We start from the raw sequence: 72,089 nt of genomic DNA on the forward strand, positions 1-72,089 counted from the left end.
GATGGGTATAGGGTTAGGTTGTTCGAGTGTGAGGCGGGCTCATCAGATTTCGATGTCTTGCGATGCTTAGACGTGGGGTGTGGAGATGAAGATTGATCTAACGGATAAAAGTGAAGATGCTGACAGCGACCGTTGGATGCAGATATACAACAAAACTAACGGCGCCAGATGGAGTTAGGTGTTGTAGTGTTAAGCGGAAGTATCTGGGTTTGATGCGCAGGCCTAGAAGCGATCGTTGGATTCAACTACAACCTAATCTGAAGGCTTGGAATTTATGCGCTGTGGTGTTTGGCAGAGACTTCAGATTTTGATGCTCTATGAATGAGCGACCGTAGGATGATGAGTTGGATCCAATCTGACGGCTGATAATGGAGGCGGTTTTGGTTATAGAAAATGGGTTTGGGTAAGGGTTTTGGGCCTTGGGTATGCCAAGCCCATATCTTCTTTAAGAGCAATTCTTCCTTCTTGAGCCCATTTCTAGTCTTTTGGGCTTATGCGCACCATTCTTCGCGGCTTCCTTATGTAATTTCTTCCGGATTTTCACCACTCTTCAGCTCTTTTCCGCTCCGCAAGTCATCCAGACTTTATTTATTACCTAAAAATGCAAAATTAATTAATAAAAATATTTATTCTTGAAAACAATGAAAATGCAGAATATGGGATAAAATGTAGAATTAATGCACAAAAGATGAGTTAAATGCCAACAAAAAGGGATAAATATATACAATATTTGGCACTCATCAAATACCCCCAAACCTGAATTTTACTTGTCCTCAAGTAAAAAAAACGAAGGAAATCTTACCTATACCACTGTCGCTGGTCTCTCGAATGCATTTAGCGTATGCACTTAAGCCTTTTAAACCACTAAGTGTCCCTAGTGGACGAGTTGAAGTCTCGTGAAGGTTTGCTTAGAACGTACCTACAAAGTTCTAGGTCAAAATATAAGCTCAGATTCCATCAAATGTGACATGTGCAAGTCAGTTAAGCTCACAGCAAAATGGAGATGTCAATCTAGCTATCGAAGGCACGATCCTAGCACTGATAACAAAAAAAGACATGTGATAAGAGTGTAAAGTGTATCTACACATGTGTAAAGAAAGATCGGATGTTATGACTACTAATCACCAAGAGATAGTTTCTCAGGCTAAGAACCAAGGTCGAAATCTAGCTAGCTGTCCGGACTTTACGAGAATTGTGAATGAGTTGGAGGTATTTCACAATTACTCGCGTTGTACATCAATGGCATACACCCTCCTTGCTTATTACAATGAAACAACAAAATGACATTTACATGACTCTTATTTACATTGACTATCTCTTTTATTTTTGGAACAAGAGAGATGGAATTGATAAATACTTGATTTTTTTTTATTTTCTGATATTTTTTTTTCTGAATATTACATCGTTTTTTTTTTTTTTTTTTTTTTTTTTTTTTTTTTTTTTTTTAACAAGGAAACACTTTTGATACAAATAAAAAGGAAACAAAAGATTACATGACACTTTGCAAGAGGTAGCCCTTTTTGATGCACCCAGTTAAATTCGATGGTTGTCTTTCTTAATGTAACCTCCACCTTCTATCCCAACCAACCAAAGAACAAGCTAGTCAAGTTTCGTTCAGTATTCTAAAGTGATTGGCAATCGTAACTTCCTATCAAACACCTTGAAGATCGAGGCCAAACATGTATTGGTAGATCGTGCGCGTGCAAATTTCTTATCACTATGTGAATTGTGCTAGAATCAGGGTGCCTAAATATCTAGACTAAGACTCCTAATAATTACATATTTGCACAAGAGTCAACATTTCAAGGTAAATGAACTCCATTTTTATGATTTTTTTTAATTTTTTATTTTGATTTTTCAATTTTTTTTTGGAATTTTTCAATTTTTTCAAAAAGAAGAAGGAGTTCGTTTTCAATTATGGCAAATTATCATGGTATCTACTCTATACCCCCAAACCTAAACTAAACATTGTCCTCAATGTTTCAAAATATGGAAAGAATTAAAATGCAACATATGGAAAGGGACATGCTGAGTAGAGTAAAAGGAGAGAGAATACCCGATTTCGGCGAAAGCAGAATTAAAACTCCGTTATTCAAGGCAAAAATCCAACATATTTCAGCCGAGATCATATTGGATTAGCAAAATATATACAAAAGGAACAAAAGGGTTTTTAAGAAATTTTATCTACTGGATTATATACAAAAAATTCACCATACACCAAAAGTCTAAAGAGTTGAGGATCAACCCAAAAGAAAAAGTGTAGAGACATAGAAAGTTTCAAAACACTAAAATTGGACTTAAATGGGAGTGAGAGTGAAAAACCGAATGAATCACCCCTAAACCAAAAATTTTCAACAGGTTCACTTTTAAGCACAAAATCTAACAATTTTAGGGGTGCAGGATTCACAAGGTCTAACTGAAAATGGACTTTGTTCGGGATGGGCAAAGAAATGCATTCCAACTGTGGATCTTTAAAAGTGTTATATTTTGAAGCAAAATAGTCCAAGAGGACTTGGGAGGCACACAGTTCCAATCCTAGATTGGGAATCTTCAGAAAAGTTGGTTTGACAATATGGGTACAAACCAAATCTAGGTTGGGTGGAAGGCCATCAGATTGTGACTTAGGTAGAAGAATAGGCATATCATTATCAATCAAATCAAAATCTCCTAACTCATCTACACATGTCACATCATGCTCACAATCATCAATCAAATTGGCAAGATCACAATCAGAATCATCAACATCATCAACAGATTTATTCTCGTGTATTGGCACATCAGGGGAAACATCACATGGAATACTAGAAGAAATATCATGCATTAAGGTCGGGGCAGAGAAGCCTAATGTATTTGAACCCAAAGGTTCCATAACATTTTTAGTATAGACATGTTCTTCTAACATACCATCATAATCATCATCATCATCATCATGATAGGGATTTTGCAATCTAGGATAATTTTCAATCCTAAGGTCAGAGCTATTACAAGAATAAAACTCTAATTCATGGGGGTGACTCATATCATGTGGTGTTGTTCCTGTTTCCCTAACGGATTCCCATTGATGGGTTTTCTCTGCAATCTCGGCTAAAAAATTCCATGCATCATCCACAGATTTATCAATAAACTCACCATTACACATAGACTCAACCATGGTTCGAGATTTAAAGTCTAGTCCCTCATAGAGGATGACGACAAGTCTCCACTTCTCAAATCCATGGTGCGGACATTCGCTCAACAAATCATTAAAACGTTCAAAATAGTGAAAAACAGTTTCCTCATCCAATTGGACAAAACAATTGATACTTTGATGAATAGCGATGGTCCTATGATGTGGAAAGAATTTTTTGAAAAATAGATCTGTGAGTTGGTCCCAAGTGTTGATTGATTGTGGTCTCAAACCGTAAAACCATGTTTTGGCCCTTTCCTTTAAAGAAAATGTAAACAAACGCAATTTCAGAGAGTCTTCGGACATGTGATCAGGTTGCATAGTCCGACAAATTTGTTCAAACTCTCTTACATGAGTATAGGGGTTCTCAGAATCGAACCCTCGAAATATAGGAAGTATTTGTATCATGCTTGCATTTATTTTAAAATGGTTATTGGTTTGAGGTAATACAATACATGATAATGGAATTTTTATTGACGGATACATGTATTCATGGAGAGCACGAGGTTGGCCCATATTGAAAAGACACAAAGCCCACTATTTGGTTTTAATGGGTTTTCAAAAATTTGGTTTTTAATGGGTAAATTTTGGTTTTGATGGGATATATTTGAAAAAGAAAATTTGGTTTAAAAATGGGAGCAAAGTAGAAATTTGGTTTTAAAATTGGGAGCAAAAGATTTTTTTTTTTTTTTTTTTTTTTAAAATAAAATAAAATTTGGTTTTTGAATGGGAGCAAGCCCACTGTTGGTTTTGTGTTTGCTTTGGCTCAGCTGGTTTGAAAACGTTTGGTGAAACTGAGTCCAAAATCTCGGCCTAGAATTTGGGTACTCGGCCCACTAACGAGTTAACCTAGCGTGATCGGTTACAAGCTCAGCTGGGTTTAAAAACCCAGAATACAAAATACAAGTCCAAATTAAACAAGCTCACAAAAATTAAATACAAGCCCACAAATTAAACAAACAAGCCCACAAATAAATTATTACAAACCCAACAGAAAATAAGATAAGCCCAAAAATTGGCTTTAATATTACAAGCCCACAATTAAAAATTGGAAGCCCACAATTCGGGTTCTCTTAAATGGGTTACCTTTTAAGCACAGCCCAGCTGCTCTGATATTGTTGCAAAAACCCAGTTGGGCTTTGGTTCTTTTCCTTGGTGGCGTCCCAGCAAAGGAAAAACAGGTTCAGAACAGCAGGTCCAACAGCAAATGAAGTGAAGCAGATGCAGATGCAAATGCTATGCAGTGAAATGTAAAAATAGCTAATAAAACTACAAGAAAAACACAGCACCAATCCCCGGCAGCGGCGCCAAAAACTTGGTGGACCCGGAGATGTGTGAAAATTAAGCGTAATAAAAACGCGGGCCTACAGTAATACCGCAAGTGCACGGTCGTCGGTTGTAGCTCGTGCAAGTACGGGTCGATCCACAGAGATTGGGAGTGTTTTGTAGTGTTTAGCTATTTGGGCTCTAAATTGCTATTGGGCTTCTAATTGTGCTTTGGCCTTAGTGGGTTTGTTTGATAATGAAGTGCTTTGGGCCTTGGGCCTTTGAATGATTTTGGAATAAACTGTGAACTAGGCTTTGGCCTTAAACTTAGGCTTGGGCTCAGTGGACTACAGATGGACTGAACTGAGCCTTGGGTTCCCTAACAGTGATCTGGGCTTTTGCTTCACCCTAGCAATGAGCCGGGCTTTTGGATTAAGCTGGGCCTTTGGATTAAGCTGGGCCTTTGGGCTTAGCTGTGGACTGAATTGGATTGAGCTGTGAGCCAAGCTCAGTTGCAGCAGCAGCAGTGGCTGTAGCATAGGGCAAGAGAAGTGGAGTGGCAGCAACAGCTGCAGAAACTCAGATGCATGAGGCAGCAGCAAGGGAGAAGAATTGGAGTGGCAGTGAACAAAACAGTGTGAACAAGATAATGAGTAACAAAGCAGTGAACAAAAACAAAACAAAATGGAACAAAATGAAAGTGACACAAAGGAAATTAGCCTAAGGCAAAGAGTGAAGAAAGAACAGGGCACAAAAATGACATGGCAAGATCCTAGGCATACAATTAGAGTGGGAAGAAAACCAGTTTGCTCACAGTCACTAGTGAGCACTAGTTTCTCCCCACTGCTCAATCAACACAATGCTCTAAAGGCTTTAGCCTAACATTCACACAAAACAGTAAACATGAGTGATAAAAAAAAAAACACTAGGATGTTGAATCCACCATTAACCTAGGGGATATTCTACTCACAGCTAAAATAGTTACCAAAGTACTAATTGTCTGATTAAAGTACAACTAGTCTAAGGGCTTAACAACATTGGATAAGAGCTGCACACGATGAAGACTATCTTATTGATTCATGGTTTCATCTAGTCCTAGCATTTGAGGTTTAGAACATACATAAGAACATTACAGAACATGATACAAACTTACAGAAACATAACATAACAGGAATATAGGAGTGACAGCAAAGAACAAACATAACACAATGGAGTTCATAACAGGAACAACACATAACAACATCACAGTGACATAAAATGGAGAAAATCAAAACATTAAAATGGATAAATAGTGAACAGCAAAATGAACATTTAACAGAACTAAGTTCTGGACACTGGCTAGTCCAGCATAACTTTTACAACAACACCCACAACCCATATTTATAGTTACAAGCACAATTAGGGTTCTGCCCAAAAAATCCCCAAATTGACAGTAGACTAGGGTTTGTGAAAAAAAATACAATTAAACCCAAAATTGGTTCACCTAACCTTCTGATAACAACCCAATCAACCAACCCATGCTTCAATTAGACGTACAATCATGTTCCCCCAATTATCCCCAAATTATGAAATTAGGGTTTATAAGAAATAGAAATTAGGTTTACCTAATCACTGCAAACTCTTGATAGCTCTCACCCATGCTTCCTTACGGTCTTCTGATGCTTCCCACGCCTCCAATTGCTCTCCTAACTCACCTAATTTACCAATTTTTCACACGTTAGGGTTTTGAGAAAAACGTGTATAAAAATGGGAAATTAGGTGGCTAGATAGGTTGTAATGATGGTAGTGGAGATGGGTTATGGTGTTTGGTTGATTTGAGAGGAGATGGTGGTGGTTGAGGTGGTGGTTGAGCGGGGCAGGGTAAGGTGGCGGACATGGCAGGAGCAGAGCTCGACTGCTCGAAGGAGGAAGATGAGAATTTGGGTAAGGTCTGTTTGGTTTGATGGGTATAGGGTTAGGTTGTTCGAGTGTGAGGCGGGCTCATCAGATTTCGATGTCTTGCGATTCTTAGCCGTGGGGTGTGGAGATGAAGATTGATCTAACGGATAAAAGTGAAGATGCTGGCAGCGACCGTTGGATGCAGATATACAACGAAACTAACGGCGCCAGATGGAGTTAGGTGTTGTAGTGTTAAGCGGAAGTATCTGGGTTTGATGCGCAGGCCTAGAAGCGATCGTTGGATTCAACTACAACCTAATCTGAAGGCTTGGAATTTATGCGCTGTGGTGTTTGGCAGAGACTTCAGATTTTGATGCTCTATGAATGAGCGACCGTAGGATGATGAGTTGGATCCAATCTGACGGCTGATAATGGAGGCGGTTTTGGTTATAGAAAATGGGTTTGGGTAAGGGTTTTGGGCCTTGGGTATGCCAAGCCCATATCTTCTTTAAGAGCAATTCTTCCTTCTTGAGCCCATTTCTAGTCTTTTGGGCTTATGCGCACCATTCTTCGCAGCTTCCTTGTGTAATTTCTTCCGGCTTTTCACCACTCTTCAGCTCTTTTCCGCTCCGCAAGTCATCCAGACTTTATTTATTACCTAAAATGCAAAATTAATTAATAAAAATATTTATTCTTGAAAACAATGAAAATGCAGAATATGGGATAAAATGTAGAATTAATGCACAAAAGATGAGTTAAATGCCAACAAAAAGGGATAAATATATACAATATTTGGCACTCATCACTTCAGAAATCCCTAAGTGAAGTCTTCAAAGTCATAACCTAATTATGTTTCTCAAAGGAAACCTAGGTTGCAGAGGACGACCCTAGCTTAGCAACTAGGACACAAGAGTGCTAGGGATTAAGAAATCCAGTTCAAAGGGTCTCTCAATTATATTTTCAAGACTCTAGGTAGCTTTGAATTCAAACTAAGATAGCTTGAGATCCACGTAAGCACTTTCTCAGTTTATATGAAATCCTTATTAGGAATTCATGTAAGCATGTGAGAAATATGCCTTGAAATTACACAGAAGAATATGCATTATGGTCCAGGGTTCTGGAACCGTGCAAAATGATGGTTCATAGCACCTAAGTATCCTTTGAACTTACAAGCACTAGAGGTGTTCAATAACACTCAAGAGTAATCAATGATCCATAACCACAAAGTGATTTTGTGAATTAAGTTGTCTTAAAAGTGTCCATGAGAGTTGTAGCAAAAACGAACATAATCATATAGAAGAGTTTGTGTGCTTCTTCTAATACTAGAACTGGGCAGGTTTGCAAACCTCTGACAGTTCGCGAAGTCAGGGCACAAGTGTTTGCAAATCTTGGAAGTTCGGGAAAGTCAGGACAAAAGGGTTTGCAAAACCTTGGCAGTTCACCGAAGTTAGATGGTATATATTTGCAGACCATGTTTTCAAATCTATACAGTTCAGGAATTCAGACTGTCTTTGGTAAAATATACAAGTATGTTTACCTATTTCCAAGCAGTTCTTTTTTCTGCATATAATTAATTTGAAACATTTCCAATAGCCTTAGAAAGTATACATTGTTGCTTGGGAAATTTCTAAATGATTAAATTGATACAAAATAGTTTGTAACCGATAATTGTTCTAACTAAGATTGCTAAGGATCTACGAACATCCATTAGTTGAATCATAATTCAAGAGTATAACCAAGAAAAGCTTGAACTCGAAATTTCTTCTTTATAATATTAAATCTACTAAAATCATTGGACATTGTCTCATAAGATAGAATGATACGTTTCGGAAGTAAATAGAATTTGTGAGTCTTCACATACCTTTTTGTTGATGAAGTTGTCGCAAATGTCTTCGTTTGTTCTCCAATTTTCAATCTTCGAGGGTAATTCAGTGATGTCTGATACTCAGCTACCGTGCTGTAATCCTAGTCCGTGACTTGACCTTAGTAGACTAGAAATCAAAATACAGATTTGCTAATCTAACATTGACAACAAGCTTGAGATAACAAAACTTGTGACTTCGACGAAGCGATGCTCTAACAACAACACTTGATACTCGAACCACAACAACTATCTTCCTATTTAGGAACATTATCAGCCTTTTTTGGACGGAAAAAGTGAAAATGATGGTACTTTGGGAAGGTTTTAAAAAGTGATGGTATTTTAGTATGGTGGTATATTGATAAATCCCCATCAAGAACATAACAGTTTTTACCAAATTAGACCATTCCTTTATGTACTTATTTCTTGTTTCTCCATCAAAAAAGTTCCATCGATCAAAGAAAAAAAAAAAAAAAACTAGTGCCAATGGTGTTATATATTAAGAATGGTATGCAACAATTTACCGAGAATTATAATGAATAGATTACTGAAGAAAAAATCTTAATCAAGTGTACAATACATTTTGAATATTGAGGTTACAGGTGATTTACTATGTTTTTTTTATCGAAACAATATTATAAGTTTGTAATATTATCGATTTGTATAACAAGCAGGCTACACCAGCCTTGATTTTCTTGCTGGCAATATATTGTAGTTTGTTTGGGTTGCTTCTAGTAATACAAACACTAACAAGTATGCACTGATAATGAATCAGAAAGATAAACTGTCCGAATTATCTGGTCTAACTTTACTCTTCTGCTGGTGGATCTACCCAACGGTCATGCTCTTTTATCAGCTGGATCAAGGCGTCGGTTGCATGTTCCATCTGGATTCCTCGCTTCACCACCGTCTGCAAACAACAACATTGATTCACTTAAAGACGAAAATTATTAGGTTGTGTGGGTGAGAATCTGAAATGTCATTTTACCTTTCCAACATATAGATCAATCTTTCCAGGAGAACCTCCAACATAACCAAAATCTGCATCAGCCATCTCTCCAGGTCCATTCACGATGCAACCCATGATTGCTATCTGCAACAAAGAAGAGGTCACATTTTAGATTTCACCAGACATGATGAACGGCTGCTTGAAGTTTTTGATGATCACCAAAGAAAAAAGTCATTGAGGATTACCGAAACTCCCGGCAAATGTGATGTCTTTTCTCTAATTTCAGCACTTATCTCTTGAAGGTCAAATAATGTTCTGCCACATGATGGGCATGAAACATACTCCTACAAATATTTAAGCACCAGTAACAAAGTTACGCGAAAGAAGTTTCAGCTTGGCCATTGGTTAGATTAAAAAAAAAGTCATATATAAAGGATATTTCACCGTCTTTGTGTTCCGCATTCTGCAACCTTGCAATAAGTTGAAGGATGTATTCCTGAGGAAGTCGAAATCCTGCCCTGGTGCTTCTAGTAAAAGTCCATCTCCAAGACCATCGACTAAGAGGGCTCCTACGTTGCTACCAGCACCGATTACTAAGTCATCTCTGCATACAAACGAAGGGTGGGTAATTTATAGGTGAGCAACTCTTCATACACTTCGTGCTAATTAGCTAGTTATGCTTATACGGCACTCACTTGTGAATCCCGTTCGCGAACTGCATGTGGTGGATTACAGGGACATCTAGTGCATTTTCGCCTAGATACTCAAATAATCTGCAGCCAGATAATTGTATTTGTCAGATCTGAAAATGAGAGAGAAGGAAGAAATTCACAATCTTCTAGACATAATCATTGTCGCTGTAAACATCACCTCCTTGCTGCATGTACTCTACTAATTTTATCTTCGGTGTATGGTAGATCATGTAAGAGCATTGTAGCATCGACATCTTTGAGAACGTGGAGATCCTCAAAGGATTCATCACCACGAACAGATACAGCCAAGCGTGTGCCTGCTAGATCACAAGGAAACCTGTATTAACAGTATGTTTTAGAAAATTAATATCTTAGGGAAAACAAATTAAAGGTGGTACCTTCTGGCAAAAGCTTGTGAGCTCCAGATGACAATTCCTTGAGGTCTACAAGCACAATGGCATTGGGCAAAGGTTTGGTTAACTGTTCTGACAAAGGAGTTAAAACCCCCATACTTATGTCGATTAATCTTTTCAGAGCCAGCCGCTGTCATCACATAAATGAGAATTTTCAGCCATCTTTTATGTTTTCTATTATTTATATACTATTGAAGTAAGAAACTATACAACACAACACATGCAAATGTGTCCGCTATAAATTGGCCTTACAGCATCTCTATCTTCTACTGGCGGAAGCTCTCTGAGAAGGATAGAATCCACTGTTGCCAGATCCTGTTGCACACATCAAAATTTAATGTACTTAAGTGTCAACGTTCATAACTAAATGCAAACATTACTTTAAATAATGAAGAATATGAGTACCTTAAACGGCATGCCAACTGCAAGCTTTGCAGCAAGCGATCTGTAAAGGAGTTCAGGTGCCTGACAAAGAAGCATATTATATAAGCATGATACGTCAAACTAAATGGAAGTAATTATGTGAATAAAGTTCAGATTTCAGTGTGAGATGTTTCAGAAAATAGCCGTTGAGGATAACACAACTACTATATTTCATGAATTAGTATAATCATTAAAACCCGTATACATGGGATAATAGGAATTATATATTTATGAGATATTCCATGTCTACGTGTATACAACATGTCATTTGGCTAATGCCTTCATCTCAGCCAGAGGCAAGTCAACTGCTTTCTTGGTAAGTTGGAAAACCCTTAAACAACATTTTAGGTTACGTGTTTTGCTCTGTTGAGGTACAAGCCAACTCCTGGCTTGGTATAGGCATGCCTTTCTTAGGTGGCTATTTATAATGTCCAAACTAAAAAATCAATTACTAACTGTAGTGGACTGAAATAACTTCAAATTGTTGGTACATAAACAAGAGAATAATAACAAATTCCACAAGTCTGAAAAGATCGAAAAGAGGTAAACAGGCGTATGACAGGTAAAGTGGTTAAGGTGTACCTTCAACTGATCCAGGGACACGGACATAAGAACGGAACCATCACGATGAAGGGCTCCTCTATAATCAACCTCTTCTCCCTGTATGTAAGAGGAAGTGTTAGTTTTAAGTTCAGAAATATGTCAAAAGAGGAAGGAAGCCCATCCATCGAAATTGCAGAAAACTAACCTCTTTCTGCACCGGCAATTGGCCAGTTCTACGTTGGAAGTCGAAATAATGTCTGTGTTTCTCTTCAAATGGTGCCTGAAAGGTCAACAGCGGAAGTTAACAAGCTGCAGCAAAAGAATAGAATCAAGATATGAAGTGTGTTAAAGACAACAAGAACCTTACCACCCCTTTCTGAAGATCTGATGCTTTCATACCAAGGTTCGCCAGTCTCTTGCAAGGGTCTATCTCTTCCTCTGGTGCTTCTGTGAGGGAAACCCTGATTGTATCTCCCAAACCATCCTGTAAATAAAACAGAGTCCATTAATCATCGGTTCTGCCTAGAATACTATCAGTTTACTTTATATCCTTGGAAAGCTTTTCGTGCTTAACATAATAAAAATGATCTCGAAAAAGGTTATTATAAGAGTAATGTTCTGCAAGAGAAACAGTAATATCTTATGAAAGCATATGAGTACCTGAAGAAGGGTTCCAATACCAATTGCAGATTTCATCCGTCCATCTTCACCTTCACCAGCTTCGGTAACTCCCAAGTGCAAAGGATAATCCCATCCAGCAACATACATTTCTGCTACAAGTAGACGGTATGCTTGAACCATGATAACAGGGTTACTTGCTTTCATAGAGAAGACAAAGTTGTGGTAGTCCAACTTCCGGCAGATTCTGGCGAATTCAAATGCAGATTCAACCTGTTTCATAGTCAACACTAATTGATATATCATAACCAAAAAGTGCAATGAATTTGTCCAGCATGAGAGAGTATAGCTCTTCACCTACCATTCCTCTTGGTGAATCACCATAGTAGCTCATGATACGATCAGAAAGACTTCCATGGTTAGTTCCGATTCGCATTGCCCTTCCATATTTCTTGCACTTTTCAACTAGAGGAGTGAACACCTGATGTTGTGACAAGAAAAATCTCAATGTCATAAAACTGGTACGGTTTAGAAGAAAATAGCAGCAAAAGCTAATATTTCTCTCAGCTGCATTCATGGATATAAGATTCATCTTTAAGCCACTTAATCTTCGGTAGATGGTAACCTATATGACCTTTCAAGTTGGCGCCTTTACAGACTATGAGAGACTGGGAATAAATGACACAGAAAGGGCTTTTATCCTGTTTAGCCAATTGAAATGCATCATTGAATGGTAAATTATTTGTAACATTGTATATATAGGTAAAAATGAAGTCCAGAATCTCAATTAGCTAAAAGAATTTGTAGTTGTCGACTGACATATAGACTTTTGTATGCGTTCTGCATACATCCCCATGAAAATCTTCAGGAAAATCACAGTATCTTATGCATCGTTTAGGCCAATATATAACATATCTGAGCGTAAGCGATAAATGTAAGGTGTGAGGGAACTTAACCTAATACTAATAGGATAACTACCTTAAGGAATGAGTTAATCTGACCTGCTCAATGTGCTGAAGCTCCTGCTGGTAGTCATCCTCTGTGTATTCTAACTGCTCAAACTGAGCCCTTCTATCAGCTGTATACAAATATCTCAGCAGCTGTGTCTGTAATCTATATAAAATGCAATAGAAATGAAGTGAACTAGTTACCGAAATTCCCAGGGTTGACACGAATCTTGTCAAAACATTCAGCAACTCGCAATGCAATAGGAGGAGCAAAATGAATGTCTGCCACCAAAGGAATGTTATAACTGCATAAACAGAAATGATGGTAACACGAGGATATGTGAGTGTTTCATATGGATATGGTCACTATATTTATGGAAAGTACTCATTACAAAGAGACCTTTAGTCATTTCAAGTTATTAGACATACTTTTTCTGAACAAGCGTGTTCTTTATCTCAAAGCAAGCATCCGCTTCTTTCTTTCCTTGAACTGTAATCCGAACAATATCTGCTCCTTTATCAGATATTCTCATTACCTAGTAACATTATTTCTGATTCATCAGGAACCTCAAAGAATATGAATTTCAAAACAGTAAAATCGCGAACGATGTCATCCTAATGTAAATGACAACATGAATTTAAGATCAAGTGTAATAAAGTTGACCTGTTCCACTGTGCCGGCAACATCCTTAGTGTCGGTCGTAGTCATAGTCTGAATCCTAATTGGATGATCACTACCAAGAGCCACGTTTCCTACCATCACGGTACACGTTTTCCTCCTTATAGTTTTATATGTAGATTCACAGTACTTCTGCCTAGGAACTACACACAAAATTAAAACAAATTCAATCAGAAAATACCACTACAACATACAAACAATTCTCCTTCCAATTACAACGCAAAACCGAGAAATCGGCCAAATCATTACCTAAGAGAGGACTTCCTTCAGAAGCAGGTTGGAGCTGAGCAACATCATAACCATCAGAACTGGAATTCCTAATTACAGACACATTCTTTCCTCTAAGGGACTTATTAATCCTCTTCAAATTAGAAACTTTGACAAAATCCACACTTTTTGCAAAACTCAAAGCATTATCTTTACTCATCAACCCATAAAATGAAGTAGGAACAACAGTAGATGCCATTTCTTGCCCCAAAAAAGAAACCCTTTCTCCAAACTCCCTCACAATCCAAAACCCACCCCTAAAAATCCAAGTTCAGATAATCTATGAGCTGTAAATAAAATTTCATAACAAAATCACAAAATTTAAAAGAAATTAAAATTACTTACTTGAAATTATCAAAATTGAGTCAGCATTAATCCCCAAAAGAGGTCTATTTAGAGTGTGAGAAATGACAAAGGAATAGTCTAGATGGAAAGGAAATTAGTGGTGGAAAGAAATTTGTTAACGGCCTTGTTGTGAAGAGTGTGTTCTGTACGTTTGTTTGGTCATGAAATGAAATTCAAAGTCATCTTTTTGATGTGGGTTTTTGTAACAAGATTTCGTTGGTTTAAATGTAAAACCTGGTTAATGGGGTGTCTAAATTTGGGAATTTTGTTGGTAAAAATCGAATCTTTGAGGACAATGGATAACGATATTCCCTTCAGTAAACGACTGAACTGATAAAGTAGAGGAAGACATGGGAGTTTGATGTCGTTAAGGGGTAACCAACTTGGTATGGATAGCTTGGAGGCGTTAAGGGGTAACCAAATTGTGATGGCATATAGAACTTCTTCAAGAGATATTCTGGAACTGGAATTTCATCATTGCAATGCCTTCTGGTGGATTGATGGTGCAGCAGAGTTGGATTATAGTGCAGACTGATGCAACACAGATAAAGGAGGCCATGCACACAGCTACGGAGTTTGCAATTGATGCTCTATTTTCCTATTTTCTGCAATTGCCTACTTATCTGTCGGACCTCATAATTCTGATAGAATTGGTGAATCATTATGTGGCGAATCTAGAGTTTAACCAGATGCGGGAACTTGTTTATGGAAAGCATGAAACCTTTCCTAAGCGCGTTTGTATTTGGAAGCCTTGATCTCCCTCTTTCGGCTTCTATATTCAGGACCTTGGACGCCTATATATATCAATCAGATTATTCATATTGTTTGCATCTTAAGTTTAATACAGCTAGGTTGGGTGAGTCTGAGTTGAAGAAGAAAAAAGTCTGTGATTTTCAGAACATGGATCATGAGTATGATGAATCGTTAGACATGGATGAGGATGATGATGAATGGTTAAACTTTGATGATGGTGAATACTATGATGATCCGAATAGGTTTATTACAAGGTTTGATTTCCCGGAGTTTCATGGAGACAGTTCGGATACAGATGTGTTTCGTGATTGGGTGGAGGAAGTAGATAAAGTATTTGATGAAAAGGATGTCATAGAAGATCCACTAAAAGTTACACTAGCAGTTTCTTGCTTCCAATCTTCTGCATTGGCATGGTGGAACAATCTTCAACTTCTTCGAGCACAAAAAGGATTACCAGAAATCGCTACTTGGTCAGATTTGATCCGCGAGATGTACTGTCAGTATGTGCCGCTTCCTGTTTATAAGAGCTATAGAAAAAAGCGTCTGATTGATGATTGATTATTTGGACATGAGGAGGAGGAGGAAGAAGAAGAATCATTAAGAATTTGCTTAATTTGATTAGATTTTGTGTTTTCGTTTTTTTTTTTCTTGTATGTAAAAACTGGAATTTCAGAATTTATGGATTATAGAGTTTAATAATCTTTTTATAGTAACAAATTTTATTGATGAACAAAATATTGTATTTCTTTCCCATGAATGAAACAGTCTTGCAATTTGTTTTAAGGGGTAGCCAACTTGGCTAGGAGAGCTTGGAGGCGTTAAGGGGTAACCCAAATTGCAAAATGAGACTAATTTTCTGCAATTGCCAACTTATCTGTCAGACCTCATGACCTCATCTGATTTAGAGAACTGGTGAAAAAATATCAAGACAGAAACAAATTTATGATTTAGCGTATTGTGCTACTGCCTGTACAAAAAAATATACATGTACAAGCACATAGTAGTCGTATATCCTCTCGAAGAGCTTGACTAAGGATGCAACTTTGAAAGGTCTTCCAGGATTTGATCTATCACTATTCCACCAGAAATCAGCCCCACGCCAATCCAGGCAGGCTTCATAGACAGTAGTGACACTGATCCATCACTTTCCGCATCACTGATTTGATTTTCGTTGTTAACGACAGCTTTGTTAGATGATCTTGTATGCATTACCCATGCCATTACCGGAGGAAGAACTCCGTATAATGTTGTCATACAATAACCTCCCTACATAAAAATCAATCTACACATTGAAGTACTAGAAACAACCACAAGTATAATTATACCCAAAACTAATGTTGCAATATGTAAAATTTTCTTACAGCAATGTCAGTGGCGACAGAGAATGCATCTGGAACTGCAGTTGATATGAATAAAGATGGAGCAACAACCAATGTCGTTGCAGTAAAGCCAAGTTTGTTTGTTCTCCACCATTTCTTTGGGTCAAATAACTTGCTCTGGCCATTGCTCGAAACTCTTGGTTCAGAATTTTCTTCCGATTTCTATTAGTAGATAAAGGATGTCAACAGCTTAAAAAGACGGATTAGAAAAATATAGTGACAGGGAGAGGGGTAAGAAACGTTACTAGTGTTTGAGCTGATGATGAAGTAGAATTTTTGGCGAAATTGTTGAGTTGTTCAACAAAAAACTGAGAAAACCCCAAGAGTGTACCAATCAAGGATGTTCCAACTGCTAGGAGCGAAAATGTCTCTACCATAAATGAAATCCCACTCCATTCCACCCTACAAACACAAGAGCAGACTTGAACATAAAATACGAAATTTGCAATTGTAATTAGAGGATACTGAGAGGTGGAAATGGGGACAAGCTTAATCACTCAAGTACCTCGTGAGCAATTCCACCGGATCAACAACAAGATCAGCATGAGCTGAAAGGCCTAAAGTGACTGCATCCCAGATAAGCAATGTGAAGAGCGGGACTAAGCTACCAATTATGAATGATGCCCTTATACGTGCGAGGTCCCCGTCAAGATATGCACAAATAACTGCAAAGTTTTGTGCAGCATAAGCTATCATCACTAAAGCAAAACAAAGTAACAAAATTGAGTCCCAACTGACAGTTTGAAATTTTACCTGGTAATAGGTCATGATAAACCAAAGAAAATATTATGACAGGTATTGTTGCTGGGATGTTCCCCCAATTGCTCGAACCATCTAAACCTGTCCATCCACCATATAGAACAACCGACACCTCAATTGCAAGTAGTATTCCTGCAACATCAGTTCTTTAGTTTGTCAATTCAGGTGGGATATCTTTGCAAGCGAACTCATATGTTCAAAGTTTAAACTGACCTATCATAGTAGCTGTCAACCATTGGTTGACGTTGTCAGTGATCCGTGTTCCTCCAACAGAGATTAGAATTGTGAAGAAAACAGTGAAAAAGAAGCCAGAAATGGAAGATGGAAGGTTAATCAAATTGTGGATGATCGAACCGGACTTGGATGAGTATGCAACCATGGTTGTGTAACCCAAGAAGAGGTAATTGACAGTAACTAAGTTACCACCCCATACTCCAAGTGTCTCTTGGGCCATTGTTCTAATGGAAATTACCTCCAGTTCTTCATTTTCTTTCTTCTTCTGCTTCTTCTTCAATAGACCAACGTTAATTTCCGCGAGCAGGAGTGCTTCAGTCAGGAGAAAACCCCAACACAGAATCATGCATATTGAACTTGGCATGAAACCCTGCATTGGAATAGAAAGAACAAAGCATCATATTAATCTACAGGGCTTTTGTTTCTACATGAACATGTTAGTGGGAGAAAAGACAATTACTGCAGGGGAAGTCTTTCTTGGCAGTTCAAGAATACCAGAACCGATGCTGGTTCCAACAATTAGAGCTACTGCACCAACTATGCTCCCATTTTTCTTCTTGTTCTTCGTTGACCCATCAAGGACAACGTCTGTAGCTTTCACTGTGTTCTTGGAAGCTCTTAGTAAGAAGGCCTTCCGATTCAATCTCAACGATGAGATCTTCCTTGGATTTAAACCATAAGTAGTGCAGCAGCTACAGTAATCACTGTATGCAACAATTGTAAGACATCAGAGCAGAAAGCTAATCACACACTAGAAATGCTTCAAGATGAATCTTACATGTTACTGGTTCTGAGGATTATTGCACGTTTTCTGCTGTGATTTGGAACCAAAAATATCCCAAATTCACCTTCACAACCACGTGAGTAGGACATGATCAGATTCTTCATTTCCATTTCAGGAGAGAAAGAAAGAGAATCAAATAACTGGCTGTGATTCTCTAAGGAGGACTGAAATACTCCCAAATATCTTGGTAATGGTCCCCATAAGTAGTCTATGATTGGGTATCAGTCAACAAAATACAGTCAAGGACATGTTTTATGTCTCATTGAAGTTTTTAATTTACATGTCAAACACAGTTACCACAGTAACCTTTAAGAAAATTACTAACTAGAACCCGAGAAGTTTTGATAAGACTATTCCTGCTCAGGGGACTAATCCAAACTATATTGTTCTTCGATTTCTTGAAGTTTTAACACTTTCAAAATCCTTTTAGTTACACATACATATTTGTACCAAAAAATCCTTACCAGTCACTGCTGGAAACAATTCCAATACTAATCACATCAACTAAAAGAAACCGCAGAAGAAAATAACATGAACAAAGACTACTAGAACTCCCACAGTCCTTGGGCTATAACTAACTGGGGCTGTCTTGCTAGTAACCAGCTAACTTTCTTGGTTTTCGTTTCTCCACATTATCCATCCCAAAACTTGCCGTCTCTTTCAGCTCCTCCGCAGAAAAAATAAAGTCAGTAGAAGATAGTCTATGTAATATATCTTTCCTGCTGCTCCTGTAGAAGCTTAGCTGAAGATTTTGCATCCAGGTATAGGGAACACACTTCCTCAAGATCAGCCTTCCAAAAAGAAAAGAAAAAAAAGTCAGGAACAGGTTAACAAGGGCCAAACATGTTTGAATAATGTATTATTTGGTGTAGTTGTGCATACCTTGCATATTCCATCACGACCATTCATTTTGGCCACGATGCTGGCAGGCGATAATAGCTGAACAGCATGCCTGAAAGAGAGGGGACAAGACAAACATCCATCAACCAACTCACAACAACTAATAACATATCTGTAAGTGCAAAGCAAATTAAGTTCAGTCCCATGCCAATGTCAGGTATCTGCACTAACTTTGCAAATTTAAAGCAATTTTAAGTTCAAATTTTAAGGCTTTAAAAGAAGTTCAGATGTTATCTCAGATTCTCAATAGCCTATATTATCATACCTTAAGGATGCCTGCTGCCCAATCTCCCCAAGATAAGCTAAACTCTCTTCATCTACAACCAGTTCCTCCACCTGTGCCCGAATAGCTAAAATCTGGCAAGTAACAGAAGAGATATGAGTAAAGAAATAACATTCTAATTTCTTTTATGTTCGTATTGAAGTGATAAATCACAAACCTGTATCATGTCTGCAGGTCCATATGTTTCGGTTCGAACAATAACAAGCCGGTCTAAAAGATCAACAGGTATGCCATGTGGACTACTAATATCAGTTCCTCTGCAAATGTAAAACACAAAAGGTCAGATTTGACATGACAATATAATGCACTTCTTGAGTCCTCAGATTTCAAACTCTAGAATTAAACCATCTTACCTAACATTACATATTCCCCTATTTGTCGCAAAAATTACTATTGGGGACAATGAACTTTCCAATGCGCGGTTCATGTAGGAGAAGCATTCCATATCCAGCATGTGCACCTGCAACGTAAAAAAAATGTTAAACCGTGAAAAAAGAAAATGCACCATAAACTAGCAGACACACAAGAAGTTAAAATTAGAATTTGAGTACAGACCTCGTCAATAAATAGAACTCCAGGCACAAGTTCTGCCACTCCTTCATCAATGTAGCGATTAACAACCTATCAGGAACATTGAACTTTTTAGTTAAAGTGTTAAACCAGTCTCGTTTTCATCCTCGGACTTGCCAAAGAAGCCACATTAGGTTGAGATCTCCTTAACGGTCACAGAGGAATGTTATGGATGTGTACCTTGTTTATTTCCTGTCGTAGCTTATCAGTGATCTCAGTTTTCCTTGGTTTCATCATCTGTCCCATTAGAGACAATATATCCTGTCCTCCTTGTGGTCGAGCATTTGCGGCATCAAGATCGTGGAGCGTTACATCCTGTAAGAATACTAGACTTATTAGAAAACAAAGTATTTCAAAAAGACGATTGACAAGTAAAGCCAAAACAGAGTGTAACACTGACTATCTATCATTGTCATGTCAACCAAAATGAACCAGTTGACTACCTCAGTGCATAGCTGTAATGACGCTTTGTCATACATCCACGATGCTCATAAAAAAAAGAACATGGTAAATTACACAAAATTTAGAACTAACCTGGACTATCTCCTTCTTTTTATGGACCTCTCCTTTAGGAAGTGGAACGTACTCCTCTGCCTCGAGATCAAATTCTGTAGCAAAAGCATCGCTTCTACCCACCCTTTTAACTGCTCCACTATTGGCCTCTATATATATGACATCTCCGACAGCAACCTGAATAGTAGAATTTGATAAAACATGTCATGCAAGAATTAATCTTGATGAGCTCTACATCTCATCAAAGATAGTACTCTATGGGTAAGTAATAGTTCATGAAAGCTGAAAGTACTTTGCTGAAACTTTTGATGTGGATACACAAAAATGACTGGAACGTGGGCCTTAAGGCTTAAACGTCATTACCTTTTCCTTTAGTAAAGCATCATAAATGGTTGGGTCCAGCTTTAATTGCTTAGTTCCTTTGACAGTTTTCAGCCCGATAATGACATGGCTAATACTCTTCCCATACCCACCAGTGATGCTCTCAGCTTCTTCTGGTGAGAGCTCAGTGACCTAAGACAACAGCACACAGTCTTATAATTATTTCAGTTCACATCACAAACAATAGTCAAAGCTAAATGAACAAGTATCTCACCTCCCCTTCATACACCTCCTTATTTTCCTTCATACGTAAACCAATAGCCCTCCTGAAATTTTCCATCAGAACCTCAGTTTTCTTTACTTCTGATGAATATACTTCTGATCCAACCATTGGGCAGAATGGAACCTACAATGAATAGAAATAAAAATTTCTCTAAAAGTTTATTACACATAGAACCAATCAAGTATCAACAACTAGAAAATGTAAATCTGTCTAGCCAAATCTGTCCGTAAATCTTGTAATACAAGAGTGGTGGCTGGTGGAAATGTAAATTTAGCTAATGATGATGTTTAATATATTTACCTTTGTCAACAAAAATAAATACATGCACATATCCTGTAATTAAAGTTTCATCCACCAAAACCTTAGCATGGAAGACTATCCCACTAACGTAAATTCAGCAAACAGCTACTAGCTTGCTAGTCATAAGCAACAAACTAAAGCCTAATCCTAACATTCCTAACTCTAGTTTTTGGGACCTATACAAAGTTCTAACAAAAGTTCATGAAAAGAAACTCAAATATCAATATAGGAACATACAGACCTGTCCGGTCATCCTCAGGCTACCTGAATAAAATTTCAGGATGTCCTAGATCAATAAATTACAAACAGCACAACTCAAGAGCTGAAAATTGAAACATATCTGAGCAGGAAAAGTTGGAACTGAAACCTAGATGACACTAATCTCATGAATCTTATCTAGCAAACACCATAGCACCAGAGTACTTCCGAAGTTTTCAGTAATCACATGGAAAAGGATTAAAATAAAATCTCAAGAAAACTGAAAATGAAATTGCACTAGGATAAATTTGATCCACCAAAAACCTTAGCACACTCAAGAAAATTCAGCCAAAAGCTACTTGCCTGCTAGTTATAAGCAACACACTGAAGCCTAAACCAGTCTAAAGCAAAGTTTGAGAAAGAAAAAGTTCTCCAAGAAGCAAAAAGCCCAAGTCATGTTAATTAAAATCCAGGACAATGCTAAGAAAAGAAGGAGTTGCTCTAGTTGGTTTTTGAAGTATGAATAACAACTGAACGAGGAGAAAGTCTAAGGCAGTAGTGTCATAGAATATTCAGGGCTTGATGCATGAAAAGGCCTGGTAATATCAAAATGTAGAAGCATAAAGAGTCAGACTGCAAGTCCTTTCCCAGACTATACTGGTTAGCTGAATAAGTATCCATGATGTCCTAGATCAATAAATCACAAACAGTAGCACAAACATATTGAAAACAGAGCAAAAGCTGGGGAAAAACAAACAAACTATACACACACTAAAACCTATCTGAAAGCGAAAAGTTGAACTACAAACTTAGAGACACTACTCTCAGGAACTTCATATGTCAAAAAACTGTCAAGCATGTGGAGAATCAATCATGTGAAGATAAACAAACATGAGCAGATAACTGTAGATACTACTTTAACAAACATCTTTGGTGTGCCAGAAAATTTGAGCATATAATCTCACAAAGAATAATAATTTGTATTACCTAAACTCAGACCAAAACCTAACAGTATAAAAAAAAAACTGAAGAACATACTACAAGCTTCTAGCCAGATTATGCTATTCATACATGAAGAGGAACAATAAATTTAAGAAAGAACCTAGGATTAAAACCCAGCAAAAGCTGTCAAGTCAATCTCACACTACTTGCTAACGAATAAGTTCTCAGAATGAATCCCCAACATTTGCTAATACGAAATTTATATGCGGGAACAATCAGGTCTGTCAAGTCTCATACTATTTACTAACAAATAAGATTTCAGAATGAATCCTCGACATTTGTTAATATCAAGTTTAAATGTAGGAAAAAACAGGCCTGTCAAGTCTCACACTACTTGCTACCGAATGAGTTTTCATAATGAATCCCCAACATTTGCTAATATCAAGCTTAAATGTGGGAACAAACTGGCCTGTCAAGTCAGTCTCACACTACTAGTTACATGAGTAAATTATCAGGCACTCCTAGATCAATAAATTACAAACAGCACAAATCTATTGGAAAACCAGCAAGAGCAAAAAGCTAACCAGGCCTGTCAATCTATCAGGGAAGGGAAAGTTGAACTAAAAACTTGATGACTATATTCATGCCTCTCATCTATCAACAAAAAATCATGCGCTCAGTGAACCGTAGATACAAATTGCAAGCAACAATAGATGCTTTCAATAAATTGAAGCATCTATTGGTGTACAAGAATTTGTAAGCACATCAAGAGAACCATACACTTTGTATAAACCCTTAACAGTCTAAAAATTTGAAGAACATATATAATGCTAATCTAACTGAGAGGATTCAACATAATCAATTTATCATCAAAACCATATGAAATCCACATCAAAATAAACCACATTTTTTAACTAACAACAAAATCACAGATGAAATCGAACCCTTTTCAGTTTTCAGCATAACAAAACAAGTTTTGACTACGCAACTGAGAATAAGGACCAAAATTCACAACACTATTAAACCTTCCAAGCGAAAATCCAAAACCTTAAGACAAGTACTCAACCCAAATACAGATCAATGACAAATATAAATGAATTCTCTGAAATTACCTTGCTTCCAAGCTCCTGAGATATCCCAAGAGCCAATGCTGTCTTTCCAGTACCAGGAGGTCCAGCAAGTAACAGAGCACGCCCCGCCATTTTCTTTTGCCTAATCATATCAACAACGAGACCTGCTGCTTCTCTTGCACCAATCTGACCTACAAATCCAGCAGCCATAGGAAGTGCATTCCCATTGGGCTACAAACAACAACAAATTAGTCCATTTTCCTTTAGACATTCAGTTTCTTAAAACCCTAAAACCCATTTTTTTTTAAAGAAAATTCTTAAACCCTAAAAAAATAACCATCAAGTTCAACTAAAAATCAAATAATCTAACAAAATAAAGAAAACCCAGAGCAGATAATCAAGAACAAACAAAGTTCATAAACCCTGAACCCTAAAAAGTTCTGATTTTTTTTAAGAGAAAGTAAAAAGTGTAAAGAGATGGAAGAGAAAAGGGGTATACCTCGAGACCAAGTCCTTTGATATGAGTATGAGTAGCTACTCTTTGTTTCTTTGTTGTTGACTGAACTTCTTCGATCTTCATCTCTCTTTCTTTCTCTAAATTTCCTTCCCTTCTCAAACAAAAACCTAGCAGCCAAATAATGGTCTGGTGTATACTTCAACACAGGAGAATGCCTATAGTGATACGGTGGATGTGTTCCATTTGTAATATAATACCACGCTGTTTCCTTTGTTACTGTTGGAAAGTTGGGATGATTTTTTGACGTCATCTCACCAACATCAGCGCCTGTAGCTCAGTGGATAGAGCGTCTGTTTCCTAAGCAGAAAGTCGTAGGTTCGACCCCTACCTGGCGCGCGACACTTCTTTTATTTTTCTTTTACGCCATCTAAGAGTATTCCGAAGGATGTGGTCGTTGAATTCATACCAAGTAATTTTTTTTTCTTCTAAAAATAATAATAATCATTACTTAAGTAATTGATGGTAGTCATGTAAATAATTGAGAAAAATGTTTCATTTGATATATTATATAAAGGGTTCTCTATAAACAGAATAAGATTTGAAGATTAATAGTGGAAGGAGAAAATCAATTTGATTCAAATGCAAAAATATATATGGTTGATTAACATTTGAAGATTAATTTTTCTTAACTAATATTTTGATGACATAATTCTCTTATAAGCTATGCATTCATACCAAAAATAAGAGTATTCTGAAATACGAAACTTCGTCATCCACAAATTTTAATTTCAGTCGTTAATCTTCAAGGGTCGATATTATATTTTTTATTATTGTTATTTTTAAAAAAATGGTATATGGTGGTCATATATATCTCGGAATGTGCTCAAATTTGAATAACATAAAAGCTTTTAACAATAGTTCAAGAAATACTTTGTTCTTTGAAGAGCGCAAGAAGTACTTCATTCTGCCATGGATGATCAGATTGATTTATACTCCAACCCCTGTCACCATTTTCTCGGTAAACAAAATTTTAGGGGAAGGTGAATCCAAAATTGATTATAAGTGACAAAAAAAAATGCCCATAAATTAACTGCCTCATCAACTTTCGATTGTAACTCAATTCAACTCTATATTTCTTATGTGATGTCCAAGTGTAATGAAAGAGAGCTTTCCCGGGTTAATTATAAAGAGTGAAGACTGTGTTTAATTTGTACTCGACGCTAATGGATATCCTTTGAAGACTCTTCCAGATATTTTACTAATTCAATAACATAAAAAAAGTATAAAATACCAACAAACTCTTCTAGATGAGTACCATTCTCTCTAAAAACTATAATCAAGAGAATGATTGCTGAAGAGGTACCTGGGATTTCATCACATCTTTAAAAATTTGCAGGGTGATTGGAAAACAGTTCACGAAAGTATTATGGACGGAGGCATAAAGGGAAAACTCAATATATAATTACTATTGTACCTTCTGAACCGGCGAAGAACCCACGGTGATTTGACTTCACCTAGAAAAAAACCTGCAAGGAAAAACTGCAATAACCTTTATCATTTCTTTTGTAGTCAATTTTGAGAGCTTCCCGATCAAAGTCGGGCCAAAATCTATGGGTTAAAGAGAAAAAAATATAAAAACAAAAATGTTGTTTAGTAGTTTCATTAATCTTGTTTTTGTAAAGAATTGTAGCACAGTACTACCTACAGTAAAAACCCATATCGAGGAACTAAAAATGACATGATTCTGTAAGAAAATGGTGAAAATGACCCTTAAATAAACATGAACATATTCACCTAGGATTAGTTTCATAACTGTTGTTATCTGTAACTCAGCTTGTTTTAGTGCTTTACAATTTGAACGTGCATCTCTGAATACGATCTCAAAAGAGAAACTCAAGTATTACTCGGACATGGAAAACTACATCTTTCCTGAAAGAATGTTAAAGGAAGAAGAAGAAAAAAACTATAAGTTGTTAATCATACTAAAAAGCTTGTTGTGAGTGAAAATAAATAATCAAAATAGTAAATTCCTTTTTGAGAGTCGGTAATCACTAGAGATACATCCTTAGAAGAATATGAAAAATCATATACTCATAAAGATACACCCTTCCCATGTTAGGTGCAAGCTAATTCAGGAATCAACCTAATGTAATACAGGTGAAGAAATGATTAATTGAGAAAATACAAATTACTTTATTTTTTATAAAAAACTCATGTGACATTTGTTAACGTTAAGAAATCATGTTTATTTTAGTTAACATCATTAACTCAAAAATATTTAGTGACATTCAAAACAGATGGAATGGTTCAAAAAAAGCACCCATAACAGCTCTTTTATCCTTTTTTTTTTTGATGGAAAAAGTCATATATTAAAAACTAGCAAATGTAGTATAAAAGATCTACAAGATCATTTTTTATCAAAGGTGTTAGAATCAATGCTAGATTTATGAACTTTTTGAAATAGGTTTTCCGACATGTGTTGTAGTCTTTTAATCCTTGCCTCCTTAGCGATATAGTCCGCTACCTTGTTGTTTTTTCTCTTTATCCTTATTTCTTGCAAGGTATTTTCTGCTGACCACAATGAATCTGTAATAATCTTGTTTGAGTTATCTGCTAGAGTTTTGCAGTCTGTTACAATGAACACACTTGATAAAATATTTTCTTTTAACCATGTAACAGCCTTTAGCAAGGCCTTTGCTTCTGCATGGAAAGCTGACGTTGCCCACTCCGAACCCGCAGAAAGATGCATGAAACTCTCCTCATCAATAGAATATAGGATGAAAACATATCCAATCGAAGAATCCTCTTTTTTATAAGAAGCATCAATGAAGATTATCCAATCCGAATTTAGGTTGGACCAATAATTGTTGATTGATATTCTTTCCTGATTCTGCTTATTGCTTTGAAGGGTATTTAACGGGGCGGAATTTAAGAAACTGTTGATTTGTCCTATTAAACTGACCGGGTTTGGGTGGATTTTTTCGAAAACTGCCGAACATCTGTATTTCCAAATGAACCAAATTGTGGTGGATATTTTTACCTGAATTTGGCTCAAATTCGCTTCCGTAATCCACCATTTAATCCAATCAATAACTGTGTTGTGGGAGTTTCTAGTGATAACGTTTTGTAGTGATAGACCAAACCAGACGGCTCTTGCAAATGGACACTCGCAAAAAAGGTGATCTTCCGTTTCTTGCGATTGATTGTTACATAGTTGACAAATCTGGTATATTTCCATATTGTGAGAACCCAATCTAGCCGACGTTGGTAGAACTTTTTGTGTTATTTTCTAGATGAGAAGTCTAATTCTTGGGATAGCTTGAATTCTCCAGATCTTGTTCAATGGGAAATCTAGATTATCATTATTATCAAGGTCCTGATTGGCTAGAAACATGTAGACATTTTTGGCCGAGAATTTTCCTGATTGATGGTTTAATAATGTCTTGCTCATGATTCCTTGGATTTAAAGCTTTGATTTTTTCCTTGTCCTCCGGGTAGAAGAATTGGTTTAACTTTTCTTGATCCCAACTATTTTGATCTGTTATTAGCTCGTGAACTCTTGTAGGTGCCTGTTCTTGAATGTTGGGGATTTTTTGGAATGTACCTGCGTTAGGGATCCATCTGTCTTCCCAAATTTTCACTGAAGCTCCATTTTGGACTTGCCTAATAAAATTACCTTTTATTAACTCTAATCCTTTTAGTATGCTGGTCCAAATCCACGATAAATTCGAAGTTCTGGATTTTTTTAGGGGGCGGGAAGTTGGGAAATATTTTTCCTTTAAGAGTCTGACCCATAATTGGTCTTGCTATGTTACCAGCCTACTGGGAAGTTTAGTGAGAAGGGCTAAATTAAATTGATGTGGATTTTTAATTCCTAAACCACCTTGAGAAATGGGTTTGCATATAAATCCTCCTTGTCTCTTTTGCCCGTCTTTTTTCCACCAGAAGTTTCTCTAAATGCGGTCGAGTTGATCAAGAGTTGCTTGTGGTAGAGCTAGGACTTGCATTTGATAAGTTGGATAGGATTGAAGAAAAGATTTTATCAAAACAGTCCTCCCTGCTTGAGATAACAATTTTGATTCCCAGCCTTGTAACGTAGAGTAATAACGTTTTAGTAGAGGCTCAAAATTGGCTTTTCGGTTTTTGTTGAAAAAGAGCGGTGTTCCCAGATATCTATCATTTTTAGTCATCAGCGGGACCTTTAATATTTTTGCTATGATTTTTCCATGTCTTGGATGTATTTTTGGGCTGAAGTAGACACTGGATTTGTGAAGATTAATCATTTGACCTGTGATATTCCCGAAAAGGGATACAACGTCTAGGAGATTTTTCGCTTCCCCCAGATCAGCTTTTGTGAAGAGGAAACAGTCATCTACGAAGAATAGATGGGAAATATTTGGAGCAAATTAGTGTTTGGGTCCTAGATTTTGGTATCCTTTAGTGTTTGGGTCCTAAATTTGCCCGTTATAGTGTTTGGGTCGTAGACCCGTTAGTCAAAGGGTCAAACGGTCAGGGCTCGTTATGACTCACGGTTGTACCAAAAAAAAGTTCGACTGGTTGGGTTTTCTATCAAACACCTGATGAGCAGGACTGGTAGTGGTGTTGTCCGTACGAGTGATCTTCTACTGCTCTCGAATTCCCTGCAAACTCATATCCAAAATAAACCGGGCATCTCTGAACATTCATACAATCCTTAAATAGACATCAATTGCCACCATACATTCCCCCAATCTTACCATAGAAATCTACTTTAGTGGCAGCAATACCTCCTCTCTTCTTATCGGTTTGTTACTGCAACTATATTGATATGTATTGAATTATGTATGAAGAGTCTATTCAAATACCAACCTCTAAAGTATACTGGAAGAAAACGAACAAGAATAATTCTATACATGAATGAACCATGGCTGGTGTGACTCATAGTCTACATTGAAACCGATATGTATACAGACAATTAGAGAGAGAGGGAGATTTGGTCCGACACCCAGAATTAAAGCAATAGTAATTTTAATCCAACTTATACTAATCAATCTATTTCTTCCCAACCGCACAGGACTTTGATTACCTCCTTGTCCATGAATATGTACCAGTCATTGAACCTCCTTGTTTCTTTACTAGAACTGTGTAATGGAAACAAGCAGTACTTGTTATGATCCGGAAAAATAATGATTTGGTGCCGAATGAACAAAGTTAAGATTAGTAGCCGGCGATCCACAAATTCTAATCAAAGGAGGACAAGTTTCTCTTCTCAGGAAAAATGGAGGAAAAATCAAAAACAGATTAAAAAAAACAAAAGATAGTTAAGTATCTAACCTTAACGAACAGTTTGACCAAAACTGTTAATTGACTTAGTTGACTAACGAGTCAACGACCCAAACATTAAAACGGACAAACTTAGGACCCAAACACTAAAGGGTACCAAAATCTAGGACCCAAACCCTAATTAACTCCATTTTTATTGATTCGAAGGCCGGAAATTTCCTTATTCTAGAAGTTCTTTTATCCAATTTAATGGAAAATTGATAATCAAATTATATTTATATCATAATTAGTCTCCATGAAAGAATTTGATTACGGGCCGCTAATAATCGCCAATCGAAAATCAAACTAGTGGATGGAACTGAAAGATATTGTGTTCGGAAGCAATCGTTTACATTGGTTTTACAACCTAATACAAATGTTTTCAAAACCAATAGGTGGTGTGTGAAAATGCTTCTTATCCCCAACTTATCCCCACTCCCTTCCACCACCTTACCTAACATACACACAAATAGGCCATCCTGTTTTATCCCACACACACCATCTCACTTGTTGAATCAATTGCTAAGATCAATACCGTTTAACGGAAGGAAGTGGGAGAAGTGTAGCAATTTGGGTAATGAGGACATCAATACAATTATGCTTCAAAATAATGTCTAGGCCTACAGGGAGATCATAATTAGTTTTAAGTAAAGCATGCCAATTTGGTATCACAACACGTCTTGATTGCATATGAGTTCACACAATAACTCCGGGCGTTTAGTTTGAAGAACAAATTTCACTACAAAAAAGAAGGCTTCTAGGGACGGCAACTTCCAAGAAAAACGTCCCTAGTAGGTAGTTGTTGGGACAACCCACTCTAGCCGCCCCTAGTGATGTGTATTTGGGATAGTGTGGCATAAACCATCCCAATTGTTTCTTTAGCAGGGACGACTCATGTCTGACCGTCACTATTGGTCCACTAGTAGGGACGAATTCGTCTCAGCCGTCCCAATTAAATAGATTATACCGTTGGTAATTTAATTATTTTACGCCCCAGAGTATAGTTAAATAGTTTTCAGTTTCTTCTTATTCTTCTCCCGATCAGAAACATTTTTCTGTTTTTATTTTTTCCTGAAAACCCTAAAATTAAATTTCCACGAAGTCGCAGCTGAAGACAGCCATCATCCATCTTCACGAAATCCTCAGGAATCGATACCATCTCTGTGAAATCTTCACTTTCTTCTCCATCTCCACTAAGAAATCGAATCATGGAAACTTAGGGTAATAATCTCTTTCTCAGCTTCGTGAATTTTTTCTGGTTTGATGTTTGAAACGAAGAATTTAAGGTTGCTTTTGGTAAAATCGCAGTATATTTGTTGATTCCCTTTGAATTTTTCAGGTTTGCTGTTTGATTAATTTGCTCGATTTTGTCTTTGACGTTTTTGGATTCAAAATTAAATCAAGTAAGCCTCTCTCCATTTCCAAACTTCTCTCGATCAATTTTGTTAACCTACAGATTAATTATATCTTTTGCCGATTTGGGTTACTGATCGAATTCTCTCTATTGTAATGTGTATCTATCTGATCTCATTCTTATTGATTGTTTAGTTGATTGAATTATTAGTATTGTGATTTCAGTTTTGAGTGTGATGAATTAGGAATTATTGTCTGACTACTAACACAAGAGAAACATGTTTCTCTTAGAATTAATTAACATGTAGTGTCATCTGACTACTAACACAAGCTTTGGTTTCCCCTTTTAGCATATATGAGTCAAGCCATGTTGGGAATGCACTGTGTTTTTTCCTATGCCATTTTTAGACTTGCTGCTTCACATTAATTGTTAAATGCATGAATTATTTAGCTTTGTTCTGCTTCTGCTCTTTGGATAAGAAGTTTCCTGCTTGTTGTTGGTTGTATGTGCGGCATGTGCCTGTGAATTCTGTCTTGTTCAGCAATAATAGCAATAATAGAACATTGTTTAATTAGGTGACTAGAACTGATCGAGGAGTTTCGCTAACTAAAAGAAGGGCATAAATATGTAGCTGAAGTGGCTCAGAAATTACAAAAGTACTGTGTTTACGAGCCTGTTAAATACCCACTTATATTTGGAGGTAATTCCATACTCACTACCATTTTGCATTCATCGTTGAACTTAGTTTATATGCATTTGATGTTTCGTTGGATTACTGGTTGGGTTGTTAACATATGGCGCATACCAAATTTGGTTTTCAGAGATGTGCTTTATTGTTCTGTGCCTACATCTCCTGGAGGTGGCTACCGCGGTGCATTAGGGCGTTTTTTTTAAACAAAACAGATGATTCAAGTAGTTGAAACTCCTGCTTGCGTTAAAAATAAAATTTATCCTATGCTCATTATGAGATTGGTATTTAAAATTCTCTTTACATATTACGTGATACATGTGCACTGAATGTAATGGATGAAAAATGGATTCAAGTTATTTTCGAGCCTCCAGAACTGAAGGTTGGAGGTTTCAATAATAGACAAGAAAAAAAGAAGTCCGGTACGTGCAGACTTAAGTAATAAGGATTGAACCATGTTTTTGGATTTCTTGCAGGACTTAGGAGGAGTGTTAAGAGTTTCCGATTGAGATGGATGAACTAGTTGCGAACCGATCAAATGAATGCAGAGGAAGAGTGCATAATTCTCCAACTTCAACATCACTGGGGAAACAAGTAAGAGAAGAGGGTCTATTTTTATATTCCATTTCCTTTTAACATAAAAACAAGTAGTAATAATGTTCGTGTTTAGATGGTCGAAAATAGCTCGTAAGATGCCTGAAAGAATTGATAATGAGATAAAGAACTATTGGAGAACTCATCTGCGGAAGAAAACACAAATTGAAGAACAAGGTAGTATTTCCCTGCATTATTTTGTTTTTCTGCTTCTGCTCTTTGGATAGGAGGAAGTTTCATGCTTGTTGTTGGTTGTATGTGCCTGTGAATTCTGTCCTGTTTAGCAATAAAAGCAATTATAGGAATTCTGTCCACTCAATCTCTGTTATGGCATAAAAGGTTTTTGTTCTTTTATTTAGGTATACATGGGTCATTTCTTTACAAGCTTTTTAAGCAGTTTTTCCTATTTGGATAACTTGATAGGACATGCAGAACATGGTGGATAAAAGTCTTATTTGTTACTCTTATGCACAGTTGGTTTACTCTTATGCACAGTTGATAAAAGTCTGATTAGTAATGTTGTTGTGAGGCAACGAGTATTCCTGCATCAAAAATGTGCATAATAAAATAGTTAACAATCTATCAGATGCTAAGGCTTTATGTACACTTTTTATGCTAAGGCTTTTGTATTGTCAATTATTGCTACTAGAACAAATTGTCTGGTGTTTTCTTGCCTTCCTTGGTTCAATAAGTGACACAGATGTAGATCTATTAGGGAAGTGTTGACTGTTAAGATACTATGCATTTAAGTATGTCAACAAAACAAACTGGTTTCTTCATGCAGAACTGATTGTTGCCACTGTGAATGTGTCGATCTTTGTTTCGGTTTCCCTTACTGAGAATAATGTAACTGTTTGATGATGTATTGAGTAGATTGATGATTTCGTTTTACAACGACTTATGTTTGTTGCAGGATATGCGACACGGAAAGGTGCAGGAAGGGTTCTAATCCGTGTTGGGCATTTCAGATGCAAAAAGAGTTTGTTTATTACCTTTAGTTGTCCAAGGTACAATCAAAGGTAAGAAGTCAGGTATCCAGCTGTACTCGAGATCTTTCAAAGAAAGAGATAGGGCCACTTCTTAAACTTTGCAACCAGGTGACATTGATTATCTAATATCTGTTTTAAGTTTGTATCCATCTTAGAGATCTAAACATAACCAGGCATCGAGTTTGTCAATCTCATATTGACCAATTGTCTGGCAGGCACCAAAAGCTGTGCGATGAAATGCTGTGAAATCATCTAAGTCTCTGGGAGGGGTTCCAAGAAGTCACATAACAACAACTGAGAATGTACTATAAGATTCTTGGATTCGTTAATGACCCGCTGATGCAAAATCATGTGAGTTCTATTATTTATTATTTCAACATGATACTGTATACACCTTATTATAGCAGATTTTGTGTTATTCTTTCCTTATCTCTTTGTTATGAGCATGTCATGCAAGAGAATATGTTTTTTAATCTTTTCGGGCAAATAACAGTTCTAGATCATTTTTTGAGTGAATAGGTCAAAGATTTTTCTATTTTTTGACTTCAGAAGTATATAACCTTACTAATATTGTTGTTTCTTTTGGTATCCCTCAATTTAGGTTCCTTCATTTTTGATCCGCAAGCTCTATTACTCAATTATTTTCGTCCATCAAGATACAACTATTCAATAGGTGAGTCCAGTTCTACCGTGTGAAGCTGCTCAAACTGTTCATTTCCATTTTCTCTTATGAGCAAGCGTGAACTGAGTATATAGCTTAGGATACAATTTGTTTAGTTAATTTCATGAGCTATAAAGGGTCGTTCTGGAGCAGAAGCACTCAAATACACTTCCAGTGCAGACTGAAAATATCACCTTTTGGTTGTTTTTCATATTTTTTGTTATTTTTGTATGAGACTTGGTAGTGTAAATGACTGAATCTTTTTTGTAAACAACTTGATTTCATGAGTGAGAATCTATTTTGGGATAAAATGCAGTCTGAATGATTGTTTAACAGGGTAAAGGGAAAGGCATCCTGCCAAAGAAACTGAAAAGAAATTTTATTTTATTTTTGAACTTTAGCAACGCTTATTAGGTGTTACTAATAGGCATTATATGACCGTTGGAAATACATCTGGGACGGATTAAGAAACCGTCCCTACATCCCTACATCCGTCCCAAAAAGTACTACTGACGGTTTTATAAGTCCGTCCCTAGAACCCAAACCGTCCCCAGAAGTATTAGTGACGGTGGATCGGGCGACGCTAACAAAACCGTCCCTAATACCTTTTTGGGATGAGCTTTTGCCTCTTGGGACGTTTTTTTGACCGTCCCAAGAGCCCTTCTGTTTTGTAGTGAAAAAAAAGACATATTTTCAATTGAGCCGTGCTATCCCGTGCGGCCGTGCAGGAGACATTAAAAATGATCATGCCTTTCCATTTGGTGAATATGGTTGCAAGTACGAAAAATCTGAAACGTACAGGAATCGAGTTCAACGTAATGGCAACTGCAAGATGAAACTTAGCTTATATAAAGACAACTCTCTTTATTGATGTTTATAAAATCTCTCAAAACTAAACACAAGTTCTAATCTTGCTCATATGATCAACCACAACTTTGGTGATCATATATATATAGAACTATGAATTCCTTTTCCTAGTCCTGTTACCTTATTACATGTCTTTCCTTTTCTTAGAACTAGATGACTTCTAATTCCCTTAGGATTACATCAATTTCCTAATCTTGTCCTAACCAGCTTGTTAGTGACTTTTATGTTGAAGTTTAACCAACACAACGCACATGATAGACAGTAAGAAAGTGTTTCTTTTTTAGGGAATACAGGTTGCTAACAAAGGCAGAATCTTAAACGTACTAACACGGACAATACATATTATCCCTACAACAAACCTTGAAATAATAGACATCTACCTCTGTCCGGGGATACATTTGCTTCTCTGAGTACAACAGCCTGATCCTACTTTCCAAACCCCAAACGTTTTCCCGTGCCTTCCGTTTTCTGTGAGGTGAACAATTTACTTATCTTTCTCCTGCTGCGATACAAATTACAAATTACTAATAAGAGCATAAAAGAGGAATTATAATGCAACATAAGAAGAGCATAATTATTCAACATTATCACTTCACCAAAATTTAACACCATGCAGACATATATTGAGGCAAGTGCAAACTCAACCGCTCAGCATTTACAGGACATACATACAACCCTCCCAAAGGATGGCTCAAGACACTACTACATGCATCATTTATAAATACCATCATGTGGCCACTATAAGTCAAGTCTACTAGAATCTGAAGGCACAATTGAACTTTAAGGGATAAATGAATTAACAATAGACAAAGTAAAACATTCTGCCACAGATGAACTACCGCATCAACAAGATTAGGAGCATCAAAGTGGTATGTAAGATGGACAATGTCACCATTCCATAAGGGGTATCGGAAAACAGGCTTGAAACAACAGGTTAAAGGGAACTTCACTAAACCAAAGAACACACAACTACACAAAAACATACAGGTATGCGATTCAAAACACAGTCCTGCTATTTAAAAGGACTAGGAGGTTCAACTAATCTCTCTGAAACCAGTAGCTCAAACCGGTGCACGGAAAAGAAAGAGGGGAAAGCAGGTAAAGTTGTAGCAAACAAAACAGGAGGGAATGAAAGCCATGACAAGGGGTATAAGATGACAATGGCTATCAAAAAGACAATCGAATTTCATCCAACAAAAACAATGATAGCAAGCAGCTTAAACCACCCATGCACAAACAAACATGTGCAGTCCATTTTAAAAGGATTAGGAGGTTCAAATGATCTCTCTGCAATCAGAGCGTTAAGGGCCTAACACATAACAAACAGGGGAAAGCAGGAAAAATTGTAGCAAACTAAACAGGGAATCGAAAGCTGTACAAGGGGTATAAGATGATAGTGGCTATCAAAAAGAGGCAAGTAATGACAGGCCGCAGCATAAAAGTTTCAAGATAAACCACCCACACACAACAATCACCACTCTTCACCAAAAACTAGACATAAATGGCAAGTCGCTTCACAAAGCATATGTGCTAACTCCACTGCAATACCACTCTGTATTTACATGACTTACATGGTATCCTTAAAGATGGATCAATGAACTACTAAATGCATCATTTAAACAGTCATTTAGCAACCACTGTCAAAGCACTAGGATTCTAACACAAACCCAGTGTTTGTGTTAGAATCAATTAAATGAGAGATATGAGTTACTTTCATCATCAAACTTGTTAAGTAGAGTTAAGGTGCTTACCTTTAATTAAGTGTTCATGTAGTCTTTTTGGCACGGGGGGAGATAAGAAAAAAAAATCAAAGCAATCGATCTCAGTAAATGGAAATCCTCCATTCTTGTACATATGTTCTTCAACAACCAAGTACTCGGCCATCAACAAATGAGGGTTTCGTTTCTTAAAGTAACTGTAAAGAAAATCTGGATTTCTCCCAAAATGTTGCTGGAACAAACCATAAAATATAGTAAAAAATTTATAAACATTTACTTAAAACGTAAAAGTTATAATGAATGTTTGTAACTTATCAAACCTGATATAACAAAGGGGAGTCCAAACTGTGCGAGCTTCTATTTCTTACTGTTATAGTTAAATCACCAGATCCTAATGAATCCCTTTTGCTAATATACTTGTCGCTCGAAATTGTAGCAGGTAACTCGGCCTTCCAATTTTTTACGGGGATTTGATTGATGCGGGAGGTGAATATTGCTCCAGCTGTATTAAGATTAATGTAACCATTTTTTTTCTCTATTTCCTCAATGCGTTCATTTTCGTATGCAGTTAACACTGATGAAACAACATACAAGAAAAGACATCCTTTTGGGACGTACCAAAAAACGGCATGTCTCTCCGTAAGTACGGGTCAACAATATAGGCTAGATATATAGCAGGACTAGAAAACATAGCAGTATAATATAAAAATATTATCAGAGCACCGAGAAGAATATATCAATATATAAAACCTAAAGAGCAAGGTGGAGTGCTTACTCTTTTTTAGAGAACCTTCTTAAAATGTCCATCGCCTCAGGATACTGGCGGGATGGTTGCCGCGTCCACCTAACATGAATTCTACAATCCTCCCGATTCCATAGAAGTCTGAAAAATACATGATGTCAGAGCATACAGGTAACTTCCATGAACAAGGGCACACATAACTGAAAACTACAAGTGAAAAGTTATGTTTCAGAGAAGTAAACCACAACAAATCAATAGATAAGTTCACTTTTTATGTATGTACCAATGCTCCGTCTAACTAGTACGATATTAAGATCACAGCAGATAATCATTAAAATAAAAACTAAAATCTTAGAGTTGGGCTTGTACCATCGAGCAAGTCATCGTCATTAGTTGATTTACCTAAGATGCCCATTAACTTGACCGACTCGATTCTCCTCTTTGGAGGGGCAGAATTGTCAAAGCCATAGGTTAACGTCACATTATACGGGATTAGATGGCCATGAGTTACATTTTCGCTCCACAGCTTTTTAAGACAAATAATGATCCCACTATACCAAAAATAAAAAAATAAAAAAAATATAATACCATGCTAAGTTAACGCTAAGAGCGACAATCAAATCTATAACTATGGTCCAGAGACGACACAGCGGGACGGAATAAAGACTAAAATCCGGAACAAGACTAAATTCCAGACTATATTTGGTCGGGAACCAAGACCAAACCTATATATAATCGAGCGGACGTATAATGTTCCTTTGTCACCGGGCGGGCATATAATGTGATCCTGGTGATGGGCAGCATATAATGTGATCCGGAGTGAGGCGTACATATAAAATTCGCCTGATGGCTGATGGGGCGGGCATATAATGTGATCCCGGTGATGGGGCGGGCATATAATGTGATCCTGGTGATGGGGCGGGCATATAATGTGATCCTGGTGTATACTTTTTCCCAAACGACCAAATTTACTCTTCCACCCTAGTGTAATTCCATGGACTAAACTTAAATTTGGTCGTTTTTTTTGGTCTTTGGTTTATGTCGCACCATTGCAATTTCTCTAAGCTCAGATATGATCACTACATATTAAAATAAACAAGTAATTACTTACCGATAAACGAAACGATAGTCTTGATTAATGGTCATGATGTTACTATCATCTGTGTCCATGAAGTCCACATTCGCCTCTGATAGATGTTCATCCAAGTACTCAAATATATAGAAACAGGTTATCACCTTTTTCTGCATGTTTTTCGGTTGGGCCAGAAAGTAACCATAACAGGTGAGGATATTGATCGGTTTGATAAATCTTAAGAGGGTGCGGATCTTTCCTTCCCTCAAGTCTCACAGCTGTCACGTTTAAACCGTTCCACGTTGCGCGATAGGTGCTTCCAATTCTCTTTCCCAAAGTTACATTCACAAGCCTTTGAGGACATTTATGCTTCACCCTATTAAAAAAATTGCACAAACTCCATTAATAAAAGATAAGACTGCATAAGTATTTAATTTAAATGAAGATAAAGGAACGTATCATTATCCACCTCATAAGGATAGCATTTGTGTCCCATCATTGTGTTAAACTCGATCACTATAACATTTTAGCAGCCATGTCATACGAATGTACTTCAACAAAGAAGTACTATTTTTCAGAAATGTTAAACTATTGTTTAACCAGTATCTGTCTGCAAAGAATGTATGTTACTTTGCATCAGAAGTCACCCATATAGGAGATTTATTATGTAATGCCCCAAATAGCGGATACACCCCATAGAATTAAAAGAAAAATAAGATCATAACCGGGTGACTTGTTTAAATCATTAGACTGGGTAATACAGCTAAAGAATGAGAGTAAAACGATAAAAATTACACATATTATCACAGTGCAGTCAAATATAGCTCTGCTAAAGAAGGACGATATATGGATCCTGGTTAAGAATGCCAAGCAATTTTATCCAGCCTTCTGGATTAAAATGAAATCTAGAAAAGTATATCAAAATACCTTGAAATCTCTCCGGTACTTGAAGTAGTAGCATCCATCACTTGTAATAACCTAACCAGAAATTAAGAAAAAAATTAAACACGGAATAATCTGAAATTGGGTCACTTGCATACATGATGCATATCCATCTCAATCAATCAAGAAGAAGAAAAAGCTTACAGACTGTTACTCTAACAATAATAATAGCATAAGGAAAGTAGCCTAATGACCGGCGGAGCGGCTAAAATACGGTTGGGCCACATTAAACAAGTATGCGGCCTCCTCTTATTTTCTTAACACATATTTAAAACCGTCCATTTTATACTTTTCAGGAAGATTTAGAGGGGGCAAATTTTTAGGGATAAGTAGTTAAAAGTAGTTTTATGTTTTTTTATGAAAAAAATAGGATATTTTTACTTTAAAACTAACTTTCTAATCCGTGTTGAGAAGGAAAAGGGGGTCACATACTTGTTTGATGTGACCCGACCACATCGTAGCCGGGGCGAATGACCGGAACCTGTGAGGCTATAATGAAATCTCCAAACAAATTTCATTCAAATGCCAATTGCAACTATGTGAAACAGTTGAAGGAGCAATCACAAACTCAGAGTGTTAACTGTTAAAGGTATCACAAACCCAATTTTAACAGCATACACCATGGGATTTAAGAGAAACAGTAATATAACAGTTCCCCCAATTTTATCTTTTCAAATTCATCTTATAAAAGAAAAATACCAACGAATTATGATTTTGTATCCCTAATTCTCTTTTATCAATTTACAAACACATTATAACAAAGATTAAAACATGCAGTACCCTAAAGATTATAACCTAAAAGTATCCTAATGGTGGTAACCTAAAATAAAGAAAACCCTATTTTCATTTCATGAAATCAGCCAATCAACTCACATATGGAACATACAATCGATAAGAATATCATGTGTGACCTAACTGATTGAATTTTCCGGAACTAACTAACTAACCTTGATTTCTAGGGTAATCGCGGGAAGCCGAAGAGAGAGCAGCGAAGGAGGAAGAGATTTAGATTGTGAAAACTACAGTCACACCCATTTTTAGAATTTTCTTCACGGTCAAACCCACCATCCCAAAAGTTGACGGGTGCACCCATTTATTTAGAAAAAATTATTAGGAGACCCATCTTTTCTTAATTAGAAAAAGATACGAAGAAAGGATACAAGCGAGAATAGAAGAAAAATATGCTGCTGATTTTGTTTCAACTTTTGATTATCTCCAAGTTCCATCAATTTCAACTCTTGATTTCTATCAATTTTTCTCTTCAATTCAGTTTAATCCTATTCGATTTAGTTTTTAGGCTTTAGTTTTAAATTGGAATTTTTGATTTTAGTCTTTAGATCTCAAATATGATTCGAGTGCAATTCCATTGCAATTGATTTCTAAAAGAGGGTTCTGGTGGATAAATCAAATGATTGAAGATGGGTTTGTAGTGGTGACTGATTGAGGGTTGGAAACAGGTGAAGAAGAAATAAGGTTTCCGCTGATGTTCATGGGAATGAGGAATTAGGGGTTTGCTGTTGAAATGAAGAGATGATGATGTTGGAATCGAAGGTGTGTTAGGAATTGGGATTTTGCTGTTGAAATAAAGAGATGACGTTGTTGGAATCGAAGGTGTGGCAGTTGTTGATAAACTGAGATGAATTCAGTGGAAGAATGGGTTTTGGAAATTATATTCCGGTGATATAGTGAATGGAGTGGTACTGCAATGAGCCAGATGGTTGCTTCCAAGCTTCGAAGGAGTTGAACTGATGAGAGAATTATGGTGAGCAAGTGTTTCCTTACCACTTACCAAAGTATTGTTTTCAAATTCTAGGTATTTCTAACAAATGGATAGCCAACTTACTGCTAAACTGGGATCTGCGTGTAATAAAAGCCTTCTGAGTTATATCGAATATGGGTATGTTGAGAATCTATGATTCGTACATGACTGTTGACACAAATCGTTTCTGCACTTACTTAGAATTCTAAACACCCTTCTTTTTGCAGGGGATATTATGTCTAATATTAGTCATTTACTTTTGTAGTTCTTGAAGAGAAGCGGACAAAACCGATAAAGTGCATAAGCTAGAGTCGATTCTCCTTTAACCTTAGGTTTTCCTAAACCTTGTAGGTTAACGACTTGAAAGACTTCATTGGGATTGTGAGGCCAGACCCAACTATTTATCTTGTAGTTGCGTGTTCTGATCTTGCCCGATTCTATTGTTTGAATACTATCTTCTCTAAGATTTGATTGAGATTAATATCTCTGATAGGCAATATAAAACGTGATCACAAATATCTTCGTCTCATCGTTTGTGATTCCACAATATATAGTTTCACCATCATACGATTTAAATTATTGTGAGGTGATTGATAATTCTAGGTTGTTCTTCGGGAATATAAGTCTGGTTCATCAATTGGTTCATGTTCACCTTGATTTATCAAAATACGAAATAAAAACTCTTGGGTATTTCTGTGGGAGACAGATTTATTCAATCTATAGACTTTTCTGTGTGAGACAAATTTGTTTATTAAGTCTTCGACTTTGGGTCATAGAAACTCTTAGTTTTGGGTGAGATCAGCTAAGGGAATCAAGTGTGTCGTATCCCGCTGGGATCAGAGACGTAAGGAGTGCAATTGTACCTTGAATCAGTGTGAGATTGATTTGGGTTCAACTACAGTCCAGCCCGAAGTTCATTGGTAGTTGGCTAGTGTCTGTAGCGGCTTAACCACAGTGTGGTGTTCAATCTGGACTAGGTCCCGGTTTTTTTTTTTTGCATTTGCGGTTTCCTCATTTAAAAAATTCTGGTGTCTGTGTTATTTCTTTTCCGCATTATATTTTGTTATATAATTAAAATATCACAGGTTGTGTGTTGTATCGATCAATTAGGAAATCCAACCTTTGGTTGTTGATTGAGATTGATTGATCCTTGAACATTGGTCTTTGGTACCGTTCAAATTTACTCCTCTTATATTCAATCAGGCTCGCATATTTGTATTTGCTGATTGCGGATTGAATTAAGAGTTAGAGATATAAAACTCTTGCATATACTTCTCTCTAGATTGAGTCTGACTGTCTAGTTGATTCTCTAGAAAGTATATTAGAGTAAGTCCTCTTAGATTGCCAAACGAATTGTTGGGTGTGGTTGTTAGACCCCCACATTTTCAAATATCTTCCATATCTAGACCTTTTCTGCATGAATCTGGTAAAATTGAAGGGTACCCTAAGGACTTCAAACTTGATCCAATCCCTAAATTTCTCGGTCACGTATGCTAGTAGGTGAAAAATCTAAGTTAAATTGATAATAAGAGTTCCTCCCTTGCGCGGCCTTCACTCAAGAGGTTGCAAAAACTTCGTTTGACGTCCGATTTCAGTAGTTGATCCCAACTATCAAACTGGAAAGACCTGCGTTTCATCTACTAGAGAAAAATTAGGATTTGGAGCTTGTTTTTATGGTGATAGGTCCACGTGAGGTTGAACTCAAGAATACAGAGATTTTCAGCATCAATTCCTTCTGGTATTTTGGTGATATCTCATGGATGATATACTAAAACATCATGCCATTTTAAAACGTGGTAGGAGATACGTAAACATATATTTATCATCAAGGACGTGCTGCAAAATTCTCTACCTATTTTTCCTAGTTCACCGAGTTATGTGGCTAAAGTCTGAGCCATGTCTGAGTCCTCTTCAAACCGATTGCGAACCTAGTCTGTCTCTTGTATGCGTTTATTGTTGAGAAAGAATTTGAATGTTTCTTATACTTGAGATATTCTTGGTGCACGTGTATAAAACCCTAAAACATCTTATAGGGACGAACTATCCAGATTTGGATCATCATATCTTCAGTCAGGATCCAGGACATAATTGTAATTTTTGAATACATAGAAGATGCTGACGGAGGAAAATTCGACGAAACTGAAGAGAGATGAGATATTTCTCGAGTCACGGATAAGTTCCCTTCACCGTTTTGAAGGGCAGTCTCTATTTTCCTAGTCTCAAAGTAATAACATGTTGTGATGTGGGTGTGAGGAGTTGAATGATTTTGATGTGTCCCACTCTTTAGAGACTCTTGTGTTGATTAATTATAAATATTTTATCTGAGAATTGGATGTCTGGTGGCAGGCCCGGAAAGGGTATAGAAATGATGCGTGATAAAACGGGGGCCTACAGTAATACCGCAAGTGCACGGTCGTCGGTTGTAGCTCGTGCAAGTACGGGTCGATCCACAGAGATCGGGTGTGTTTCAGAAGTGTTTTAGCTAATTGGGTTCCTAGTTTGCTATTGGGCTTTGAATACCCTTTGGAACTATTGGGCTTAATGGGTTTGTTTTTAACAATGAAATACTTTAGGTCTTGGGCCTTTGAATTGAACTGAGCCTTGGACTCAGTTGGTTTGGTCTTGGGCTTTTGAGTTTAGGCTTATAGATTAAGCCCACATGTTGGTTGAATTGGGCTTTGATTTTTAATGAACTGGGCTTCAACTTTTGGTTCAAACCTGGGCTTGGTAACTGTGAACTGGGCCTTTGGTTTTGCACAACTGGGCTTTGGGCTCAGTTGGGTTGGCCTTTGCTTGGCTGCAGGAAGCAGCAGCAGGCAGGAAAAGGAAGGCAGCAGCACAAGCAGCAGGGGCAAGAGCTGCACAGCAAGGCCAAGAAAAGGAAGTAGCAATGCAGCAGTGGTAGCAGGGTAGCTGCAAGGGAAGTGAAGTGGCAGCAACAGCTGCAGCAGTGCACAGAAAGAAGACTGCAGCACAAAAGAAACAGCAACAGCAACTGCAGCAGAACAAGCCAAAGGAAAACAACACAGTGGCAAAGACCTAAGCCACAGAGCAGTGCAAGCAAAAACTAAACAGCAGGGCAGTGAACTAAAGAAGCAAAAGAGTAGCAGGGCAGAGAGAGGCAGCAACACACAAGGCAAACAAGAGAACAAGACAAGATGAACCAAGGCCTAAGGCCAAGGGCAGGGATGTGGTGAAAGCAAACAAAGCAGATGAAGGGAACTAGGATCACTAATTCCACCACTAACCTACACCATGTATTCAATGACTACATTCTTGTTCTTGTGATGACATGGGTTAAGATGTGGTCTGCCCAATGTCTAAGAAGTTTCTCCACTAGAAAAATCATCCCCAATAAGACATTGCTCCAAAGCACTAGTTATCTGACTAAGTATAACTAGTCTAAGGCTCAACATGGTCTGGTTTAGCATGATTGGTGGCTATGTCCACAAAGAGATATTCTAACTACAGTGGATACATAGCATCCACTGTGAGAGCAATTTGCAGACTTGCCAAGATGATTATCTCCTAAACATTTTTAACATTCAAGAATGCATATTCATATCACACAGGATAGCAAGTTAAGGCTTCCTTAAGACCCTAGCAATTGAAACTAACACATGATATTAACAGTGAATAACATAAGCACATTTAACAGTGACAAAGCAAGAAATTAACAGTGAAACATGTTAACAGTGAATAACATAAGCAAGAAATTAACAGTGACAAAGCAAGAAATTAACAGTGAATAACATAAGCACATAAGCACATTTAACAGTGATACATGAATATTTAACAGGACATGAAAGTCCTGGATGTTGGCTACTCCAAGCATGGTTTTTACATCATACCCACACCCATATATATAGTTCACAACATAATTAGGGTTATACCCATTTTCACCCAAAAGTCCCCAAACTGACAGAGCTAGGGTTGGTGATTACTCACCTAATTTGATGTAGCCACATCAAATTGAGCTCGACCCATTACTCTACTTGTCCTTCTCTACCTCTCCATGCCTTCAATTGCGTCAATTTCTAGCTATCAACCTAGTTCCTCGAGTTCACATGCCATCAGTGAGAGGCGTGAAATGGATGAACTAACTTGACAGTTAGGAGAGATGGTGGCGTCTGTGATGTCGGGGAAGTGGGTGGTTTGGCAGTGGAGATGGGGGTGAAGTGAAGGCTGGTACGGTGGAGGCAGGAGATGGTGTTTTGGTGGTGGCAGGACATGGTTCTGTTGAAGACGGTGGTGAAGTTGCAGAGAGGAATGGGTGAGAGTGGCTCGACTGAGTTTGGGGTAGGGGGCGTGTTTGGTTAGGTGGATGGGTTCGGGTGATAGGGTGTGAGGCGGCTTCATCCAGTCTTGATGTTCTGTGACTCTGAGCTGCGAGATGCGAAGATGGTAGGTAGATCGGATGGTGATTCGGAGGCAAGCGAGGAGCGACCGTCGGATCAGGAGATACAACGAAACGAACGGTACTTGATGGAGTTAGGTGCTGTAATGTAAGGCGGAGATAGCAAACGTTGATGAACAGCAAGGGATCGACCGTTGGATTCAACTACCATCTAATCTGAAGGCTTGGAATTTCAGCGCTGTGGTGCTTGGCAGAGACTTCAGATTTTGATGCTCTATGAAGGAGCGACCGTCTGATGCTTCTGGGAACTGATCTGACGGCTGAGAACGGAGGCGCTTTTGTGTGTAGAAAATGAGGTTGTGCGCACCATTCTTCGCGGCTTCCTTGCGTAATTTCTCCCGGCTTTTCACTACTTTTCTGCTCTTTTCGCTCCGCGACTCATCCGAACTTTATTTATTACCTAAAAATGCAAAATTAATTAATAAAAATATTTATTCTTGAAAACAATGAAAATACAGAATATGGGGTAAAATGTAGAATTACTGCACAAAAGATGAGTTAAAATGCCAACAAAAAGGGATAAAAATATACAATATTTGGCACTCATCAAATACCCCCAAACCTGAATTTTACTTGTCCTCAAGTAAAACAGAACTAAGGAAATCCTAACTATACCACTGTCGCTGGTCTCTCGAATGCATTTAGCGTATGCACTAAGCCTTTTAAACCACTAAGTGTCCCTAGTGGACGAGTTGAAGTCTCGTGAAGGTTTGCTTAGAACGTACCTACAAAGTTCTAGGTCAAAATATAAGCTCAGATTCCATCAAATGTGACTTGTGCAAGTCAGTTTAAGCTCACAGCAAAATGGAGATGTCAATCTAGCTGAAAGGCACAATCCTAGCACTGATAACAAATAAAGACATGTGATAAGAGTGTAAAGTGTATCTACACATGTGTAAAGAAAGATCTGAAGTTATGACTACTAATCACCAAGAGATAGTTTCTCAGGCTAAGAACCAAGGTCGAAATCTAGCTAGCTGTCCGGACTTTACGAGAATCGTGAATGAGTTGGAGGTATTTCACAATTACTCGCGTTGTACATCAATGGCATACACCCTCCTTGCTTATTACAATGAAACAACAAAATGACTATTTACATGACTCTTATTTACATTGACTACTCTCTTTTATTTTTGGAACAAGAGATGATGGAATACTTGATTTTTTTTGTATTTTTCTGATATTTTTTTCTCTTTTTTTTTTTTTTTTTTAACACTGACTGATACATTTTTGATATATGTACAAAAAGAAACAAAAGATTACATGACACTTTGCAAGAGGTAGCCCTTTTTGATGCACCCAGTTAAATTCGATGGTTGTCTTTCTTAATGTAACCTCCATCTTCTATCCCAACCAACCAAAGAACAAGCTAGTCAAGTTTCGTTCAGTATTCTAAAGTGATTGGCAATCGTAACTTCCTATCCAACACCTTGAAGATCGAGGCCATACATGTATTGGTAGATCGTGCGCGTGCAAATTTCTTATCACTCTGTGAATTGTGCTAGAATCAGGGTGCCTAAATATCTAGACTAAGACTCCTAATAAAAATACATATTTGCACAAGAGTCAGCATTTCAAGGTAAATGAGCTCCATTTTTATGATTTTTTTCATTTTTTAATTTTTTTTGAATTTTGACTTTTCAATTTTTTTTGGAATTTTTCAATTTTTTTCAAAAAGAAGGAGTTCGTTTTCAATTATAGCATATTATCGTGGCATCTACTCTATACCCCCAAACCTAAACTAAACATTGTCCTCAATGTTTCAAAATATGGAAAGAATTAAAATGCAACATATGGAAAGGGACATGCTGAGTAGAGTAAAAGGAGAGAGAATACCCGATTTCGGCGAAAGCAGAATTAAAACTCCGTTATTCAAGGCAAAAATCCAACATATTTCAACCGAGATCATATTGGATTAGCAAAATATATTCAAAAGGAACAAAAGGGTTTTTAAAATTTTATCTACTGGATTATATACAAAAATATTCACCATACACTAACAATCTAAAGAGTTGAGGATCAACCCAAAAGACGAAGTGTAGAGACAAAGGAAGTTTTAAAACACTAAAATTGGACTTAGATGGGAGTGAGAGTGAAAAACCGAATGAATCATCCCTAAACCTAAATTGTTCAACAGGTTTACTTTTAAGCACAAAATCTAACAATTTTAGGGGTTCAGGATTCAAAAGGTCTAACTCATAATGGACTGTTTTCGGGATGGGCAAACATGCAATTTCCAACTGTGGCTCTTTAAAAGTGTTATATTTTGAAGCAAAATAGTCCAAGAGGACTTGGGAAGCACACAGTTCCAATCCTAGATTAGGAATTTTCAGAAAAATCGGTTTTACAATATTGGTACAAACCAAATCTAGGTTGGGTGGACGGCCAACAGATTGTGACTCATGTAGGAGAATAGGCTCATCATTATTAATCAAATCAAAATCTCCTAAATAATCTACACATGTCACATCATGCTCACAATCATCAATCAAATTAGCAAGTTCACACTCAGAATCATCAACATCATCAATAAATTCATTCTCATGCATTGGCAAATCAGGAGAAATATCACAATGTGACCTAGGTAGAGAATCAGACACATCAAATATATTTTCATGCATATTAGTGTCTACATAAGATTCAACTATTCCTATGTCATGCTCATCTTCACAGAATAATTGTACGAATCCCATGTCAATATCAAAATCATATGAATTACAATGAGTATTAGAAAGAACAACATTCATGAAGGTCGAGGGCGAGAAGCCATATGTTATTGAACCAACAGGTTCCACAATATTTTCATGTTCTTCTAACATATCATCGTAATCATCGTAATCATCATCATGGTAGCATGCATATTGGTCCTCATTAACAGTGGTGGTGTCATTGGTCGATTCATGTTCCTCCAAATTAGGTTCATATTCAACATTATTTACATGAATGGGACTAGACACTTCATTAGGGACAACATACATTTCCTCATGAATTTCCTCCTTTTGTAGGTGAAGCAAAATCTGATCTAAATGTGCATGAATTCGTGCTGTAGATCTATCATAGTCTTGCTTACAGAGTCTTAAAGCTTCTGTGGTGGAGTCTAAATTCATGGGAGTACAAAATTCTTCATGTTCAAATTGTGGTGAATGGTACATGTGTGCATGGTCATTAGGGTTTTCAAAATATTGATCGCAACCCTCAAAGGATTGATTATGGTCCCAATGACTACCATTCTCACAATTCATGGGCATTCCATACATTGGATTTTCTCTAGATGGCCTAAAATTATGCAAAATATGACAATGCTCAACAGGGTGGTCTAAACTACCATATGCGGGACATGCATAGATTTCAGGTTGCCTAAGAAAATTAGATGTGACAGATTCCTCATGTGATTGCATTTCTAAAGCTGTGATTCGAGCTTCTATTTGATCCATAAGTGATGATTGGGTGAGTGAGGCACTAGCAAAATGTTCATTTTCACGTTGCGATGAATGATGCATGTATGAATAGTCATTAGGGTTCATGTATTGAGGCTCGGGACTTTGAAAATGTCCATAATAATTCCTATGACTATTGACATCATGGTCCGTGGAAGGTTCATAACGTGAAGTTTGTCCATAAGCAAGTTCTCTAAGAGTTTTATTTCCATCTCCAGGAGCAGACCAAAATCCAGACATGATTGACTCAAAAAGCTAAGCAACTATGTTACAAAGCCCAAAATTTGGTTTTTAAAGGGTTTGGATTTTTGGGAAAAATTTGGTTTTGGTGGGAGACATTTGAAAATTTGGTTTAAAATGGGAGCAAGAGAAAAATTGGGAGCAAAAATTATTATTATTTTTTTTTTTTAAGAAAGAAAATAAAATTAAGAAAATAAAATTTGGTTTTTTAAAATTGGGAGCAAGCCCACTGTGCAAGCCTCTGATGAAATGGAAGGAAGGCTGCGGCCGACGAAACACTAAGTTTTAATTTTGAAAGTTTAATTTGGCCCAGTTGGTTAAGGCCCGACGTTTGTTTTAAAACTTTGGTTTCGAGGTCCACTTACAAGTCCACAATCAGTTATAAGCTCAGCTGGGTTTAAACCCAGAGTCCAAAATACAAGTCCAATGGAAGAATTTAAACAAGCCCACACAAAATAAATACAAGCCCACAAATTAAACAACAAGCCCAAAAATAATTATTACAAACCCAAAATAGGAAAATAAAAAGCCCAAAAAATTGGGTTAATTATTACAAGCCCACAATTAAATAAATTTGGAAGGCCACAGGTTGGGTTCTCTCAATTGAATGGGTTTAGGATTACCTTTTTAGCACAGCCCAGCTGCTCTGATATTGTTGCAAAAACCCAGTTGGGTTTTGGTTCTTTTCCTTGGTGGCGTCCCAGCAGAGGAAAAACAGGTTCAGAACGGCAAGTCCAACAGCAAATGAAGTGAAGCAGATGCAGATGCAAATGCTATGAAATGAAATACAAAATAGCTAAAGAAAAACACAGATAAAACACAGCACCAATCCCCGGCAGCGGCGCCAAAAACTTGGCAGGCCCGGAAAGGGTATAGAAATGATGCGTGATAAAACGGGGGCCTACAGTAATACCGCAAGTGCACGGTCGTCGGTTGTAGCTCGTGCAAGTACGGGTCGATCCACAGAGATCGGGTGTGTTTCGGAAGTGTTTTAGCTAATTGGGTTCCTAGTTTGCTATTGGGCTTTGAATACCCTTTGGAACTATTGGGCTTAATGGGTTTGTTTTTAACAATGAAATACTTTAGGTCTTGGGCCTTTGAATTGAACTGAGCCTTGGACTCAGTTGGTTTGGTCTTGGGCTTTTGAGTTTAGGCTTATAGATTAAGCCCACATGTTGGTTGAATTGGGCTTTGATTTTTAATGAACTGGGCTTCAACTTTTGGTTCAAACCTGGGCTTGGTAACTGTGAACTGGGCCTTTGGTTTTGCACAACTGGGCTTTGGGCTCAGTTGGGTTGGCCTTTGCTTGGCTGCAGGAAGCAGCAGCAGGCAGGAAAAGGAAGGCAGCAGCACAAGCAGCAGGGGCAAGAGCTGCACAGCAAGGCCAAGAAAAGGAAGTAGCAATGCAGCAGTGGTAGCAGGGTAGCTGCAAGGGAAGTGAAGTGGCAGCAACAGCTGCAGCAGTGCACAGAAAGAAGACTGCAGCACAAAAGAAACAGCAACAGCAACTGCAGCAGAACAAGCCAAAGGAAAACAACACAGTGGCAAAGACCTAAGCCACAGAGCAGTGCAAGCAAAAACTAAACAGCAGGGCAGTGAACTAAAGAAGCAAAAGAGTAGCAGGGCAGAGAGAGGCAGCAACACAAGGCAAACAAGAGAACAAGACAAGATGAACCAAGGCCTAAGGCCAAGGGCAGGGATGTGGTGAAAGCAAACAAAGCAGATGAAGGGAACTAGGATCACTAATTCCACCACTAACCTACACCATGTATTCAATGACTACATTCTTGTTCTTGTGATGACATGGGTTAAGATGTGGTCTGCCCAATGTCTAAGAAGTTTCTCCACTAGAAAAATCATCCCCAATAAGACATTGCTCCAAAGCACTAGTTATCTGACTAAGTATAACTAGTCTAAGGCTCAACATGGTCTGGTTTAGCATGATTGGTGGCTATGTCCACAAAGAGATATTCTAACTACAGTGGATACATAGCATCCACTGTGAGAGCAATTTGCAGACTTGCCAAGATGATTATCTCCTAAACATTTTTAACATTCAAGAATGCATATTCATATCACACAGGATAGCAAGTTAAGGCTTCCTTAAGACCCTAGCAATTGAAACTAACACATGATATTAACAGTGAATAACATAAGCACATTTAACAGTGACAAAGCAAGAAATTAACAGTGAAACATGTTAACAGTGAATAACATAAGCAAGAAATTAACAGTGACAAAGCAAGAAATTAACAGTGAATAACATAAGCACATAAGCACATTTAACAGTGATACATGAATATTTAACAGGACATGAAAGTCCTGGATGTTGGCTACTCCAAGCATGGTTTTTACATCATACCCACACCCATATATATAGTTCACAACATAATTAGGGTTATACCCATTTTCACCCAAAAGTCCCCAAACTGACAGAGCTAGGGTTGGTGATTACTCACCTAATTTGATGTAGCCACATCAAATTGAGCTCGACCCATTACTCTACTTGTCCTTCTCTACCTCTCCATTCCTTCAATTGCGTCAATTTCTAGCTATCAACCTAGTTCCTCGAGTTCACATGCCATCAGTGAGAGGCGTGAAATGGATGAACTAACTTGACAGTTAGGAGAGATGGTGGCGTCTGTGATGTCGGGGAAGTGGGTGGTTTGGCAGTGGAGATGGGGGTGAAGTGAAGGCTGGTACGGTGGAGGCAGGAGATGGTGTTTGGTGGTGGCAGGACATGGTTCTGTTGAAGACGGTGGTGAAGTTGCAGAGAGGAATGGGTGAGAGTGGCTCGACTGAGTTTGGGGTAGGGGGCGTGTTTGGTTAGGTGGATGGGTTCGGGTGATAGGGTGTGAGGCGGCTTCATCCAGTCTTGATGTTCTGTGACTCTGAGCTGCGAGATGCGAAGATGGTAGGTAGATCGGATGGTGATTCGGAGGCAAGCGAGGAGCGACCGTCGGATCAGGAGATACAACGAAACGAACGGTACTTGATGGAGTTAGGTGCTGTAGTGTAAGGCGGAGATAGCAAACGTTGATGAACAGCAAGGGATCGACCGTTGGATTCAACTACCATCTAATCTGAAGGCTTGGAATTTCAGCGCTGTGGTGCTTGGCAGAGACTTCAGATTTTGATGCTCTATGAAGGAGCGACCGTCGGATGCTTCTGGGAACTGATCTGACGGCTGAGAACGGAGGCGCTTTTGTGTGTAGAAAATGAGGTTGTGCGCACCATTCTTCGCGGCTTCCTTGCGTAATTTCTCCCGGCTTTTCACTACTTTTCTGCTCTTTTCGCTCCGCGACTCATCCGAACTTTATTTATTACCTAAAAATGCAAAATTAATTAATAAAAATATTTATTCTTGAAAACAATGAAAATGCAGAATATGGGATAAAATGTAGAATTAATGCATAAAAGATGAGTTAAAATGCCAACAAAAAGGGATAAATATATACAATATTTGGCACTCATCATCTGGTTACCTCCTGTTGGTCATGCAGATATGGGACACACGATTCTTCATTAGTCCCCAGTTTGATATGGGGTTGGGATTCTCATTGACTCAAGAGGCTTGGAAAATAAAGTAAACCCTTGTAGCATAGAGATTGAGTCTTTAGGGCGGGAAAATGATACTCTAAGGGTTGGATACCTTTGCACAGAGTCGTGTCGGGTCTTGGCCACATGCGTCTTTGTGGAAAAGATAAAGTTGTTGTTCCGCCTCTTCTAGGTGTCTTGACAGGGACTCATGTGAACTTCTGTAAAAAAAAATAATCCGTCAATATTTATTCTCCTTTTTGGAGGATGGTCAACTGAACTTGAGAGTAGTATATTCCTTCTAGTACCAGCAGGGTAATGGATACACTCAGGTCTAACTGTGCAGTCGATTTTTTTTTCCTTGTTGATGAGAGAATTCTCTGAGAATCCGCTAGGTAATTCTTCATGTCGAGGAGTCGGACTATGACTCATGGGATAGCCTGTCGAGCCTATGTTTTTGAGAGAGAAGGCTTTCAATGAGAGAACTACAAGCAGGATTTTGCATGAGTAGCATATGACCCGGAGCTACAGTCTCGGATTCTTCTCATGTTTACTTTAGTGATAATAGATGTTTACGGTTGTATGTTGAGTAGTGAAATTATTTATCTGAACGGTTTACCTCACCAGTATCGCTAAAGATTTCTTTCCCCTTGATAGGTTCAAGTGCGAAGATATTCTCCTTCTTTGTGAACTAAGATTCTATATGCAAATAGAAATGTATTGGTGTAGTGGAGCGAAAGGCTCATCGAGACTTGGTCACCCAATTACTGCGGTTAGTTCTTCCTTTATCTGACATAATGGATGTTGAGATAACATATCGACCAACGACTTTGCATCTTCGTATAAGTATGAGCTTTGGTCGAGTTTTGTCTTGGAATCTAGTATCGTCTTATACTTATTACGTTCTGGTCATGATCTTCTAAAGCAGGAAGAGCGAGAAGCTGTATTTTGGATGGCGGTTTATGATCAAATGTGGCTCTGCGACGCTTTTGACTAAATCACAGATTTTTTGGAGCCTTTCCAAGTGTTCGCTGAATTTATCTTGTAGACGACGAAAAGACAAATTTGACGGAAAAAAACTAGGTCAATCAGATACATAATGAAAGAGTTATAAGTAAAATAGTAAAGTGAGGTAAACTTCCCGAGTCCCATGTGATCAAGTTGAGCCCCCTTGACCTAAACGAATTTTGGAGCAAATATTCGTCAAAATCTCCCAGTTTAGAGCGTCATATGGTCCTTGAGAGCGGTAAGGTCATCTGGATGGTTGCTCATTTGCTCGGTCATGTTTGCAATAAGCTTCATCTTCTCCAGTGAGGTCGATTGCAGACACACTGGATTCCGTCCCTGCTATGCTCAAGAGTTTTAGTACTCTTTCTTTAGGAAACATGTCCTCGATCTAGATTTGTTGGATATTTCCCTACTGGTAACTCTAAAGGAATTTTCAGATTAGTCTGGATATCGATTTGAGATTTTGTAAGATTCTGTTGAGTCCCCGGGAGCTTGCCTTGGTCCTTACCCAATGTTCTAAGGGTTAGTAATAGATTTTCATGGAAATAAGTTAGTGGCGCGTTTTAGGGAAATATCCAGGTGATTCGGGAAGCACTAACCTATTCACTAAGGTCAAATTACACAAGTCTGAGAGAGAAAACTTCTAGTAGGGATAACTCTCTCGGCTAAATATGTAATATATTTACAGAGACTGAAACAATTGAAGGTTTTTGTTTCTGGATTGGTGGAATCGGATTCCATCCTAATAGTGACCATGATTGAGATCTGTAACTGAGTGACCAACCTCCCACTGTAGTAGCCAAAATATAGTTACCTAAAATCGGTGAATGGTTAAATGTTGGATTCTAGGGTTTCTAAAAGTGAGTTACGGGAGGTTGAGCACGAACAGTCTTCGCCTAAACCATGCACAATGGCCTTCCAAAGGATGCTTCAATCACAAGAGAGGATATGGATGGTCTTAGGGGTAGAAGCATATGAACAAAGATCAAAGAATTCTAGGGTTTGAAGAAGAATTTCTCTGAGAGTTTATGAGAAAGTTTTGTGTTATTATCTTGGAGACGTGGACAACCTATTTATAGCTGAATTCTCTAATCTCAATTCGGTGAAGATAAAGGCTTGTTTGTCGCGCCGTGCAGAGAAATTCTCCCGTCTCTTTAGGAAGATAGAGATAAACTAGGTTGAGTTTATCTCATTATTCCACTGCCTTTACTCTCTTCTGCGGTGAGAAATATGCGGGCATTTCTCACACGTACGGTAGACCGCTAGACCAAAACCCTAATCGATGTCCTCCCATTTTGTGCGAAGCTGAGTCAGCCTTTGTGATGATGTGTTAAGAGAGAGAAATATTCTCTTTAGTCGAGTTGGCCAAGATAGAGAGATATTCTGTGATTTGTGAGAATTACTAGTATGAGTCACGTGACAAGGAATGTAATGCCTCGGGAATTGTATGCAAAGTATGAGAGGAGTTAAGGTTGATCTCCCTCTCTCCATGAACGATCGGCCCCTAAACCCTAAAATTGCATCAAACGTCGTTGAACAACTGCCACAAATGATCACGACCATCCAACTTCGCCAGCCTAGTTGGATGGTATAGATATGTTTTTAATAAACAAGCGAAGAAACATTGAGAAGACCGTCCATCCTTCTTCCACATGAGGCGATCGACAAGGTAATGGAGGGCCCCTAGAGCCACCAAACGATCAACTAAAGGCGGTCGATCACACTTCCACTTTTAAGACGCTTATTCGCAACTTATTCAATCAAGCTCAAAAACAATGATGTTTCATACACATCGATTAATTTGAGCAGCTTTACATGCGTCAAATACATACATATTTTATTTTGGCCTCATAAACATCTTAGTTATTTCACCTAATAGCACCATGTTATTCCCAGCGGCAGGTCCCACGGCTTGACCCTTTCAATTGAGAATCAAACATGTCACAAACTGGGGGATGCTTACTGGGGTATTGGTCTGGAGGTTTACTGCGTGCAGCGTGCAACGCGCTCATTACGAGAACGTGTTAGGAAAAGGCGGATGGTTAACAATGATGGAGTAGTAGGTGAAGGTGTGATCACGCAATGTTCACCACCTCTTACACAACTCCATTACTCCACCACTTAACTTTCTCCACTTCCTACAAGATCAGGGTTGCGCTCAAATGACTTGTGTAAATAGGTTTTCAACCTATTCAAATAAAGGAACAACAAGTGTTATCAACACAAGTAACCAGAAAACATTTTCTGACACGCAAGTCATAAACAACCACACCTTCAACACTCAGATTTCATACACCTTCTCCGCTTCCCTCCATAAGATCAACCCTTCTCCTTCACCTTGTGATCGAATTTAGTCTGGAACGACCATTTCTTGGTTTAGGCCAGAGTCTTACAAATTTATTTCTCGAACCTAAAAGCATTCTCGTGCAGTGCATTTGTTTAGGGTTTGAACTCGTTTCTCATCAACACACCCCGAATTACCAAAAACCGCATAATCAGTTTTTACACTAAAACAACTGGCGACCACAGCGGGATATTAATCTCTCGGTTGCAAGATCGATTTTCAAATTCATATCAATCTTCTCGAATTCGAGAAGGTGAATTTTATGTCTAAATGCATTCATTAACCCAATTTCACTTCAATCACAGATCTCAACTTCCACTCTGTAACACATCCTCGTCAGCCGGGATTTCCAAAAGTCATGAATGATCGAAGCGCAATCACCATGGAAGGCATATCCAGGGTGTTAAAAGATATTCTCGCAAGTCAGGATAATATCTCAAAACATCAAAATGAGACGCTTTGTCTTTTAAGAGGTGTGGTAAGCCGGTTGTTGGTGGTCCCCGAAGATATTATATTTAAATGCAAAATGGTCCCCGGCAGCGGCGCCAAAAACTTGGTGGACCCGGGAAGGCGTGAAAATTCAGCGCAATAAAAACGGGGGCCTACGTGTAATACCGCAAGTGCACGGTCGTCGGTTGTAGCTCGTGCAAGTACGGGTCGATCCACAGAGACTGGGTGTGTTTTGTAGTGTTTAGCTATTTTGGGTTCTAGTTGGCTATTGGGCTTTAGGTATCAAAGGGTTGTGGTACCAATGGGTTATGAATACCCTTTGGAACTGTTGGGCTTTGAATACCCTTTGAGTAAATTGGGCTTAATGGGTTTGTTTTTAACAATGAAATGGCTTTGGTTTTGAATTTGGGCTTGGATTCAGTTGGCTTTGATGAATTGCTTTGGGCCTTTGAGTTCTTTGGAGTGCAATGGAATGGACTCAATTGATTTGGTCTTGGGCTTTTGAGTTTAGGCTTTTGGATTAAGCCCACAGTTGACTGAATTGGGCTTCTAGATTAATCCAAGACTGAACTGGGCTTTGAGCCTTAACCTAAACTGTGGCTGGGCCTTTGTAATGACTGAGAACTGGGCTTGGTAACCTAATGATGAGCTGGGCTTGTGCTGTGAGCCAAGCTCAGCTGCAGCAGCAGCAGTGGAAAGAGGAAGGAAAGCAGCAGCAGCACAAGCAGTGGAAGGGAGGCAGCAAGCCAAGGGGAAGAAAACAGTGGGGCAATAATACAGAGGCAGTTAGCCTAAGTCAAAGACAATGGAGAAAATTTACAATGGAAGCAACACAGGGCAACACAGGGAAAAAGGATGAAAATTTACAATGGCAAAAGCAAACAGCACAAAAGCATTATGAGAAGGTGACAGAACACTGCAACTACAAGCAGAGAACAATGGAAGTAAACCAAGGCCTAAGCCAAGGGCAGGGGAGATGGTGAAGGTGAAATGGTGAGCCTAGGCATACTACTAGAGTGGGAAGAGAACTAGTTTGTTCACAGTCACTAGTGAACACTAGTTTCTCCCCAATGCTCAATCAATACAATGCTTCAAAGCTCTAACCTAGCATTCCACTTCTTGACAGTGAATTAAACTTAACAGTTTGAGAAACTAAACATCACACACTAAACATGACAGTATATCCAATTAACATTACATGGAACACAATCATCAACAGGAACATGCACTAGGAAAATTGAAGAAACTAAACATCACAGTGAACAACAAGATAGACGGCAACAGAACAATACATGAACATTTAAACATTAACAGCACACATTAACAAGAGCAGAGAACAAAATGGAGAAACTCAGAACAGAACTTAATATGAACAGCAAAAAAAAGTGAACATTTAACAGAACTAAGTTCTGGACACTGGCTATTCCAGCATGAGCTTTACATCACACCCACAGTCCCAATTTATAGTTTACAAGAGAAGTCCCCAAAAGCCTCAAAACAGTGTAATTAGGGTTTGGTGAAAAATTGGAATTAGTTTTACCTAATCACTGATGATTTCTCCTGACTTCGACCCACGCCTCTAATTGTTCTCCTGATGTTATCCACGCCTCCAATTGCAACTCTATTTCACCTAATTTGTCAATTTCACCTCTAGGGTCCCTGACATGGGAGAGGCGTGAAATTGAGTGATTAGGAGGACATAGAGTTGGTGAAAGGGGAAGTAATGATGTGGGATAGGGTTGTTGAGTGATTTGAGAGCTCGTATTGAGCTGGTGGTGGTGGCAGATGGAGTGGGTGGCGGAGCAGGTGGTGGTCATGGGGTTTGCAGTGAAGAAGAGGGGAGGAAGAAGAAGGAGCCCGATAGAAAATAGGTTAGGGTTTGTTTGGTTTTTTGGTATAGGTATTGGGTACCTATGGTGTGTAGCGGGATCATCGAGGTTAGATGTTGGCGAAGCTGAGCCATTGGAACCGAAGCTGGTAGGTGAATCGGACGGCTCCGCCTGAAGAGGCTGGTAGCTACCGTCGGATGTCTTGATACAACGAAGTTAACGGCTCTAGATGGGGTTAGGTGTTGAAGTGTTAAGCGGAAGTATCGAGATTTGATGCGCAGGAAAAGAAGCGATCGTTGGATTCAACTACAATCTAATCTGAAGGCTTGGAATTTAGGCACTATGGTGTTTGATAGGATCTTCAGATTTTGATGCGCGATGAAGGAGCGACCATCGGATGATGAGATGGATCCAACGACGGCTGAAGATGGAGGCGGTTTTGGTTATAGAAAATAGGTTTGGGTAAGGGTTTTGGGCCTTGGGTATGCCAAGCCCATATCTTCTTCAAGAACAATTCTTCCTTCTTGAGCCCATTCCTAGCTTTTTGGACGTGCGCTCCATTCTTTGCGGCTTCCTTGCGTAATTTCTTCCGGCTTTTCACTACTTTTCTGCTCTTTTCTGCTCCGCAAGTCATCTGACTTTATTTATTACCTAAAAATGCAAAATTAATTAATAAAAATATTTATTCTTGAAAACAATGAAAATGCAGAATATGGGATAAAATGTAGAATTAATGCACAAAAGATGAGTTAAATGCCAACAAAAAGGGATAAATATATACAATATTTGGCACTCATCAAATACCCCCAAACCTGAATTTTACTTGTCCTCAAGTAAAACAAAACGAAGGAAATCCTACCTATACCACTGTCGCTGGTCTCTCGAATGCATTTAGCATATGCACTAAGCCTTTTAAACCACTAAGTGTCCCTAGTGGACGAGTTGAAGTCTCGTGAAGGTTTGCTTAGAACGTAACTACAAAGTTCTATGTCAAAATATAAGCTCATATTCCATCAAATGTGACATGTGCAAAACAGTTTAAGCTCACAGCAAAATGGAGATGTCAATCTAGCTATCGAAGGCACAATCCTAGCACTGATAACAAATAAAGACATGTGATAAGAGTGTAAAGTGTATCTACACATGTGTAAAGAAAGATCTGAAGTTATGACTACTAATCACCAAGAGATAGTTTCTCAGGCTAAGAACCAAGGTCGAAATCTAGCTAGCTGTCCGGACTTTACGAGAATTGTGAATGAGTTGGAGGTATTTCACAATTACTCGCGTTGTACATCAATGGCATACACCCTCCTTGCTTATTACAATGAAACAACAAAATGACAATTTACATGACTCTTATTTACATTGACTATTCTCTTTTTATTTTTGGAACAAGAGATGATGGAATTGATAAATACTTGATTTTTTTGTATTTTTCTGATATTTTTTTTTTTTTTTTTTCTGAATATATACATCGTTTTTTTTTTTTTTTTTTTTTTTTTTTTTGCAAAAGAAACACTTTTGATACAATACAAAAGGAAACAAAAATTACATGACACTTTGCAAGAGGTAGCCCTTTTTGATGCACCCAGTTAAATTCGATGGTTGTTTTCTTAATGTAACCTCCACCTTCTATCCCAACCAACCAAAGAACAAGCTAGTCAAGTTTCGTTCAGTATTCTAAAGTGATTGGCAATCGTAACTTCCTATCAAACACCTTGAAGATCGAGGCCATACATGTATTGGTAGATCGTGCGCGTGCAAATTTCTTATCACTATGTGAATTGTGCTAGAATCAGGGTGCCTAAATATCTAGACTAAGACTCCTAATAATTACATATTTGCACAAGAGTCAACATTTCAAGGTAAATGAGCTCCATTTTTATGATTTTTCATTTTTTAATTTTTTTTTGGAATTTTTCAATTTTTTCAAAAAGAAGAAGGAGTTCGTTTTCAATTATGGCAAATTATCATGGTATCTACTCTATACCCCCAAACCTAAACTAAACATTGTCCTCAATGTTTCAAAATATGGAAAGAATTAAAATGCAACATATGGAAAGGGACATGCTGAGTAGAGTAAAAGGAGAGAGAATACCCGATTTCGGCGAAAGCAGAATTAAAACTCCGTTATTCAAGGCAAAAATCCAACATATTTCAGCCGAGATCATATTGGATTAGCAAATATATACAAAAGGAACAAAAGGGTTTTTAAGAAATTTTATCTACTGGATTATATACAAAAAATTCACCATACACCAAAAGTCTAAAGAGTTGAGGATCAACCCAAAAGAAAAAGTGTAGAGACATAGAAAGTTTCAAAACACTAAAATTGGACTTAAATGGGAGTGAGAGTGAAAAACCGAATGAATCACCCCTAAACCAAAATTTTCAACAGGTTCACTTTTAAGCACAAAATCTAACAATTTTAGGGGTTCAGGATTCAAAGGTCTAACTCAAATGGACTGTTCGGGATGGGCAAAGAAATGCATTCCAATGTGGCTCTTTAAAAGTGTTATATTTTGAAGCAAAATAGTCCAAGAGGACTTGGGAGGCACACAGTTCCAATCCTAGATTAGGAATTTTCAGAAAAATCGGTTTGACAATATGGGTACAAACCAAATCTAGGTTGGGTGGAAGGCCATCAGATTGTGACTTAGGTAGAAGAATAGGCATATCATTATCAATCAAATCAAAATCTCCTAACTCATCTACACATGTCACATCATGCTCACAATCATCAATCAAATTGGCAAGATCACAATCAGAATCTCAACATCATCAACAGATTGATTCTCGTGTATCGGCACATCAGGGGAAACATCACATGGAATACTAGAAGAAATATCATGCATTAAGGTCGGGGCAGAGAAGCCTAATGTATTTGAACCCAAAGGTTCCATAACATTTTCAGTATAGACATGTTCTTCTAACATAACATCATAATCATCATCATCATCATGATAGGAATTTTGCAATCTAGGATAATTTTCAATCCTAAGGTCGGAGCTATTACAAGAATAAAACTCTAATTCATGGGGATGACTCATATCATGTGGTGTTGTTCCTGTTTCCCTAACGGATTCCCATTGATGGGTTTTCTCTGCAATCTCGGCTAAAAAATTCCATGCATCATCCACAGATTTATCAATAAACTCACCATTACACATAGACTCAACCATGGTTCGAGATTTAAAGTCTAGTCCCTCATAGAGGATGACGACAAGTCTCCACTTCTCAATTCCATGGTGCGGACATTCACTCAACAAATCATTAAAACGTTCAAAATAGTGAAAACAGTTTCCTCATCCAATTGGACAAAACAATTGATACTTTGACGAATAGCGATGGTCCTATGGTGTGGAAAGAATTTTATGAAAAATAGATCTGTGAGTTGGTCCCAAGTGTTGATTGATTGTGGTCTCAAACCATAAAACCATGTTTTGGCCCTTTCCTTTAAAGAAAATGTAAACAAACGCAATTTCAGAGAGTCTTCGGACATATGATCAGGTTGCATAGTCCGACAAATTTGTTCAAACTCTCTTACATGAGTATAGGGGTTCTCAGAATCGAACCCTCGAAATATAGGAAGTATTTGTATCATGCTTGCATTTATTTTAAAAGGGTTATTGGTTTGAGGTAATACAATACATGATAATGGAATTTTTATTGTCGGATACATGTATTCATGGAGAGCACGAGGTTGGCCCATTTTGAAAAGACACAAAGCCCACTATTTGGTTTTAATGGGTTTTCAAAAATTTGGTTTTTAATGGGTTTGGATTTTTGGGAAAATTTTGGTTTTGATGGGAATGAAAAACATTTGGTTTTTTATGGAAAATTTTGGTTTTTAAAGAGGGAGAAAAATTATTATTATTTTTTTTTGTTTTTTTTTTTTAAGAACAATAAAATGAAGAAAATAAAATTTGGTTTTTGAAATGGGAGCACGCCCACTGTTGGTTTTGTGTTTGCTTTGGCTCAGCTGGTTTTAAAACGTTTGGTGAAACTGAGTCCAAAATCTCGGCCTAGAATTTGGGTACTCGGCCCACTAACGAGTTAACCTAGCGTGATCGGTTACAAGCTCAGCTGGGTTTAAAAACCCAGAATACAAAATACAAGTCCAAATTAAACAAGCTCACAAAAATTAAATACAAGCCCACAAATTAAACAAACAAGCCCACAAATAAATTATTACAAACCCAACATAAAATAAGAGAAGCCCAAAAATTGGCTTTAATATTACAAGCCCACAATTAAAAAATTGGAAGCCCACAATTCGGGTTCTCTTAAATGGGTTACCTTTTAAGCACAGCCCAGCTGCTCTGATATTGTTGCAAAAACCCAGTTGGGCTTTGGTTCTTTTCCTTGGTGGCGTCCCAGCAGAGGAAAAACAGGTTCAGAACAGCAGGTCCAACAGCAAATGAAGTGAAGCAGATGCAGATGCAAATGCTATGCAGTGAAATGCAAAAATAGCTAATAAAACAACAAGAAAAACACAGCACCAATCCCCGGCAGCGGCGCCAAAAACTTGGTGGACCCGGGAAGGCGTGAAAATTCAGCGCAATAAAAACGGGGGCCTACGTGTAATACCGCAAGTGCACGGTCGTCGGTTGTAGCTCGTGCAAGTACGGGTCGATCCACGGAGACTGGGTGTGTTTTGTAGTGTTTAGCTATTTTGGGTTCTAGTTGGCTATTGGGCTTTAGGTATCAAAGGGTTGTGGTACCAATGAGTTATGAATACCCTTTGGAGCTGTTGGGCTTTGAATACCCTTTGAGTAAATTGGGCTTAATGGGTTTGTTTTTAACAATGAAATGGCTTTGGTTTTGAATTTGGGCTTGGATTCAGTTGGCTTTGATGAATTGCTTTGGGCCTTTGAGTTCTTTGGAGTGCAATGGAATGGACTCAATTGATTTGGTCTTGGGCTTTTGAGTTTAGGCTTTTGGATTAAGCCCACAGTTGACTGAATTGGGCTTCTAGATTAATCCAAGACTGAACTGGGCTTTGAGCCTTAACCTAAACTGTGGCTGGGCCTTTGTAATGACTGAGAACTGGGCTTGGTAACCTAATGATGAGCTGGGCTTGTGCTGTGAGCCAAGCTCAGCTGCAGCAGCAGCAGTGGAAAGAGGAAGGAAAGCAGCAGCAGCACAAGCAGTGGAAGGGAGGCAGCAAGCCAAGGGGAAGAAAACAGTGGGGCAATAATACAGAGGCAGTTAGCCTAAGTCAAAGACAATGGAGAAAATTTACAATGGAAGCAACACAGGGCAACACAGGGCAAAAGCAACACATGGAAAAAGGATGAAAATTTACAATGGCAAAAGCAAACAGCACAAAAGCATTATGAGAAGGTGACAGAACACTGCAACTACAAGCAGAGAACAATGGAAGTAAACCAAGGCCTAAGCCAAGGGCAGGGGAGATGGTGAAGGTGAAATGGTGAGCCTAGGCATACTACTAGAGTGGGAAGAGAACTAGTTTGTTCACAGTCACTAGTGAACACTAGTTTCTCCCCAATGCTCAATCAATACAATGCTTCAAAGCTCTAACCTAGCATTCCACTTCTTGACAGTGAATTAAACTTAACAGTTTGAGAAACTAAACATCACACACTAAACATGACAGTATATCTAATTAACATTACATGGAACACAATCATCAACAGGAACATGCACTAGGAAAATTGAAGAAACTAAACATCACAGTGAACAACAAGATAGACGGCAACAGAACAATACATGAACATTTAAACATTAACATCACACATTAACAGGAGCAGAGAACAAAATGGAGAAACTCAGAACAGAACTTAATATGAACAGCAAAAAAAAGTGAACATTTAACAGAACTAAGTTCTGGACACTGGCTATTCCAGCATGAGCTTTACATCACACCCACAGTCCCAATTTATAGTTTACAAGAGAAGTCCCCAAAATCCCCAAAACAGTGTAATTAGGGTTTGGTGAAAAAATGGAATTAGTTTTACCTAATCACTGATGATTTCTCCTGACTTCGACCCACGCCTCTAATTGTTCTCCTGATGTTATCCACGCCTCCAATTGCAACTCTATTTCACCTAATTTGTCAATTTCACCTCTAGGGTCCCTGACATGGGAGAGGCGTGAAATTGAGTGATTAGGAGGACATAGAGTTGGTGAAAGGGGAAGTAATGATGTGGGATAGGGTTGTTGAGTGATTTGAGAGCTCGTATTGAGCTGGTGGTGGTGGCAGATGGAGTGGGTGGCGGAGCAGGTGGTGGTCATGGGGTTTGCAGTGAAGAAGAGGGGAGGAAGAAGAAGGAGCCCGATAGAAAATAGGTTAGGGTTTGTTTGGTTTTTTGGTATAGGTATTGGGTACCTATGGTGTGTAGCGGGATCATCGAGGTTAGATGTTGGCGAAGCTGAGCCATTGGAACCGAAGCTGGTAGGTGAATCGGACGGCTCCGCCTGAAGAGGCTGGTAGCTACCGTCGGATGTCTTGATACAACGAAGTTAACGGCTCTAGATGGGGTTAGGTGTTGAAGTGTTAAGCGGAAGTATCGAGATTTGATGCGCAGGAAAAGAAGCGATCGTTGGATTCAAATACAATCTAATCTGAAGGCTTGGAATTTAGGCACTATGGTGTTTGATAGGATCTTCAGATTTTGATGCGCGATGAAGGAGCGACCATCGGATGATGAGATGGATCCAATCCGACGGCTGAAGATGGAGGCGGTTTTGGTTATAGAAAATGGGTTTGGGTATGGGTTTTGGGCCTTGGGTATGCCAAGCCCATATCTTCTTCAAGAACAATTCTTCCTTCTTGAGCCCATTCCTAGCTTTTTGGACGTGCGCTCCATTCTTTGCGGCTTCCTTGAGTAATTTCTTCCGGCTTTTCACTACTTTTCTGCTCTTTTCTGCTCCGCAAGTCATCCGACTTTATTTATTACCTAAAAATGCAAAATTAATTAATAAAAATATTTATTCTTGAAAACAATGAAAATGCAGAATATGGGATAAAATGTAGAATTAATGCACAAAAGATGAGTTAAATGCCAACAAAAAGGGATAAATATATACAATATTTGGCACTCATCAGTTGTGGAAGGAGACGGCTAAAACTCGTCCAGAGAACACCATTAACGATAAAGATGATATCGGGTCTTTATCTGAGATCCGTACTTCCGGAAACAGTGGTACAGACAGGACACGTAGCCACGTCGGATATGAGCCGAAAGGAAACAATCAACGAAACTTGACCAACGATGAGGGGCCGAAGCAGTTTCACAGGGAGACAGACTCGCCAGGGGTGTCGCGATACCCGCGGAATATGAACTAAGGCCCAGCTTATGAAACTCCGTTAGAGAGTATATATCTCAAGACGCTTGCAGAAGTTCAGAGAGTTGTTCAACAATCCACAACCCCAACCACCACGACTTTACCGAATAGAGAAGCACTAGAAGAAGGAGAAATTTTCCAAGGCCGCCACGAAGACAAAAGTTTCAGTGATGAACAGTACTCAGTTCAACCACGTCGCAACACCATTGATATGGGACCCTCGGGAAGAGTTACACTTCGGCAAAACCGCCAAACTAAACGATCCGCATCTATGTCAACGCACATCTCAGCCACACCCTCAAAACGAGCCCGTTATCAAAACCCGCAAGAATTCTCACGACAACAGCTGCAAACACAAGAAAAGTCGGACTTAGAATACCCGCACTTCCTGTTTTCAATGAGAAAGGTTCTGGCGCTGTTAGAGGCTTGGGTGCAAGATGGAGTAGTTCAACTACCTCCTGTATGGCGTTCACCAACTGATCAAGAGATGATTGATCTGCGATATTTCCATTACCACAGATTCATCCATCACCCCAACAGTGAATGCAACACCCTGAAACGAATGTCTGGGAGAAAATCAGCTCAAGGGAGCTACACATATGAATCGAGAGCATTTCCTCTCTCCACAAGCCGACGTGTACAGTTTCACATGAGAGATCGAATTAGCTGGGGACTTTTCATTAGCAGAAGTCATTAGCAGAAGCGTGTTACAACAACTCGGGTCGCAACTTGGATTTTAATCTATTATCTGGGAAAGCCCAATTTCATTTCGTTGGAACCTCGTCAACAAGTAAGTCTCGTTAAAACAATTATTTATGCGAGAAATATTTGGAAATTTGTTGGGGACTCACACCCGTCCCATTTTTTGAGGATGAAGTCATTATCGTTCTCAATCTCCACCTTATGTTTCTCTTTACATTTTTTCCTTTCGTGCGATGTTTGCAATTTTCATGCAACATACACAAATTTCTAAGGTACATTACTTGCATTCAAAAATGAGTATTTCTAGAATTTCTATTAACCCAGTCATAATTCCGCTCAGAGAAAATTACTGATAAATTATCCCAAAATCAAATTCAAATATCTCCATAAAAGCAATCACTTGCTAGTTCAAAACCGAAAAAAATCATCAAACCATAAAAGAAATTCCCTCACATCACTCGAAAACACCTTAAAGAAGAGAAACATAAGTAAGCGGCGTAAAGTATTCAAGGGAAGTCTTTCAGCAACGACTCATCCTTCTGGGAAAAAGCAGATTTCATTTTCTTGAGAGCATCCTGCTTCAACCTCACTATTTAGACAACTTCTCGATCTCTTCCTCCTGCCGAGCAATACATTCCATGGAAGGAACTTTGTCCATTGAACCTTGGAGTTTTTCGATTTCAGAGAACCCCTTGTAGAACCAAGAATCGTTGAACTCATATTGCATGAACACGTCCCGATGGAACTCCAAGTTGGAAATCATCTCTTCAGAAGCCGTGCGGCCAGTTACGATACTCATACCGTGGATAGTGGATAAAGCTTCTTCAACACGTTTGGCCAATGGGAAGCAATTCTTAAGTTTTCTGGTGGTAGCAATATGACCATGCTTCTTCCATATTTTGGTGTATAACTTCTCATACTTATCCGGCACGCTGAATCCTCCAACCAGCACATGATCTGTATAAGGAGTGTCGAAAGGAGGATCAAAGACGGCTCCAGTAACAACGGGATGCATCGTCAATGCTTCGTCATTCGCAAGAGATTTTTCAGTTGCAGGAGATTCTTCAGAGGAAACCAACGTGATTGCTTTTTCGGTTGCAGGAGACTCTTTAGAAGGAACCACCTCTGCAATCATGGATGTAGCCTCTCCGGCATTCCCCACGTCGTTCGCTTCATCCTGAAGGGTGATTTCTGACACGGTTTCATACACAAGATCACTGAAACGATCAAATTCCTTGCCACTCTGGAAGACGCTTCCTTCGTCGCCGGTCGAGTTTGTATCATCCTTGTCATCACCTTCAAGAGGATCAGTGCTGCGAGATTTCTCGTTATGACTACATGCCAACCTTGTAAAAGCATTCACCTTCGAGAGCCCCTGATTTCGAATAAGATTCACTTCTGATGAAGATTACTCAAGATGAATAAAATTGGAGGATCAAAATAAAGAAGTTCAAAATACCTGCATATGATAGGAATTGAATACCACGGGACCACTTGCCTGCTTCTTGGACCTGGCTCCTGCATCTTGGGGATTGTGGTTGTTTGAGGTGTCAGCCTAGGTTCGCTTACCCGGAAGCGGCTTCAACCGTTTATGTTTCTCCAAAACTTTAGGGGATGGCTCGCCGCGAGGATCCACAATTACTTCTGAGAATTATTGAAAAGCTAACAACTCTCCTTGCCAAAAGCGTTTATACCCGCCGGTCGCAGCTGGCTTTCTTCTAAGAGGCAAGAATCGAAGGCTTTGCTCTGGTGTGAAGATTTCAGTATTGAGGACAGATGGAACGAGATCCTTTGAAGGCATTGGCAGACGACGGAACGGAACTCCCTGGTCAAATCCCATCTGGCGAGCGGCCCTGTAAATAGTAAGGAGTTCGTTAAAGAACGATGTAATGTATCCTGACATGCAACTTCGCAGGAAAATGATTTCTCCGAGACTCATGGTTTTTCCATCCGTGTGCAACACAATGTCAGAAGCAGTAGTAAAGGATTCCGGTTGAACCACGAAAGAATGGACCGGTCCCCACGGGCGGAGATCCATGGGGTACACATTGTCGAGAAAATCAACAAGTCTCAACCCGGTTTTTGGACGTCTATTCTGCCAACGGAGTATTCTCGAACCGCCGTACTGTGAGGTTTTAAAAGAACCTACAACTTCGACCTGCAAGTATACAGGGTCAGTTGTAGAGAGTGAGGTAAGAAGGGGTTTGTCCTCAGGGACTTGGTGTGTGTAGTTGAATCTATGGTCTCACCACAACTGATTTCAGAACAAGAAGTAACACAAATAGGGGGTTTTGTTTGCCGATACGGCTAGATGAATGATTATACTACACAAACAATATTAGAATGCAATTAGAAAGCAGTAGGGCAGTCGAATCCACTGCTTAACCTGCACTAGATAATTCAGTTATGGATATTACTCTTGTCCTTTTAATGAATAGCGGTGAGGATTCGTGTCTTCCGCTTATTCAAGGTGATTTGAAGATGGATGACTAATCACAACTAAAGTATTTATCCTAAGTAATAATTGTCTGATTAAAGCACAATTATTCAAAAGATAAATCAATTCATTTAAGCATGAGTTGCAGCACAACAACATAGAATTGTTCCAACTATCTAGGTTGCATGACAAACAAGGTGAAAGTAATATGTTGTAGCACAAAGATTAAATCTATCGTTAAGCAGTTAAGCACAACAAGAACAAATTCATAACCAAAATTATCTGATATTAGATTAAGAGCTTCATCTAAGCCCTAGTTAGAAAATTAGAACATTATAAGAACTGGAAAATAAACCTAAATACTACAGCTTGGTGCACCGGCTAATCCGGGCATACCCCTTACAACATCCCAACGCATCTATTTATACATGCACAAGTTTTCCCAAAAAAAAAACAAAAAATTAGGGTTTCATAAAGATTGAAATTAGGTTTACCTAATCTCTGAAAACTCTCAAGTGCATCGACCAATCTTCTATTTCTTCTCCTGATGCTACCCATGCCTTCAATTGCTCTCAATTTCGACCTAGTTTACCAATTTTACACGCTAGGGTTTTAGAGAGAAAACGTGTAGAAATTGAGAAAATAGGTGGCTAAAGAGAAGGGAAAATGATGGGATTAGGGTTGGTGGTGTTTGAGAAGAGATGGTGGTGGTGGTGGCAGAGAGTTGGTGGCGGAGCTGTTGGTGCGGACATGGTGTTGCAGACATGGAGAGGAAGGAGAAGGAAGAGATGAAAGAAAACCCGATAAAGTTTTCTTAGGGTTCGTTTGGTTTGGATGTATAGGTATTAGTTGCTTGGGTGTTAGACGGAATCATCAAATCTCGATGTTCTGCTTGTGAAAGATGTCGGATGAGAAGATTATGGATTAATCCAACGGCGCGAAGGAGATGGTTATGGAGCGACCGTTGGATGTGGGATACATCAAAATTGACAGTCCAAGATGGAGTTAGGTGCTATAGTGTTAGACAGGAACATCAAAGCTCGATGAACTCTGATGAAGCGACCGTTAGATGATGGAATGGATCCAATCTGACGGTTAAGAAGAGAAACGGGTTTGGGTTTGGGAAATGGGTTTGGGCTTAGACAATCTTGAGCCCACTTCTTCTTTAAGAACAAATTCTTCCTCTTCAAGCCCACTTCTAGTTGATCCGGCTCTTGCAAACATCATTCTTCGCTGCCTTTCTGCGGGAGTCTTTGCCGTTTCTTTGCTCTTTTGGCTCCGTGAGTTAAGCATGCTTTATTTAGTACCTAAAAATGCAAAATTAATTAAGAAAAGTATTTATTCTTGAAAACAACGAAAACACAGAATATGGGATAAAATGGAGCGTTAATGCACAAAAGATGAGTTAAATGCCAATAAAAAGGGTGCAAATATATACAATATTTGGCACTCATCAAATACCCCCAAACCTGAATTTTACTTGTCCTCAAGTAAAACAAAACTAAGGAAATCCTACCTATACCACTGTCGCTGGTCTCTCGATTGCATTTAGCGAATGCAATAAGCCTTTTAAACCACTAAGTGTCCCTAGTGGACGAGTTGAAGTCTCGTGAAGGTTTGCTTAGAACGTACCTACAAAGTTCTAGGACAAAATATAAGCTCAGATTCTATGAAATGTGACATGTGCAAGACAGTAGAAGCTTACAGCAAAATGGAGATGTCAATCCAGCTATCAAAGGCACAATCCTAGCACTGATAACAAATAAAGACATGTGATAAGAGTGTAAAGTGTATCTACACATGTATAAAGAAAGATCGTATGTTATGACTACTAATCACCAAGAGATAGTTTCTCAGACTAAGAACTGAGGTCGAAATCTAGCTAGCTGACCGGACTTTACGAGAATTGTGAATGAGTTGGAGATATTTCACAATTACTCGCATTGTACATCAATGGCATACACCCTTCCTTTCTTATAAAACAAAAACACAAAAGATGACTCTTTACATGACTCTTATTTACATTGACTACTCTCTTTTATTTTTGGAACAAGAGAGGATGGAATTGATAAATACTTGATTATTTTTTTTTTCTGAATATATACATCGTTTTTTTTTTTTTTGAAAAAATATTTACAACATGGTAACTCTTTTGATACATAAGCAAAAAGAAACAAAAAATTACATGACACTTTGCAAGAGGTAGCCCTTTTTGATGCACCCAGTTAAATTCGATGGTTGTCTTTCTTAATGTACCTCCACCTTCTATCCCAACCAACCAAAGAACAAGCTAGTCAAGTTTCGTTCAGTATTCTAAAGTGATTGGAAATCGTGACTTCCGATAGAACACCTCAAGGATGAGGTTATACATGTATTGGTAGATCGTGCGCGTGCAGGTTTCTTATCACTATGTGAATTGTGCTAGAATCAGGGTGCCTAAATATCTAGACTAAGAATCCTAAAAATTACATATTTGCACAAGAGTCAACATTTCAAGGTAAATGAGCTCCATTTTTATGTTTTTTCAATTTTTTAATTTTTAATTTTGATTTTTTTCATTTTTTTTTCCAAAAAGAAAGAGTTCTGTTTTCAATTATTGCATGCTATCGTGGTATCTACTCTTTACCCCCAAACCTAAACTAAACATTGTCCTCAATGTTTCAAAAGATGAACAAAATTGTAATACAACATACGAAGAGGATCATGCTGAATAGAGAAAAAGGAAAGAAATTACCCAATTTGACGGCGAAAGCAAGATTAGAACTCCGTTATTCAAGGATAGAATCCAACATTTTTTAGCCGAGATCATATTGGATTAGCACAATATATACAAAAGAAACAAAATATTTATCTAGAATATTATCTACTGGATTATATACAAGAAAATTCACCATACACTAACAATCTAAAGAGTTGAGGATCAACCCAAAAGACGAAGTGTAGACATTTCAACAGCTTCCACAATAATAATATGATAGACATGCAAGTGAAGTTGTGAAACAAAATGAGCTACCGCCAAACCTGGATTTTTCAACAGATAAAATTTTGGATACAAAATATCGCAGTTTTGGGGGTTCATCATGTATGAGGTCTAACTCAAAGTGAACTGTGCTAGGGACGGGTACACATGCTAATTCCAACTGCGGTTCCTCAAAAGTATTATACTTAGATGCAAAATAGTACAAGAGGACTTGGGAAGCACACAGTTCCAACCCTAGATTAGGTATTTTCAGAAAAATTGGTTTGACAATATGGGTACAAACCAAATCTAGGTTGGGTGGAAGGCCATTAGATTGCGACTCAGGCAGTACGATAGGCACTTCATTATAAATCAAATAAATATCTCCTAAGTCTTCTACAAGTGTCACAACATGCTCACATTCATCAAATAAATTAGCAAGTCCACAATCAGAATCAACATCATAAACATATTTATTCTCATGCATCGACAAATCAGGAGAAATATCACAATGTGACCTAGTGATAGGCACATTTTTGTGTCTTATATAATCTCAATTGTATATATTATTAGTGCTCGATTTTATATTTATTATGGCTTTTTATGTCCCTGTAGGTATTTTTGGAGAAATAAGCTTTTGCGGCGAAATTGGCTAAAAAAGTGGTTTTTGCGCTCGTGGGAGAAAATTACTATACGGACTCTCACTTTGGATAAGGGGTAACCTAATTACTAAGGGGCACCCCATTTCAGGGCATGTACTAAAGGGACACCGGAACTGGATAGGGGGAGGTCATCTTCAAAGTTTCAAAACTGGATTTTGACGGAAAAAGAACTCTGCAGAAGAACAGTTTTAGGGGTTCGAATTTGAGCGAGTTTTAAGGAGAATCAACATCGGATTTTCACTGGGCTGGACTTTCTAGACTATAAAAAGATCAGTA

At 38.2% G+C, this 72,089-nt stretch overlaps 3 protein-coding genes and 1 non-coding gene across 4 annotated transcripts; 1 reads left to right on the plus strand and 3 right to left on the minus strand.

The window, feature by feature from the left end:
- Positions 1-8,690: 8,690 nt before the first annotated feature.
- Positions 8,691-14,220, minus strand: LOC113321708 (4-hydroxy-3-methylbut-2-en-1-yl diphosphate synthase (ferredoxin), chloroplastic-like). The gene is made up of 20 exons (XM_026569612.1): positions 14,048-14,220; positions 13,685-13,959; positions 13,421-13,578; positions 13,186-13,292; positions 12,961-13,061; positions 12,811-12,887; positions 12,171-12,290; positions 11,852-12,082; positions 11,559-11,675; positions 11,397-11,471; positions 11,231-11,308; positions 10,631-10,690; positions 10,478-10,540; positions 10,211-10,355; positions 9,991-10,129; positions 9,816-9,893; positions 9,565-9,724; positions 9,366-9,464; positions 9,160-9,264; positions 8,691-9,081 (listed from the first exon to the last, which is right to left on the minus strand). Exons 2-20 carry the CDS (start codon positions 13,899-13,901, stop codon positions 8,980-8,982), a joined length of 2,232 nt encoding a protein of 743 aa, XP_026425397.1. The 5' UTR covers positions 13,902-13,959; positions 14,048-14,220; the 3' UTR covers positions 8,691-8,979.
- Positions 14,221-15,638: 1,418 nt separating this feature from the next.
- Positions 15,639-18,088, minus strand: LOC113320579 (tyrosine-specific transport protein-like). The gene is made up of 8 exons (XM_026568484.1): positions 17,951-18,088; positions 17,633-17,876; positions 17,152-17,542; positions 16,933-17,070; positions 16,685-16,844; positions 16,425-16,581; positions 16,162-16,341; positions 15,639-16,066 (listed from the first exon to the last, which is right to left on the minus strand). Exons 1-8 carry the CDS (start codon positions 18,064-18,066, stop codon positions 15,830-15,832), a joined length of 1,623 nt encoding a protein of 540 aa, XP_026424269.1. The 5' UTR covers positions 18,067-18,088; the 3' UTR covers positions 15,639-15,829.
- Positions 18,089-18,277: 189 nt separating this feature from the next.
- On the minus strand, positions 18,278-24,012 carry LOC113323713 (ruvB-like protein 1). Its single transcript, XM_026572057.1, has 12 exons — positions 23,836-24,012; positions 23,379-23,567; positions 20,818-20,949; positions 20,586-20,735; positions 20,244-20,399; positions 19,890-20,024; positions 19,695-19,760; positions 19,493-19,599; positions 19,297-19,396; positions 19,122-19,213; positions 18,839-18,908; positions 18,278-18,747 (listed from the first exon to the last, which is right to left on the minus strand). The coding sequence occupies exons 1-12, from the start codon at positions 23,914-23,916 to the stop codon at positions 18,658-18,660; spliced, it is 1,368 nt and encodes a 455-aa protein (XP_026427842.1). The 5' UTR covers positions 23,917-24,012; the 3' UTR covers positions 18,278-18,657.
- Positions 24,013-24,116: 104 nt separating this feature from the next.
- On the plus strand, positions 24,117-24,189 carry TRNAR-CCU. Its single transcript has one exon. It is a non-coding gene; the product is annotated as a tRNA-Arg (tRNA).
- The last annotated feature ends 47,900 nt before the right edge of the window (positions 24,190-72,089 follow it).

This window comes from Papaver somniferum, chromosome 11 (genome assembly GCF_003573695.1).
Source record: "Papaver somniferum cultivar HN1 chromosome 11, ASM357369v1, whole genome shotgun sequence".
Taxonomy (NCBI): Eukaryota; Viridiplantae; Streptophyta; class Magnoliopsida; order Ranunculales; family Papaveraceae; genus Papaver; species Papaver somniferum.

Bases quoted from the DNA above. Each gene is read 5' to 3' on its own strand.
- LOC113321708 (XM_026569612.1), bottom strand. From the start codon at position 13,901: ATGGCATCTACTGTTGTTCCTACTTCATTTTATGGGTTGATGAGTAAA. The intron at 13,062-13,185 runs GTATGTCTAATA...CTGTTTATGCAG, and splicing joins AACACGCTTGTTCAGAAAAA to TTATAACATTCCTTTGGTGG. The intron at 9,894-9,990 runs GTGATGTTTACA...ATCTGGCTGCAG, and splicing joins AGAGTACATGCAGCAAGGAG to ATTATTTGAGTATCTAGGCG.
- LOC113320579 (XM_026568484.1), bottom strand. From the start codon at position 18,066: ATGGAAATGAAGAATCTGATCATGTCCTACTCACGTGGTTGTGAAGGT. The intron at 17,877-17,950 runs GTAAGATTCATC...TGTTGCATACAG, and splicing joins ATCCTCAGAACCAGTAACAT to TGATTACTGTAGCTGCTGCA. The intron at 16,342-16,424 runs GTAACGTTTCTT...ATCTACTAATAG, and splicing joins CATCATCAGCTCAAACACTA to AAATCGGAAGAAAATTCTGA.
- LOC113323713 (XM_026572057.1), bottom strand. From the start codon at position 23,916: ATGAAGATCGAAGAAGTTCAGTCAACAACAAAGAAACAAAGAGTAGCT. The intron at 20,736-20,817 runs GTGAGATACTTG...CTGTTGTCTTAG, and splicing joins AGGAGGTGTATGAAGGGGAG to GTCACTGAGCTCTCACCAGA. The intron at 20,025-20,243 runs GTTAGTTCTAAA...GTATTCTTACAG, and splicing joins AAAAGAAGGAGATAGTCCAG to GATGTAACGCTCCACGATCT.